This window comes from Lepidochelys kempii, chromosome 1 (assembly GCF_965140285.1).
Source record: "Lepidochelys kempii isolate rLepKem1 chromosome 1, rLepKem1.hap1, whole genome shotgun sequence".
Classification (NCBI taxonomy): domain Eukaryota; kingdom Metazoa; phylum Chordata; order Testudines; family Cheloniidae; genus Lepidochelys; species Lepidochelys kempii.
Window position 1 is genome coordinate 185199226 of NC_136380.1, and position 72089 is coordinate 185271314.

Sequence of the window (72089 nt, forward strand, 5' to 3'; positions counted from 1 at the left end):
TGAGAGAAAGTTTTCACCAAAAAACAGTTCCTTTTTCCAACCCACTCTTTTAGGCAGATAGGCAGACGCTAAGTAGATGTAGGGCTTGCATCTGATCTTACACCAGTATAAATTGGCATAATACAAATTAAGTCAAGAGTTACATTGCTGTAACAACAGGGAGAGAAAAAGACTAGGTCCCTAGTCCACTGCAGTTTATATTTTTAGAAATTGCAGAAAATCTTTTAATAATAAAGAACATATGGAGAACCCAGGGAAATCTTTCTTAGTAACCCCGCTGGCAAATTTCAGCAACTTTTTATTTATTATGCTGTGCCCACAGGGCTATATGAAAACAATCTATTACTCCAGCACATTAGAAAATCCACATATCTGGAACAGTTCATATCTCATTTGCTGTTACTGATTAAAACAAATAATGGAATGTGATGTTTTGTCCAAATCATCAAGGTATTTGTATATAAAAGTGCGTTTCTCTAGATGCTGATTGCAAAGCTAGTAACATTTTCTCAAGTTGTGCAAAAGGCATCAGTGTTAAGAAAAAGTTTAGCAGCAATCTTACATTGTAGTAATCAGTGGCACATCAGCCATCACTTTGGGCGATGACAATCTGTTAGCTCTAAACATGGGGAAGAGATTTGTAATGCAAATGTTACAACTTTCAGTATATGGCATTGTTTCCATATGCATTCATGTTAGAGATGCAAAGAACCCAGCCAGCTATCAGTGCAAGACTGTTTCCTACAGCTATTGTTTATTTTCTAGTGTTTTCTCTAGTCTAGTTTTAAAAGTCTCTAGTAATAGAGTTTGTTGTTCAGTATTGTTTTTACAGATTCTCCTCTCATGTTTTATGAGCTGTGACAAAGTTCCTCCTATACCTTGGTGGGTCTTGCGCTTATTGGCGGATTTGCTCGCCTTGGAGCTTCACGGCAGCCCTCAGCTTGGCCGTTTTTCTGAACCCACAGTCCAGGTCGACTCCTCCTGTGTCTGACCAGGAGCTGGGAGCATTTGGGTGGAACCCAGGCCCGCCCTCTACTCCGGGTTCCAGCCCAGGGCCCTGTGGAATGCAGCTGTCTAGAGTGCCTCCTGGAACAGCTGTGCGACAGCTACAACTCCCTGGGCTACTTCCCCATGGCCTCCTCCCAACACCTTCTTTATCCTCACCATAGGACCTTCCTCCTGGTGTCTGATAATGCTTGTACACCTCAGTCCTCCAACAGTCCGTGTTCTCACTCTCAGCTCCTAGTGCCTCTTGCTCCCAGCTCCTCACACGCACACCACAAACTGAAGTGAGCTCCTTTTTCAAAGCCAGGTGCCCTGATTAGCCTGGCTTAATTGATTCTAGCAGCTTCTTGATTGGCTGCAGGTGTTCTAAACAGCCTGTCTTAATTGTCTCCAGAAGGTTCCTGATTGTTCTGGAACCTGCCCTGTTACCTTACCCTGGGAAAAGGGACCTACTTAGCCTGGGGCTAATATATCTGCCTTCTATACTCTCCTATAGCCATCTGGCCTGACCCTGTCACAGAGCGTAAATCAGGAGTAATTGCACTGACGTCTATGGCCCCAATTCTCCTCTCACATCATTTTCACATTGGTGTAACTCCACTGATTTTATTTGGAGTTATTCCTGATTTAATGTGGCATAAATAAGATCATAATCAGTCCCTCTGTCCCTCAGTCTCACCATATAAAAAAGTGAAGTAAGAGTTACTTATTGTACAAGATTACTGTGAAGAATAATTAATGAATGGTCCAATTTCAGACCTGCTGTGAGAAATGCAGCTCACAAGGTGGTCTCTGAACAAATTCATTTGGAATATAAACACTGGTATAATAAATTACATGGTAAGTGTAAACTGGTCAGAAGATAGGTAAAAGTGGTAAAGTATTGTAACTTGCACAGATTTGGGGTCTGAGTCTGCTCTTAATTACAAGGGTGTAAATCAGAAGTAGCTCCACTGACATTAATGCAGTTTGACCAGTTTAAAACTTGTGTAAGTCAGTGGAGAATCAGGCTGCTGGGCATTTAATGGCTGTATAAAATAAGTGTAATTTACATGTTTAGTGGACTGAAGAATAGAATATAGCAAGAAAAGTAACCAGAAAGAAAGTATAAAGTATGGGAGGGAAGAGGCGCTGCTGATACACAAACTTTATATTAGTTGCTTTTCCAGGAACAGTGATTTTGCATACCCACAATAATTATTACTACTATTATTAGTAATGTATTTTTGTAGCGCAGTAGAGCGTAGTGGCTTTATGTAAGGATTAGAGTCCCATCGTGCTAGGCACTGTACACACATAACGAACCATGTTCGTTATAGTCTCATTTACCACATACTCCAAACATACAACTTATAGCACTGCTAAATTTAGTTAGATTTTTCTTCCCTTTTGACAATCATTCACCTGTTCAGAAAAGAATCTTTCAGCCATAAAAGCAAGAGGCAGGGAAAACTTATAAATAGATGTTGGGTTGGATTTTCAAAAAGGCTTAAAGCCTGGTCTACACACAGTATTTGCACTGGTACAGCTATTTTGGTTAGGATTGTTTTGTTTTGTTGGTTTGTTTACTGAAATACTGATATAACCCCTAGTGCAGAAATAGTTATACTGGTATAAAGGTGCCCTTCACTGGAATAGCTTATTCCTCTTGCTGTGCAGGAAAAAGCTATACTGGTATAAATACATTTATACCAATATAACTGTGCCAACACTTTAGAGGTTTTACCACTTTCACTATACTGGTGTAGCTAAAATGATAAACCAAGTATGTGTAGACAAGACCTACATGATTAGGATTATCTATCCCATTGACTTTCAATTGGACGGGTGCTCCTAAATCACTTTGATACTTTTAATAATCCCATCCTTTGCATACCTTCACTAAAACTATTCAATAGCTCTCAACTTGTGGCCAATGTAAAGTCAATGACTCACGGATCTACCCTAGACCCTGATTCTATAATGAGCTCTGCATAGGTCCCCAGTCCCTTCAGAATCTATGGAACCTCATGGTGGAGATCAAGGCCCTACTGGGCACAGAAGGGAATTTTCTGAGAACCAGGCAGAATGGAATTGGGTTGTTGAGAGCAGAGATGATCCAGGGGAAGACTTCTCTTTTACTGAATGGGCTGAAGAATAAAAGAACTGGAGAGGCACTGGACTAGCTCAAAGACACGACAATATTTTAATTTTTTTCATGTGACAACAACATCCCTTATTTCATCCCTAAATTTAAAAAATCAGCCCCATTGTGAAAAGAAACAAGGACAAAAAACATAATAAGAAAAAAAATCTGCAGGCCATATCATCACCAAAACTAATCTATCATGCATTACTGTGATTTCTTAGAGCAAAGAAATTACTCCTTTCTGCATATGAATTGAAATCAAAAGGGATGTCCTACTGAAGGACTAACTCTCCTTAATGCCCTTATTCTCCTTTCATTATGCTATCTATGTCCCATGACAGCAACATTAATTTTACATGGCTGAGTTATGCTACCTACTGTTTCTTGTACAACACTCTCAGTGCCTGAGGCAGGGTTTCCCACTTTGGCTCTTGGGGACAGAAAGACATGCATAAATCCAATGCTGTATACGGAGCAATTAAGCTACAGGTTGTTTAGCTGTAAGCAGTTAACCAGATGTGCCTAATAAATTATTTGATTCTAAGTGGCTCCTATAGGTTTGACTTTTGTTGTAAGCATGCATAAAACTAACCTTCAAGGATTTCTTTTTATGTTTGCATCATTGCTTTGCAATGCATTCCTACAATTCAGTGCTATAACTCTGCTATAACTATACTTAGCATCTATATAGTGTTTTCAATGTTCAAAGCATTGTACAGTTAACTAATTCTCTCAACAGTCCTGTGAGGTAGGTGGGAAAGGATTATTATCCCCATTATACGGGGATGGGAAGGGAACAAAGTGGAAGTGACTTACCCAAGGCTAAAATATCCATTCAGGCTCAGAGTACAACTAAGCATCTCCTGATTCCTAACCCTGTGCTCATTCCACTGGACCACACTACCTTCTTTACCTACATTACACTACCTGCAATAAAAGACAAACAGGAACTTGCTCTGAAAAACATACAGTGAAAGTTCTTTCCCATGATTTCACTTCCATATCAACCTGGGTTGGGTGACTACTGCAAAACAGCCTTCACAAACATCCATTCCAATTCTGAACACCTGGCCTCTTTAATTACATTTATACATTAATATTTGTGCAAACAAGTTTTTCATCACACAAATGTTGGTGAATGAGTGCTCTTCACACAAATACCCATATTCTCAAGTGACCAAGGGTATTCATATGCAAACAAATTTATTTGCCATTTATTGTACTTTTGCTTACAAAAATTCAGTCCTCCAATCAGGAAGAAAGAACAACATCACACGTCCTAAGTGACCATTCACATATCATGCTTCATGAATATCCAGGTGAACACTTCATGAAAAACTCAGAGGCGCAATTCATAAACTGCTCATCAAATGATTATGAATAACAAATAGATGAATGAAAATCAGTTATCTGTGGGCAATTCATGAACAAAAAAGTGCTAAATTCTTTGGATAAATTATTCACAGTGAATGAGTCAACCAGCTCTCTTTCGACAGTTCATTATAGTAATGGAAGCTATTTATAAGTGAGTCAAAAACAGTACACTTGGCTGTGGCCCGTTGTTTCTGTACAAGAGAAAAATCAGAGAATCATCTTGCTTTTTTATCCCCCTTGTCACAGCATTTCATGAACATTAGTGACAAATATCACCACAAGAACTAGCTGTAATCGATACAGCAGTGAGAATGAATTTCAAACCCACCAGTGGTTTCAAAATTTAACTAACATTGCAAATTACACTTGCACTGATTAAGCTATTAATATCAAGAAAACTATTGTGTTAAATGTTCTAAGTCAGCAGAAATATGAATTAAACCCTTAGTTTCAGAATTCTAACATCATCATGCAAAATATGCAGCTATATGGGGCAGTTACTGCCAGCCAACCAATAGTAACTCCCAGGTAGTTGTCTGATCGGAAATTTGCCTAGCCCTACAGGGAAGCATACTGCAGAGAGCTGCTGCTCCCTGGTTCTACTCCCAGTTATACTTCCTGTAATTAGAACTGAGTAAATTTTTTTGGCTGAATAGTTCAAGTCAACCAAATTATTCACACATTTGCCAAATAGTTTCTGTCCAAAAAAAAAAAAATGTGTGTGTGTGTGTGGGGGGCATTCACAAGGGGACTCAGGTACCACTCACAAAATCAGAGGAGGGGGTGGAGCTCCCCCTTAGACCCTATAGCTGGAGCACTCACCCGGGATAACCCAGATTTAAGTCCCTACTCTGCCTGATGAGAGCAGTAGCTTGGCGTTGGTCTCCCACACTGTAAGTGAGTGCCCTAATCATTTGGGTATTCTGGAGTGGGGCTCTCTCATTCTCTCCTATTGATGCTGTTCCACTTTATATAAATTAAATATTCACTAGAGCAGGGACTGGAACCCAGGTGTCCCCCCAATCACCAGGCTATAGAGTCATCCTCACTCTCTCTCTGGCTAATATACTGTTTTCCCTCTTCTTTGCATGTTTAGATCCCATTACAATCTGCGGAACTCTTTGCCAGAGAGACTAACAAATTTATAAGAGCATAAGCTTTCGTGAGCTATAGCTCACAAAAGCTTATGCTCTAATAAATTTGTTAGTTTCTAAGGTGCCACAAGTACTCCTTTTCTTTTTACGGATACAGACTAACATGGCTGTACTCTGAAACCTGTCTTTGCCAGAGGACGTTGTGAAGGCCAAGACTATAACAGGGTTCAAAAAAGAACTAGATAAATTCATGGAGGATAGGTCCATCAATGGCTGTTAGCCAGGATGGGGAGGGATGGTGTCCCTAGCTTCTATCTGGCAGACGCTGGGAATGAGCAACAGGGAATGGATCACTTGATAATTACCTGTTCTGTTCATTCCCTCTGGGGCACTTGGCATTGGCCACTGTCGGAAGACAGGATATTGGGCTTGATGGACCTTTGGTCTGGCCCAGTATGGCCGTTCTTATGTTCTTAATTGCCTACACACCACACTACATTGCAGAAGGTAGATGTGGCCTCCTCTGTCTTCTATCTCAGAGTCCCTGAACCAGCAGAGTAGCTAAGCACATGACTACCTTAAAGCATATGAGTATTCCTATTGAAGGTAATAAGATAAGGCATGTGCTTAAGCACCTTGCTGAAATGGAACCCCAAAACTGGTTTCACTTCATGCTAATCCTCAATAATGTAGTGTTAGTATGGCCAAGTTCAACAGCTCCACTACTTGAATTCTTTGACAGAATTAACAGCCCCATATGAATCAAGGACAAAATTGGCATGACTGCATAAGCAAAAAACTGTGAAAGGTAAAGTCACACCAGTGACTTGATCCAAGCTAAAAATAAAGAGCAGCCATTGTTACAATCTATGTAGGATCAAACTTGATGAAGAATCAAGGGTACTGATCTGGTAGTCCAAAGACTGGAATGCATTTCAGTTCAAATCCTGAGCCCAAAAAACTGGACCAGGCACTGGGCAGATTCACAGGCAAAGAATGAAAGGACAAGGAATCTTCTGCTGAAATAGCCCTTATGTCCTCCCCTCCACACCTCGCAGGTACAGATATGCTAGATCAGGGGCAAAATCTCTTTAGATTATTTGCATAGTGTCATACATATACAGTGACTGTGTATGGGCAAGACTAGGTCGTGGGGGAAGCTAAATAGTCTTGAGCCAGTCCACAGTCTCTGAAACGGCAGTGATCAGCTTGAGAAAACCTCTAGGGAGCCCAACACAAAATGAACAGGGGTTTCTTGAAAGCAAATGATATTGTGTCAGGAGGCATTCTTTTCAAGAACAGAATGCTTTGCAGCTGATGGGCCCTCAAAATTCAACCTTGAGGGAAAAGCCAAGATTAAAGTTTGCTTTTATCTAGGTTCATAGTCCCTGAGATCTAATAGATTTGGTACACTGGTTGCAACTTTAGTTTCCCTTGAAGGGTAATCACAGGGTACATGACAGGAAAACAGCTGCATTGTACCCCATAGTGTAAAATGTACCACTCAGCGCCATGTACTACTCTTCTTCTGTGCCTGCACCCCCTATACTAAAGACAGTGAGCATTCTGCTGCAGATTAAGGGCATTGTATTATTAAATATCTTAATCATCCAAAATACTCTGGTCCATATTGTCCCCTGTTGCTGTAGGGGAATGTCATATGCACATTCATATGTCTGCACAGGCAGCTACACCAAGAGGAGATTGGCTCCTAGGGAACACAGGAAGTGATACTGACATCTTCCCTCTGAGTGCCACTAGAAGAAAACAACTTTAAATCAAGCTTGGCTTTACAGAAGCTGTGCCAGAAGAGGATGCCCAGGAGAGGCACTGAATCAGGGCGTCTCTCAGCTGGCATGGCAGCGTGAAGATGGTCCCTTTAGCTGCCCAGCCCACAAAGTAGATGCGGCTGGGTCAATATATAGGCCCACCAACAGAGCTGTGGTTGCCATCAGCTTGTGCTACAGTGCTCTGCTTCTGGCAGACTTCCCACAGCCACTGGACCAAAGCATGGGTTCCTGTGGCATAAATGAATCCAAATTGCTGCATTAAATTAAAATATTTAAATTATTTTTGTTGAGGTGCGATATAATGAAGGATCAGGCACACTGGACTTAGTGTGAACTAGAGAACATACTTTGAATATATTTGAATTTATCTAGTCTTCATTGTTGATATTTCCTTTGAAATTCTTAATATTTCTATTTCATTAATAGAAAAATGTGGGGAACCTGTTCACCATAACATCTAACCCCAAAAGCACTAACAAAGGACACGGCAGACCAGCAGCCTATTACTGCAGTGGTAATCAGTTCAAATATTGTTAACATTGCTAGGGTTGCCAGGCGTCTGGTTTTCAACTGGAATGCCTGGTTAAAAAGGGAACCTGGTGGCTCCAGTCAGCACTACTGACCAGGCCATTAAAAGTCCAGTCGGCACGCAGGGCTAAGGCAGGTTCCCTGCCTGCCCTGGCTCTGCGCAGCTTCCAGAAGCAGTGGCATGTCCCCGCTCTGGCTCCTAGGCGTAGGGGCATCCAGGGGGCTCTATGTGCTTACCCCACACCAAGCTCCAGCTCCGCAGCTCCCATTGGCTGGGAACTGCAGCCAATAGGAGCTGTTGAGACGGCGCCTACAAACTGGGCAGCACACAGAGCTGCCTGGACACGCCCCCGTGTAGGAGCCGGAGGGGGGACATGCTGCTGCTTCCAGGAGTTGCCTAAAGTAAGCATCACCCGAAGCCTGCACCCCAGATCCCCTCCCATCTCCCAACCCCCTGCCCCAGCCCTGATCCACCTCCCACCCTCCGAACCGCTCAGTCCCAGCCTGGAGCACCCTCTTACACCCCAAACCCCTCATCCTCAGCCCCACCCCAGAGCCTGCACCCCCAGCCAGAGCCCTGAACCCCCGCACCCCAACCCCCTGCCCCAACCCTGATCCACTTCCCGCCCTCTGAACCTCTCATTTCTGGCCCCAACCCTGAACCTGCACCCCAAGCCCAGAGCCCGTACCCCCTCACACACCAACCAACCCCCTGCCTCAGCCCGGAGCCCCCTCCCATACTCTGAACCCCTTAGCTCCACCCCCCCAGCCCAGAGCCCCCTCCTGCACACCAAACCCCTCATCCCTGGCCCCACCCCAGAGCCTGCACCCCAAGCCGGAGCCCTCACCTCCTCCCGCATCCCAACCCACTGCCTCAGCCCAGAGCCCTTCCCCTACTCCGAACCCCTTGGCTCCACCCCAGCCCAGAGCCCCCTCCTGCACACCAAACCCCTCATCCTCAGCCCTACCCCAGAGCCTGCACCCCCAGCCAGAGTCCTCACCCCCTCCCACATCCCAACCCACTCCTCAGCTTGGAGCCCCCTCCCATGCCCTGAACTCCTCATTTCTGGCCCCACCCCAGAGCCTTCACCCCCTCCCGCATGCCAATCCCCTGAGCCAGCCCGGTGAAAATGAGCGAGTGATTGGGGGCAGGGAGAGCGAGCAACAGAGGGAGGGGGGGGGATGGAGTGAGCGGGGGTGGGGCCTCCGAGGAGGGGCAAGGCAAGGGTGTTCGGTTTGGGCAAGCAGAAAGTTAGCAACCCTAATTGCATTTTTAGTGAAATGTCTATTGAATTTTATGTATCATCATATAAAAATGTGACCTCTTTTTAAAAAAAGTCTTGTTAAAAAAGGATTGACCATTAAAAGGCCAAGTTAAAGAAGAGTCCTGCATGTGAGAGTTCTGAACTGGATAAAAGAAACTAAAATAGTCCTAGTTGTACCTTGTTTAACTATTTAAATGTCTCCGTTGAGATTTTCAAAGTGAACTAGAGGGTTTACCCACAAAACTCCAATTGAAATTAATGGGAGTTAAGTGGTTAAATCTCCTTGTTGGCTTTGTAACTCTCAGCTTTCATTTTTATGTGGTTGAACTGTTCTTTTTTTGAACGTGATACATGTATTTTACATATGAAATGTTTCTGATAGAAATACAGTGCAGACAACGTGAAACAGTTAAGAAGGAAATAGATAGCGAGCGGCAACTATGCACATTCAGAAGTAATCTGCAATAAATCTGGTGCCTTATTAAGCAGTGAAGATAGTGTTGATCCATGTTAATTTTTTTCAATACTGGTTTAAAACAAAGAACAAAGGGAAGACGGCTTAAAAGGAAACCAAAGGAGATTAAAAATTACTTGCAGCGTTAGTGCTGAAAGTAATAAAACAGGCACATGGGCCTACTACAGTGCACTCTTGCAAAGCATAAAGAACAGAATCAGCTGCAAACTGTTTGATGCTGCCCTCATGGACACAAGGTGATAAAAAGGGAATAAGCCATTTTTATAATACTTTAGGGCCCAACCCAGCATAAAATATATCGGGTTTTCTGGCGGGGCATGTTGTGAGACCTGATTTTTAGTGATTTCTGTGGCTTTATGGGCACTTCTGCAGTACAAAAGCTGAACATATTTTTTGTTGGATTAGGCCTTTAGATAGCTATTTTTACTCTCAAAGGGTATGAAAACTGACAAGTATACAGATTACTTGAGAAATCATTAATCATTAAGACAAAGACCAAGTTAAAAAATTGTTTCAACTTTTCCAAAATCAAGAAACAAAGCTCTTAAAAATCTTATTGTTGTAAGGTCCATATACCAGCTTCAACTAAACTATATCTGAGTGGGTATCAGAATCTTCAGGTTAAAATACAAATTGCGTAGGCAAAATTAATGGTTAACCAATTACTCTGTTTGGGTGTGTGTGTTTAAAATGCAGTTATATAAGAATTCCATTTCAACGTAGTATGAATGAATGTCCATGGTTATCAGTAAAAAAAAAAATAGATTTTTAAATTAGTAGTATCATAATAGCAACTGTGTTTTTTGTGTGTTTGTTTAAGAAAAACGGGTTTTGTAAGTTTTGACTAATTCAGGTAAAAAGAATTAAGTACTAATAAAATTATTTTTACCTAAACTAATCAAAATTTACAAAAACCACTCCCCTATCAAATAGTCATACAAACAAAAAATGACAGTGGCTATGACAATACTAATAAAATCTAACTGTATTAATTATTCCCCCTTCAGCTTTCTGTAGGGGTTCCCCGGAGCTCTATCCTTGGTCCTCTTCTCTTCTCCCTCTACAATTTTGTCTCTGCGTAATCTCATTCACAAACATTCATTAACTCATTCAGCTACCTTTCTTCTCCTTTTGCCAAATTAAAATCTTGTTCTATCTCTCAGATATCTTCTTGTACATGTCAAACCATCAGCTTAAACTTAACATGGCCGAAACAGAATTTGTAATCTTCCCCCCACCCCCAATCCCTCCCTACTCCCTCCTTTCTCAACCACTGTAGACATCACCACCTTCCTTCCTGTCACTCAGGCCTGTAAACTAGCTGTCATTTTTGACTAAGCCCTCTCTCTTGAGCCTCACATCCAGACTGTGTCTAAATCTTACCAATTCTTTCTGTGTAACATCTCTAGACGATGACTTTTCCTCTCTATCTACACTGCTAAAGCTCCCATCCAGGCCGTCATCATATCACATCCAGATTGTTCCCACTGGCTTTCCAAAATCTCTTCTTGTTCATATCCATTCAGAATGTTGCTGCAAAGATCATTTTTCTAGCTCATTACCTTGACCATGTCACCCTTCTCTTTGCAACACTCCACTGGCTCTCCTTTCTCTACAGCATCAAATATAAGCTAGATGGCTCTACCTTAACAGCCCTTCATGGCCTAGCCCCACTCTATCATCTCTCATTCACTCTCATATTGACTCCCACCACCCATCAGCCAATGATGCCAGCCTCCACCACACACTGGTGGAGAAAAGCACGTTTGTGGTTTCTCCCATGCCACCCTTTATGCTTGGGAGGACTCCCCATATACATCCACAAAACTACCTTTTCCTCCTTCAAATCTCTTCTTAAAACTCTTCTGTGCTATGATGCCTAGAAAACATTTGACTATAGTTAGGCAGCAGGTGTGCTGAGACTCCTGCCTACCACTTCCAATGGATCCTCATTGTTTCCTTGTACTCCGCTATGATCCACCTATTATCTCTTGTGTTATACTTAGATAGCAAGCTCCCTGGGGCAAAGAGTATCTTTTTGTTCTGTTTGTACAGTGCTTAGCCCAATGGGGTCCCAGTCCATGAATGGGGCTTCTAGGTACTACCACAACACCAAGAAATATTAACAATAAATAACTAAATAAATAAATAGTATGTTTAACTGTGAATTTCTTGGTTTTATAATGCTTCATCTAGGGATAGTTACAACATCATTATAATGTATTTTACTCAAAATGACTGATATGTGCTCTCATCTGCAACTCTATGTTAATATAGTTATGTGATAAAGCTTAGTCCCTCCCCTCCCCCAGCAGCTTGAAATGTACTATCCTTCCCCTGAAGTATACATGCTGGGGGGACAAGATGTCCGTGATTTATTTCCATCTTCTCTGAGATCCATCCAGCAAGAAAACCAGGGCAAGACACGATTGCTCATAGACAGCTAAACTTGACAGATCCTATTGGGCTCTGCAGTGTTCTACAACCCCTGCCCACTGGCTGGCTATGCCACTCCCATATACACCCAGAATAACCAACACTGTCAAATTAATTTTGGGAGATTTGTGGTGGGATAGGGGCACATGACACTCACCTCCCTGATGCATCTCTGCTGGATGTCCACAGCAACCACGGTCCTGGCCGGGAGCAGCAAGGAGATGCTCAGCGCCACTTGGAAGCCTATCAACATCCCCCTCCCTCACCCAGCCGCAGCAGAGCAGGAGGGAGACAGAAAGAATGGCCAGTGCATAGGCACATCTGGTGCTAGGGGCAGGTGTGTGTGCTAACAAATTCAACAAACAGGACATGTAGCACATCCACTCCTCCATCCCAGCCAAAGAATAGACACCAAAGAAAGGGATTGGAGTTGCTGGGCAGAGCAGGAAAGGAAGCATTGCTATGGTGGGAGATAACATTATTAAATCAGGAGTCTGGAATTTTTGCTTGAAAATGGGAGTCTCCCTGACATACCAGGAGACTTGGTCAGTCTCTTCAAGCCCCCCATTAGTCCTGCCCCTCACATGCTGGTGTATGATGTCACATGCTGAGAGGGGGTGCCCTTGGAATACTTGCATGTGTTAGAACCACTGTGTTGGATCACACTGAAATCCCATGCGGGGGACAGCTGTTGGAAGCAGCGGGCATGTGCTCCCATTGTGGGCAGGATCATTGATGCTCAGCCTAAGCATCACAGAGGAGAAACCTGAAGGCTGGTGGTGGGAGCTGCTGCCATACCTCACAGTGGTTGTAACTCAGGTTTGCTGCTACTCCCCTCCTTCCCTGTGTCCTGTGCTTGCACTCCCACCAGAGCCCAGGCCCCAGGGAGCTTTATTTCCCATGTGTTGGGCTATGCCAGGTGGGGGTCTCACAGGTGCAGTAGAGGGGGACGGTCCCTGACTCTGGCCCTTCCAATGGCCCTTCTCTGAGAGGTAGTAGGACCTAGTCTGAGGAATATAACTAGGGTGACCAGATGTCCCAATTTGATAGGGACAGTCCCGATATTCAGGGCTTTGTCTTATATAGGCCCCTATTATCCCCCACCCTCTGTCCCTATTTTTCACATTTGCTATCTGGTCTCCCTAAATATAACATGAGCCTGGCCTGGCCTGGCCTCTGGGATGGCCCTTTCTCGCCTGTGGTGATGAAGGGACCAGAGTTGGTCACTTAGGAAAAGGATTCAAGTTCCAGTCACACACATCTCTCCCTTTCTTTCCACCATTCAGGCTCCACCAGAGTCAGTGCACATTCTCAAAGTCCTGGGTCCTCTCTCCTATTTCCAGCCCTTGCTCCAGGAAGGGCAGCTGTAGGAGTGATCAGTTAACCCTCCCCAAGGATTGGAGGAGCTCAGGGTCAATGCAGATACCCCATTTCACCCCATCCCCCTTAATATAGCTTTTGTCTTGGAATACATACACATTATACATAGGTTTGGAAGGATAAGATTTTTATTGGTAAATGTCAGCAAATGTCGATTTCACTGTATGCAAACAAACTGACAAAAAATATTTCCATCAAAAATAATTGAAATTTACAGATAGTCAAAATAAGAAAAATGCTGCTTGATAACTTAGATTTTGGTTTAAGAATATTTACTTTATATATTTTGACATTTCATGGTGACAAATTGTGTTTTAACAGTTACAAAGCTTTAACTTTTTGAATCTCAATATCTACTACCATTAAATAATTATTGTCTGACCCCCCCGTAATTTCTCATAACTGAAAATGTAAAGAAAAAAATGCTGAAAAATAAACAATACTATCCATTAAAAAAATAAAAATTAAATTCTGCCAGGCCTAACTATATATTCAATATACGTTTCACACACACAGATACACACAGAAAGAGGGAGAGAGAGTATAAACAATAAGAATTATATGAAACAAAGTTCTCTTTGGACTGTAAAGTTTGAGGTTGAAAGCAGATTATTTGCAAGCAATTTACAGAGGCAATATTCAATCAAAACAACTACTATCAACCATAAAATACAGCATCAGCTATCTACCAGGGGTAATAACTCTTACATATTATTGCTGGGAATTCCTTCAATGCCCAAACCATTTTTAGTTTGCAAGGCTGCTTAATTTGTTTGACATGGTTGGGAAGAATCTGCAGCTCAACCAAAAATATGTAGTTTTACCCCCATTATCTCTGCACATAAAGAGTCGTGGAGCTTCAGGCTAGAATTAACACAAGATAGGCTATTATGATTGTAAGAGCATTTAGCAGCAGTCCCTGTTGACTTTGCAGTTTATAATAATAAATATCCCCCACATAATCTCACTCTCTTTTTTTAAACTTGATGCCTTAAGGAGTTCTTGAAGCTTGTGATAAAATATAACAGCATTTGCCTATTTAGGTGATACCCTTGATTTACATTTCTCCTTGGGCAAAGTCATTTAAAGACATAGTGTTTGCAAGTAAATGCCTTTAAAAATATAACCCTTGATTTTATAAATGCCCTACAGAAATATGATTTCCTACTGAACCTGGTTGCTGAAGGTAAACTAAATCTCCTTGTTCAGAACAATGGAGTGCTTTAAAAAGGATTTTTCTTCTTTTTACTCTTTTAGAATGGAAGATACTTGTAATCAAATTGAAGGTTACAGAAAGTGCACTTTACAACCTGAGAGTTTCTCTTTCTTATTAATATTAAAAGAGGCGAGTATTAAAATAAACTACTACACAGTGGACTGGGCTGTTAAACTGTTTATAAAGTACTGCACTGTCCACATACCATAAACAATGAGAAAATATTATTTTTTCACGAAGGAAAGCTGTTGGCAGACTTTTGAAACCAAGATCTCATTCCTGCAGAGACTTATACACATGAGTAACTCTATGCAATTGAATAGTCCAATGAGTTCAACAGACCTACTCAAATGCATAAAGATTTGCAGAAGTGAGGCCCAAATGAACAGGGGAGTCATACATTAAAAAAACTAGAAATCACAGAGCATTGTTGACAGACCACATTAACTGAAGTACCTGTATTAAACCATCAAGTTATTTTTCATCTTTGTCTTAAAGACCACTTTTGTACTCACTCGGAATTTCAAGTGAATTTAGTGGGTCTCACACCAGTTTCTAGTGGACACATGTCCACATTACAGAAAACACCATCACAATTGGCTGCGTATAAAGAGAAGACTTCAGTCTCCACAGATGTCAAATCAGTAACTATCACAAGTATTGCATTCACTGAAAACAATTTTTAAAAAATTAAATATGCTTCTTTACCCAAATTTTTATTCCCCTCCATTCTGCACATCTTGCTTTGTTATTGTAAGGCTGCTAATGAATGTTGGACTCATGTCTGTGATTCCTTTTTAGAAAGAAAAAAAGGAGCAATTAAGCATTTATCCCAAATACCGACAGTACGCACATACACACACACATTTAATAAATTCCATTGACTTGCTAATAGATGTCAATAAAACAATCAAATTTCAAGCTCAACAACCTTACCGTGTCTCTTTAAATTACTATAACAATAATTTAAAATACTATTTTTCAGATAAACCAAAATTAGTTTGAAATTCTATGTAATTTCCAAATAAATGAACTCCAGATTATTGGCCCAAATCCCATCTCATGCTGGTTTTACTTTACTCCTGTGTGACATCAGTGGGAGTAAGAAAAGAATCAGGTCCTGTGATCCTAAGTATTTATCTTTCCAATTTAAGTTTACTTTTTAAGAATGGGTTAATGTCTGAGTATTTGGTGCCCCTAACATTTGACTAAATATTTTCTTTCTTTGGTAGCTTTAGTTCCTATGAGCTTTCATCAGCTCTTAGATACTGTAAATTTCTTTTCTGGGAAGCTGTCCAATCTGTAAGATGAGAAGGTGATGAACTGTTCACAACACTATTTGAGTTCTTAGAAGACAGATGGGAGCCAGTTTACTTAATTTTAAGCAAAGTAGGGGAAGCTTTGAAACAATACCAAGCAAGCAGTCAGTATTATGTTAGTGACAAGACTTTGGTATTTTTCCGTTAAATAAATTCAGTGATCTATCTTTAAGGTGAGGTCTCCTAACAGTTCCCCTTCTTTCAAATGTAAATGTTACACTAATTAGTATTAAATTAATTAAATAAAGCTATTAGATGTTGTATCCACGTGCTGCTCTACAGGCCCTGAGCCTGCAAATGACATCACGGCCTTCTTGTGGGGCCCCATTTCACCAAGTTCAAGGTCAACAGGCACTGAATTTGAATGAAGTTAATATGGATTGCATAAGGCCAGGGCAAGAGAAACTTCAGAACCCTGGCTGTTGGTGGCCTCAGCATTGCTTAACTGTGACAGCCCCACACACTATTTCTTGCCTCCTTTACACCCCTTTCCCCTCCACCATCTCCCCTTCACTCCTTTTATCTCTCCTCTTCTGCTCTTGTTAACCCTCTCTTCCCATCCTCCCTAATTTCTCATCCTTTTCTCTCTCTCACAAATCTTCAACTCTCCCTGAGCCTCCCCTGATTTCTCTTCCAACGTGGTGCTGACCCCGCCGTCTTCATCCTGGCACTCAAACATACCTACATTCTCCTCCCCAACTCCTTCCAATCCCCCAAACTTTAGCCCCTCTACATTTATTCCCAGCTCCTCCCCACTTTGGAACACCCACTCCATCTTAAAGTAAATAAATAAATTAAACAATGGTTAAACCTCATCCAGACAGTCACATGGTCCCCAGTTCAGCAAAGCACCTAAGCATGTGCTTAACTTTTTAGCACACGCCTAAGTACATTATTGAGCAAAAGCAGTTAAAAATAAGCACATAAAAATAAGCACATACTTAAGTGTTTTGCTGAACTGGGACCTGACCACATATCACTGTAACACTCTGTCTTCCCTTTCCTTTCTCTCTCCCTCTCCCAACCTGCCACTGTTTGTTATCACCAGTTATGGAGCCCTAAACATCATTAGACTACAATCCCGCAAACGTGCAAGTGCTTAACTGTATTACCACTTGCAGTTAGACTACTCATGGTAGCAAAGTAAGCACATACATAAGTATTTGCAGGCTTAGTGACTTGGGCTGTAAGCTATTTGGGACATGGACCACGTCTTTTTATTTCTTCACTTGACTCTTCAGGCACTGTATAAATAATACATAATAATATATTTATTTCACTCTCTAACCTTTTCTTTCATTCAGCTGCCCCTGATTTTCTGCTTGCTCTTTCTCTATCTCTTCCTTCTCTAGTTTTCTTATGTCTGTGGGCTCAACGGCCAGCAAAGTCTCTGCCTTTCACAGCCACCACCCTCTTTTTATAACAGGCTGATTCACAAGTGTTCCGTCTCAAATTAGCATGTGGATATTGCATCATCTTCCCAAACCAGTTTGTGTGACTTATTTTTACCTTGCACCCAACAATTAAGAATAATAAGCAATCTCTGCTTTCTCTTTTCCTGAAACTCAGATATAGAGCCATCGGGTGAGTTACTGCTCTCTGAGTGGCTTTAAAGGTGACCTTCAATGGGCAAGGAGAGGGTGAAAGTATCCTTTTTTGTCTTTATGATTTATAAAGAAATCTTTAACATGTTTTGGGTTTGGTTTTTTTTTTTTTCCCCTCCTCCTGCTTGTTTTTACATTACAAATTCAGGTCTTGTTTATGGTATAACAAGAAAATAAAAGGTGAGCTACTGAGTGCGGAAATAAATTTTAGTCAGATAGTTTAAAACTTTAGTTTTTATTAATAACTATTTAACTCAAATACCTCACAAAGATGGAAGAAATGTTCTCTTTGTGTGAGAGTCAACACAATTACACCTTCATGTGAGGGCTGAGAAAGCTTCTGATCCAGTTTTGGGGTCTTCAAATAAGTCCTTTAGCATGGATACAATATTCCTAAAAGAAAAAGAAAAACAAACATAAAAACCAAGAATTTAGCATATAATTGTGTGATTTCTTACTATAAAGCATTGAACGAGCAGTTACCCCTTAATGTTAACCACATACTTAAGTGCTTTGTTGAACTGGGGCCTAGATTTACAAAATGGAGGTGGTGTTTTAAACCGATTATTTGTGTTCCTTATATCTAGATTCCATACATGTCAACAAAGCTTGTGACAACATACTACCACATAGGCTTGTGGCATGAATAAATCAGTGGTTACCCATAGATACTTTAAACATTGCAGCCACCTCAAGAATCCTAAAGCCTCTTTCTTCACCTTAGCACAGCAGGACAATAGAACCATTGTGCCGAAGAAATATTTTTTGCCTGCCTTTTTCCTTTAGCTAATTTGTTTAGTTTAAAAATACCCAGTGATAAAGATACACAGCTGCAGAGAACCCAACTGTGTAGACAGATGAATGTCAATAATAAAAAAGGAGAGAAAGTAACTGGTTTGCTGTTGATGTATTGGAGAAATTTAAACACTGAATCCAAACAGGAAATGTGGATTTGAATCCAAGTTATGAGCCCCCCTAATCCTTGAGTGTTCAAAACCTAGGTATTGGTTTTACTCATTATAGTGATGTGAAAATTTGAAATCAAATTCTGTTTTTTCTTTCAGGCCCAATATACTGGTTAGTTATTTTTGTTGTCTCTCATAACCAGCATGCAAATACAAATAAAAACTTAGTGAAAAACTCCTGTATCTCTGCTTCCACTCTAAGTATTGGAAGGATATTAGCAGGGATTGAGCAAGAAAACTGAAATGTGGACGTACACTGGATGATTCATTTTACCCCTCATCGTGTATCCCTAATTGTCCAAGGAGATTATGACATTACACACAATCGAAACCCTAGCCTACTGGAAACTGTTAAAGATACCTTGTAGTGTACTGATAAAAGGCCTGGACATGTGAAGAACAATGAAAACTTGTCAGTTGTAATAAAAAAATTATTTCCAGGAAATTAAACATATTTCATAAAGTAAATAGCATGTCTGCCTTCATCCATGTATATTGTTAGGATGTGATTAAAATGTGAAGTTGCAATAGAAAAATTATTTCCATGCAAGGTTATGCAGGTCTGTTTGATTATGCTATTAGAAAACAGAAAATTAGAAAATGAATTATAAATCTCTTTCAATGCAAGTTTGGATCTAGTGATGGAATTCACTGCAGCATTATGACAATATGTTTCTTGTTTCGAAGGCTATGAAGAAACTACTATTTTTTTTAAAAAAATCAGGAATGAAGGTATATTCATGCTATTATTCAGATCAGTAGCTTAGCAGCCTGTACAGTAGCTCCAAGATCCTTTACTTTTATGTCACATGCTGAGATGCTTGTCCATGATGGACACTAATCCTACATCATGCGCTAGGTTATTAAGAATTATGGATGTGAATTGTCACTGAAAGACAAGAACATTGTTACTAAGTACTCCATACTCATTTATTTTATATCTTGCAGTATGTATGATCCTCAAATAGGAGTTCATCAGAGAAAATTAGTAAATATCTTAAGTGTGGCAATGTCTAGGAACAAGGTAACTAAAATTACCTTGTGTTTGTAAAGATTTCAGACTTTTAAGTTTGTTTGTTTCTTCCATTTATTTAATATTCATATGATGTTACATCTTATTATCTGAGAGTATGATCTATATGCCAACATTGTAGGTAAGGAGTTTATAAATCATACACCTGAAAGCTTTATACATGACAATATCTCAAATTTGCAACTCTTTTTTGAATTGTACACAGCTAAACCCATTGAAAAGGTATACAGATAGAAATCTATAACATGTAAAATGTGAAAATCCACAAAGTCCAAGATTTGTGTTTTCATTATTCAAATACGTCCCAAGACAACCAGGACCATTTCTCAGAGAGAGAGAGAGAGAGAGAGAGAGAGAGAGAAATAATGGAATGTGTTAAAAGAAAATGTAACTCTAAGGTTTAAATGAAGAAGTCAATAAGAAGTGTGATGGTGCCTCAAGACTTCATTTTGCAGCACAATGTCATTACAGTCGAGAAGCACTCTCCCCTTTTTAGTACTGTGAGAGATTTAGACATGGGACCTTTTTCCCAACCCTGAAATGATTTAGGGACCCATGAAGGTCCAGAAAGCTGTTTTTGTGGGTCACAGGATGACTCCATTCAAAAGTTGAGATGATGCTAGAAAATATCGGGATGGGTGGCAACCCTGTGTTAAGGAGAGAGTAGTGCTTGATAATTTTAGTGATAGTTCTAAAATTACCCAGGGGCAAGTCTCCGCCTCTTCAATTCTCCATCCTTCCTTTACTGCACCAGAGTGCTCCAACTGCTTCACCCACCTCTTGCCAGTGGGGCTCCCACATCTTCCATCTTCTTCCTATTTAACAAAGTAAATCAGATTGCTGCCTCTCCCAGGCATAAGTGTCAGCCACCAAGGAGTTTCTACATGAGAGTCCTCCCAACACCCCACATATGTGACTGAAAAAGTTGCACCTCCCTAGCCTCCCTTGATACAGAGGCCATCCTCTGGTTACAGACCCAGCTCGAATGTCTGAGTTCGAGACACACCTCCTTTGTTTGAGCAGGGGACCACTGTTATGGGAACGGCAGGCTGCATTTTTCTCTGGGGTCTGGCTGATCAGACAGAACCTGGTTTGTGTCACTGACTCCTCCTGCGCCCTTGTGCCCATCCTGCCTGGCGCTAGTGCACCCCCCTCCCTAACATTTACACTGGGCTGCTCATCACCCGGGGCTGCTCAGCTGGGATCAGTGCTTCACCCCCCTCTAGTGATCCAGCAGCACCTGCCCTTTCACAACGTGCCTGGTTGCTGTTTGGCCCCCTAGACCCCTCTGCTCTGCCCCAGCGGGTTTGCAGGCTCTCCTGTCGGCAAGAAGCTTTATTCAGTGTGTGTGTGGGGGGGGGGAGAGTATAAACCGAGGGGTGAAGCCTGGTGGGGGGGGGGCAGGAGGGAAAAGGAGTTAGGAAGGAGAGGGGGGAGGGCAGGGAGTTGGGGCGAGCTGCGGGGGCAGGGGAAGGGAGGCGAGGGGGAGCGAGGGCGCTGGGGGAGGGGATCGGGAGGAGGGCGCTGGGCGGGCCGAGGAACCAACGGGCGCTGCTGCGGGCGGGCGCGCGGGGGCTCGGGGGCGGGGCGCTCCCCCCCCCAGGCCTGGAGGCGGAGCCGGAGCCGGCGGGGCGGGTCTCTGCGCCGGGGCCGCGCCCCCCTGCCGGCGGTCACGGGAGAAGCAGGAAGGACGCGCGGCGCCGGGTGCGGCGCGGGGGCTCTGGCGGCTCCGAGTCCGGCTCTCGCTGCCCGCGGCCTGCGCTCGCCGCCGCCGCCATGGCCTCGCTCTTCAAGAAGAAGACGGTGGATGGTGAGCGGGGGCGGGGCGGGTCGGTCTGAGGGGCGCCGGGGTCAGTGTCCGGCTCTCGGGCCCTGTGTCCAGGGTCGGTCCGTCTGGCCGCCTCTCGTTTCCCTCCGGGTCAGGAGGGGGGCCTTGTTGCTGCGGGCCGGAGCTCGCCCCGGGGGCCGCTTCCAGCGGAGCCTCCCTCCGCCCGCGGGCTCCCTGTGTCTGCTCCCGGGGTGGGCGGGTCCCCTGCGCACACCCGTCCCGGGCCGGGGTCACAGGGACTCGGTCCCGGGGGTGTGTGTCGGAGCAGAACGGGGCCGGGCTGGTCGGAAAACAAGGAGGTGCACCTCGAGTGACTCATCTAAAGCCGTGTGTGTGTGTGTGTGTGTGTGTGGGAGAGAGTGAGTGTGAGACACACACACACACACGTACCCTCCCCACGTACTGAAAGCGTCAGGGACCGCTGATAAGTCAGTTACACGGGGAAGGAAGTCTGTAATAAAAGTGGAACTTTTTTTTGCTCGCTGCAGTGTTGGGGGTATGTTTGCATGGTCCCTAAGAACATGGGGTGACTCTTAAAGATGGTGCCTCGAGATAATAGTTAAGTCGAACCTAAAGAGAACCCTGTTTGGGGGAGGAGGGTTGGGGTTTTGTGTGTTGTCTTTTTTAACCAAATATATATTTAGTTCGAAGTGATACAAAAATACTTCTAACTTAAACAATCAGGAGAGCCATGGAAACAAGTTGCTCTGTTCTCTGAGAACACTTTTCTGTTTGTTTGGTGAAGAGAAGAGCAAATAAACATTGCTACAGATTCAGTGGTGTCTAGCTGTGAGCTCTTGGTGTTCTGTAGTTATCAGATCACCATTTACTGTCTGTTGTTTGGTTTCAGAGTAACAGCCGTGTTAGTCTGTATTCGCAAAAAGAACAGGAGTACTTGTGGCACCTTAGAGACTAACCAATTTATTTGAGCATGAGCTTTCGTGAGCTACAGCCACAAGTACTCCTTTTCTTTTTGTCTATTGCTGTAGTTCTTTTAAAGTAGCTGAGAATCTCCTGCGGTAGAAGAAATATAAAAAAAATGAATCTGCTGACTTTTCCCCCGGCTTCTAACTTGTTTAAAATGCTAGTGCCTTTATTATATTTGGGTTCAGTTTCTACCTTGCAAGTTTTCTAACAAAAGGGAATATTTCCTGTAGAGTAAAACATCAATGCTAGTTTCATACATAAATATATTTGCATTACTATTTCTTCTCAGTGTTCTTAAACTCAACTATATATAGTGTAGTTAAATTTTAAATCTCCCCTCCCACCCCACCCCAGCAAAGTCTTCTTTTTAAAGTCTTTTTGACAGAGCTCATGCTTGATGCTTGTCTCTTGAATTGCTTCCATTGTTTCTCTGCTGGGCCAAAATACATTGTTTTTATTTGTCAGGCTTTATTTTCATATATTGGCTGTCTACTCCAGTGTCCATTGTAAAGTGTTTCTTGAAAATGTTACTTGTGGGGTCTTGGGAGCAGTAACATGACTAAAATGGCCCCTTTCAATATCACTTTTCTTTTCCCATAATTACTCCTTAGGCTTAAAACAATTATTGAGCATGAGCTTTTTGTGCAGCGTGTGTTCCTCTCAAGATTCCATTAAAATATTTTGTTGGAACCTATTACTGCTGAAATAATTTCAGACTTAGATGGCTTGCAGTGTCTTCGCACATCTGGGAAGGAAGAATCTGAATTGCTACTCTTCTTTTTCCAGACAGATTGATGTATGCTTTAAAATGAAGACTATGGCTGCCGTTTCTGCTTATTATTCATGCTTTAGTCATCTGACAGTAATTGAGCCTGTCTAGATTGCATTTCACTTGTTACCCAAGTAAATGAGGAAAATAGAAGCATACAAGTATTAGGCTGCTTTTGTGGAATACAAAACCATGATGTAGTCTTAATTATGGGAACATTATTTCCTTTTCAGACTGTTTTAAACAGACTTTTTTAATAGATGGAGGTTGCCCTGTCTTTACAATATAAACCTGAAAAGGGTTCCTGATTTCTCATCACAGCACAACTTTCAATAACTTATTCATCTTTTATTTTGTTACATTTAAAGGTTTGAGTTTGAAACAACAAATTTTATATTTATTATGGGGTTAAATCAGATTAACAGTCTTGTAAAGGGGCATCATTTTTTAATCTGTTTTCAAATCCAAACTTGTTTGCATGTCTTACAGTGCTAAAATCAGTTAAGCATATAAATCTAATTCTTATAAAATAGACTAGAAGAAGCCTTCTAACCACACCAAAAATCAACTGCCATTGGTAGTTACCTCATTCTAGTAATACACTGTAGTATGTTAGGTATGCAAATTTAACTCGTGTGACTCTCGGTTCATATTCAAGCACTTTTTTTTCTCTGTTAGGAAACCCAATAGCATTAAACTCCAGCACCTGCTGACTTTTTTACTCTTTAGAATTCTGCAAAATTAGAGCAATATGGGAGGCTGCTTTGAGTATGCAGCCTATACCTAGGAGAGCTATTTGTCCCTCCAACAGTGGAAAAGGAGTTCTGCTTTAGGAATAAATCCCTCTGTAGATTTTAATATTCACTGTAAGACCTATGCAGTCTAACAAATGAAGACAAATCTTTAATGGAAGCTGAAATGACGGGTTCTATATCATACATTGCTTTTAATATTTACACTTTATCAAGTAAATTCCATAAGGCTTCTACATAAACAATAGTATGAAGAAAGTGGTCTCTTGCACCAAGTGAAAGCAATTTGCATTATCCTGTAAGGAAGATAGTTAAGGTACTGTCTCTGCCCTCAGATGTCATTTTCTGTTCTTTGTAGGGGCAGTATACAAAAGTCATCAATAGAGCATTGTTCATATTTGTTTCCTAAATGTCTCATATTAAGTGTGATGTTTTGTTATAATGCTAACCTTTGATTTCTGTATGCCCATGCTAAAATTTCATGATCTGGGCTTAGGGAGCTTGTATATGACGATGAAGTAGTTCCATGACGAATCACATTTTGATAATCTGTTGGCAGATGGAATCATAAGACCCAAACTAGTGAGGTACTCATTGTGGAGTACCTGCAGCACCTCACAGGATTGGGCTTTTAATGATGAGTGGGTAAGATTGACTGAAGTATGTTGTTTGTCTAACTTTGAATGTGTAAAAATAGGCTTTTATTTTGTTGTGTGTGGCACTTTACTACTGAAAGTGCCCATCCTACTGGAAGGTGCTCAGGTACTATGGCAAGAGGATGGTATAAAAATCTGTATAGATATTTAATACTACCGTGGCACACCTATTGTTGATTAGGGGTAAAACATTCTAGTTTTTGTGGTAGTTGATATGACAAAAGGGGCTTTTGTGGATGGATGTTAGTTTCTGATATTCTAAGGAGATTGTTGACAGAGTATTGAAAAAGTAGTTTTTGTAGTTCAGTGCTAAATTTCTATACTTGCAGATATGAGGGGTGTTTACTAAGTTTAACCTTTATCCCAAATTCCTTGTTTTTGTTAAAAGTAACTATATGCTTGTAAAGATTCTTAAATTACTGATATGTACTCAAAATCAACTTCAACTTAAAGGTAGTCTAGTTTAAATACATTAAGAAAAAAAATCCTAGCAAGACAAGGGAAATGGGGCACTTCTCCATTTTCCCTTTGTATTACATTTAGATACGCAGAAGGGGATCTTAACAGGCACTCAGCATTAGGGCTCACCTGAGTCAGTTGACCAGATCCTAGAAGGCCTGTATGTCTCCCAAGTATAAGTGTCAGGTAGTCAGAGAAACCCTAAGGGGTGCTTAGTGGGCTTTCTCAAACCTCAGCCCCCATTGGTGCCACAGTTGCAGACATACTCACCTGTTAAATTCCTTTAATTTTTCTTTTCAAGTAATGTTTAGAATTAAAGCTGCTGGCTTGACAGTTTTGGGAATGGAATTCCTTTCTCCTCAAAACAGGTACAGAATGTGTAATAGCAGTGCAAGCTGCTGCATTCCATCACTGTATATCAATCTTCCTATGCCCAGATCACCTACTAAGGGGTGAGACTAGTAAGAGGTAATTCAGTGATCAGTCATTCCTTGTCCATCCCCAGCTTCTCTAAGGCTGCTTATGTGTATAATGTCCAAAACTAGGCATTGGATTGCAAGACCACTAACTTTTCCCCAAATGGACCACTGAACAGCTGGGAGCAAAGCTATATTTTTTGGGTGTGTTCTTAAACACTGTTCCTTTTCTGTCTGTCCTAATGGCTGGGGAAAATGTTAGCTAAATTTTAAGTTAAGCTTTGGTTAAGTTATAGGCACATCTTTTAAGTACTGCTATATATTTTTTTAGGTCGGATTACTACCTTATGGAATTGCTGCTCTCAAAGAGGGTGTCAGGAATGGATAAAAGACTTGACCAGTTTTCAGGCAATTCTGTGTCCCATCCCTTGTGTCTTGACTTTTAGTTGAATAAGTGCAGCTATGGGGAAGGGCAGGATTTTGGAGTGGTCTCTATGCACCTCAGTGAGGAAGGAGGTAAACAGAGCCAAGGGATTCACATCTATGGAAGCTGCTGCCATTTCTCCCTACTCTATAGAGAAGGTGCAATGGGAACCAATGCTATTGCTCTATTGAAGCAGCTCTGGAACAGTCCCATGGTTATTCGGGAGAAGGGAGGATTCCTTCCCCCAACCCTATCATCACAGACCTCACGGACCTCTCCACTGAATATTTTGGCTACGGTGGCTGAGATAAGGAGGACTTGGCTCATATTGCTGTGAAATAGGAGTTAGAGATATGCTTTTCTGCATGGGGAAGTTGTTCTTGACACTTCCTGCATGATTAAAAGAGACATGTTTATGGAATATAGAAGTCTCTTGTGCCAAATGCTTCTCTCAGTTACACTGGTACAAACTCCATTGAAGCCGCTTAGGTTTCATTGGTATAAAAGGAGAACTTGGCCTATAGTGTTGAAATTTAAGATAGTATTTCAGACATGTAAATTTATATTCTAACATCATTGCATATATTTGATATTTATAGTCCTAGTAAGAGATGCATGTGTTACTCTTATGATAAAAAATCAAATTAATGAAGGGAAGTTTTCTATCATCCAATAAATTGCAGATTTTCATTACATGTTTCAATACTGTTAAGCATTCAGTCTGAAGAATTATTTTACCAACTATAAATATTTCCTTTCCAGATGTAATAAAGGAACAGAATCGAGAGTTAAGAGGTACACAGAGGACTATAACCAGAGATCGAGCAGCCCTCGAGAAACAGGAAAAACAGCTGGTAAGTAGAACAGAGAATTTTAGTTTACCTTTTTAAAACACACAAGTAAGTGTTTGTTTGAAATTTTAAATAAATGGCAAGAGAATGTCTCACACCTAAATGATAGTCTTCAAAATCTTGCTGACTTTCCCCACTATCTACATTAGTTACCTTATAGTGGGGTGGGTTTTTTTACAGTGCTGGGAGACCTCTCTCCCAGTGCTGGTGCTGCAACTACATAGCCATGTTAAAGCGCTGCCACAGCAGTGCTTTAATGTTGCTAGTGAAGACATACCCTTAGTCTTCCTGAATCTCTAATAAGTGCAGAGTCAGAAGCTGTGCTGTTTTTCATTATATAACCTGATTCTTTTTTGTCCAACAGCATGGGTAAATTTGGGCCAATGTTTCGTAACCTGTTTTAAAATATTAAAATATTGGCAGCAAGGGAATATACTGTTGACTCAGTAGCCCAGCATTAGTGCTTTGCATTCCAACATGAGTTGTTGGGACTTCTATCCCAGACATGACCCTTCCATTATAGATAGCAAGGGCCATGAGCTTTGGAGGCAATGCTCTAAGTTCTTGGGTTAGAAAGCAGTGAGAAGCATTAGTATATGTCATTGATGCTTATTTAAATGAACATCAGTGGTGAGGGTTTCAGAGGGAATATTAGGGCTTATCTTCAGTAACAGTTCATCTCAAAACACAACATGACTTAACAGCAACTGTAGACAAAGACAAGTCTAACATTGTCACCTGGATGTAGTTATTCCTATGGTCTTCATAGAATTTCCCTACAACCAGCTGACTTTATTAAACATAACTGTGATAACTCCCTCATTGAACGCTTGATCGTTAGAACATGTCCTTTAGTTTTATGTCACCTCATACCTATACTGGTGGAGGTATACGTCAAATTACATGCCTTGATAGATGACACACAAACTGTGTGGAAAAATTCTGTGACAGTTCACTCCCCGGTTTAGTGGTTAATAAGACATTGCCTCATATGGTGGCAGGTCTTGTGGATATCAGTTTTGGCATGAGAAAAATTAGAGAGCCTGAAAGATGACTATTCTTGGAAATTTTATCCTTTTGCTAGGGCTTTAAGATATGTCTGATAGATTGTGTAAGTGGTTAAGCTACCATTATTTCTTTTAGTGCCTTGATTTCTGTAAAGAAATTCACCTTGAAGCTTTGAATGCACTCTTGTCAGTAACTTGCTCCAGAAATATATTGTGTATTTTTTTCTCTTGTGAAGGAAGAGGTGAAGAGAACAAGTCTTTGAAAGACTCAGTCTTCTGTTGTTACCCTTGCTGCTCAGACTCTAAGAAATCTGAATTTTCAAAGCCTGGTACGCTTGTCATTTGAAAAGAGCAGGAAATTGTCAATGAATCAGAACATTGTCCTGTAACAATGGTCTTTTGCTGCTACTTATATAGAGAGGCAAAACAAATATTTTTTAAAATAGATGTTGCTCTGTGATAGCATTGTTACAGTTATTTACTGTTTTTATATTTGTCTTTACTTGGCTAGCGTGGACAGTTTTGATGTCTGATCAGTAATGTATCCTGCTTACTATACTGTTGACTTGCTGAATTTTGAGTAGGAGAAAGATGTGACTGTCTTAAAATTTCTTCATAAATACCAGGACTATGGATTAATCTTGTCTTTTACTTTCACAATTAGTGTTAATTATGAATACATCAGCCATATAGCAACTTGATTCCCTGGCACAGATTCAGTTTGTAATTGATAGTTTAGTAATACTTGGCATTTACAGTTTATAATGTTTCATCTTGAAAGTGTGCTTTTCATACTATAATGAGATCTGCGGGCTACAAGAACTACTGTATTTAACTGGGAAAACTGGTGCTTGCTAACATTTGCTATTATAACATTTGGAAATCTGTGTCCAAAATATGCATTCCCAAGTCACTCTCATCTTAACCACATAATATTGGAGTTATATTTAAAAAGCACGATAGTTTCAGTGATATTTTGAGCACCCTGTAAAGTGCCCACATATCCTACATGTAGGCTACCAAAACAGGATTGCCATTCCATTTCATACCCACAATACTTTTCTATTGATCTCATGTACTTCACTTACACACCTGTATTTTCTCTGGTAAAATTGCATCTCTTACCAAATCTCTCATGAAGTTTAATTTCCTCAAAAATGAGGGATTTTTACGAAGCAGTTTCTGCCAAGCTAATGTACCAGTCTCAAAATATTATGTTCCTACGATAGTTCTGTATTTATAGTTTTCTTACACATGAGGGTATCTCTTATGGTCACAGGATGTTGTCTCTACCATAGTGGTAAAACCAAAGCAATTAGTCAGTTAACATTTGCTTTTGGAGCATCTCCTGCAATTTTGTGTATCTTGCTGTTGGTTCCTCAGTGTCTACATGCTGTAGTCTGGTGGCCACTATTTACTATCACAGAGCAACTGGCTATGCTTCATAGCAGCCTTTTAAACATCTGTTGCATTCAGGGGAGGGTAAAGCACCTCTCTTTTCCCACCAACAGCTGCAGTGCTGTTATTACACACAGTTTTACTTATTGCCTATTCCCGGAGAAAATGTTGTCACAACTGGACATATGAATTGTATATGTTCAGTCAGTAACATTATGGCAAATTAAAGAGAGAAGCCCTATTTTTTTTCTCTTCAATAAAATGCTTGGTATGAGGATTTTATGATAGTGATCAATTTTATCATTATGTTCTGTGAAGAGCTGTTAAGTCAGAGGTGCAAAACTTTCCTTGCCTCCATTAAATTAATTAGTCTTGTATTCCCTCCCCATATTGGTTATAGAGTTATCTGGGCATAGGTTTTGCCTAGACTAGGATTTAGGGTGTGATATTAGCTTGTGGCAGTGTAGACAAGGCACACTGCATTTATTATGCACTAAGATAATTGAGTTAAATCCTGAGGGGTGAGGGAAAGCTTGGACTTCAACTGTTTCACAGGTTACTTCATGTAATCTGCCTTCGAAGAAAATAAAACTCCATAATCTTTGAGGAGAGGTGCTGAAGGGTAAAATTTTTCTCAAAGTTACATGTCCAGGTATGCTCTGTTGCTTAAGTGGCCACTAGGTTGCAGCGGGTGAATGCAAGAGGAGGGTCTAAGAGTATGTCTCCAGTGCAGTTAAACACCTGTAGCTGACCTATGTCAGCTGGCTCAGGCTCAGACTACAGGGCTGTAGATGTTGGGGCTCAGGCTGAAGCCTGGACTCTGAGATCCTCTCCCCTTGTGGGGTCCCAGAGCTCTGGCTCCAGCCTGAACATCCACACCGCAGTTAAACAGCTCCATAGTCCAAGTCAACTAACATGGGCCAGCCTCATGTGTTTCGATGGAGTGGAGACATACCTTTAGACTCTCCCACCTCACAGCATCCCAGAGCCCAGGCTACAGCCCAAGCCTGCAAGTCTACACAACAATGAAACCGCCCTACAGCTCCACGAGCTCAAGTTTGCTTCATGGGGCAGCCGTGGGTTCCTCTTTGCTGTGTAGATATAGCCTGAAAGACCTATAGAAGGAGGAGGTGAGTTAGCAGTGGTGTTGATCACCATTAGTTCTTAATGTGTATATTTATCAGCCTGTAAACTAAAGGATCTCTCATAAAAATACACTTTAACTCTCTATGACTCCATGTCAGAATGCACAAGTAATATCTACCTCTATGTAAAAAACGGTATGTCAGAGAAGTGCACATTCCCACAGTATAACACACGTTATTCTTTTAGTAATAGAGTATTGTCATCTATTAATTTTTTTTCTTGCTATAGACTTCTGCTAGAAAGGGAAATATTCTTGTATCATTTGTCAATTCCTTCATTCTCAAAGAAGAGGTTTGTGAACATGTGGTTAATTTATCCAATCTAGCATTTATTAAAAAATGTTTAGTTGTATAACTTTATAGAATTCTTGTTCACTTAATGTGAATCTAAAAACTACTTTCTAAAACTAGGAACTGGAAATAAAGAAAATGGCAAAGACTGGTAACAAAGAAGCCTGCAAGGTTCTAGCAAAACAGCTGGTGCAGCTGCGAAAACAGAAAACTCGAACCTATGCTGTTAGTTCCAAAGTTACCTCCATGTCAACTCAAACGAAAGTGATGAATTCCCAGATGAAGATGGCAGGAGCTATGTCAACCACAGCAAAAGTAAGCAGTTAAATCAATATAAATATCTAAATGTAATTCATGCTTGCAAAAGTCTTGACGAGTTCAATGTTATCTTGTAAAAATTAGCTGGAGATAAATGTATTGTGTAATACTACATTTAGCAGTGATGATGCTTACAGGACGAGTACTAATTTGTGTTTTGAAAAACACTAAATTAGCCATTCATATCTTGCTGGTCAGTATCTGCTATTTAAACTAACAGGCTCTCACACAGTTGACTTATAATATCTTTGTCAGGTTTCAGAGTAGCAGCCGTGTTAGTCTGTATCTGCATATGCATCCGATGAAGTGAGCTGTAGCTCACGAAAGCTTATGCTCAAATACATTTGTTAGTCTCTAAGGTGCCACAAGTACTCCTTTTTCTTTTTACGAATATCTTTGTCGTAGGCCAGAAAGCTGTTCAGTGTTAGTGTCTGGTTAATGATTAAAATGGATTCTGTAAGTCTTGATACAGAGGATAATTACAGTAGGCTAACAAACAGCTTTTCATTATGCAACGTCTTGCCTGTAAATTTTGTCTGTCATGTAACTGCTTCTAGTGGATAAAGCCAAAGTAGGGAAGACTGATTCTAGAAATCAAGGCAGTATGTCACCTAGCTTTATAACTTGTGTGAAAATGAGGCATCACTTTCTGGCTGACACTTCTAAAGGGCTCAGTGAGCTAGAATTCTGCTTCACCCTCATCCTCCACACACCAGGGAAATTGTGTTAAATTGTTTTGCTTCTTGTCTCATAAAACTAATGCACTGTAATTTGATTTGATGCAGGAAGTAGCTGCTAGGAAGACTTTGCTCTTAAAGGGCCACTATGAACAAAGTGTTTTTAAAAAATAAAGTAAAAAAAAAAACAACCCAGTTCAACCCTCCAAAGCTGTGGCTGTGCAGTAGGTCTTTTTTCCTCCAAGAGATGGTACAGCTGACTCCATGATCAAGTTAAACAAGACAGTTTATGCTAGCATGCACCTCTTCTCTTTCCTGTGACCTCCTTGCCCATCATTCTTACAACAGCTTCACATAAGTGAGGAAGTTAATCTTGCTTTTTAGAACTATCGCATCCCTCCCTAGCTGAGCGTTCTTCTCTCTGGGCTCTTTATCCCTGGAATATTTTGGATTAAACTTCTTAAAGCAAACATAGTGGTATAATCGCAGTGGTGGAACAAAATCAGCAGAAATGTCAATAGATACAGATCTTAACGGATTTGGAAAAAAAATGAAGCAGGTTTGTCAGTGGGCTATGCAACGTTATGGGGATTGAAGGAGAATTAAGTTATTTTGACCACCTAATGGTCAACTTTTTCAGTTAATGCAGTAAAAAATACAGAACTAAAAACACTGACTTAATTTTGGAGCCATAGTGTTCTCTAACCCATACCAGGATCTACAGTCATACAACATTCAATTAAAATCAGATGCAACTCACTGTCTAGCTGCCTCAACAAATGAGATGAGTAAGCAGTTTTTCAGTATCTTGTCCATAAATGTATCTGTAAATAGGACACTTAGTGTTACTATCTGTCTATAAAATTAAAGCACACACTACTATGATTGGAGAATATTCCCCCCCCCCCCCGAAAAAATGTATTTATGTCCACTGACAACCCTTGAATTGGAAAAGGAGAACAAAAAGCTTTTTCTCAATTTAAACAAAATTAGAAATGAAAGCAGACATTTCCCTTAGGCTTCAGTTTTAAGTTTCTAATATATCACTGATATCAATTATTAATGTATCCTTTTAAACTAGTTTTCCATATGTTCCTAAAGTGTATGTAGCACTTTCTACAAAGAGGCTACTTCCTTTATTTTTTGCACATATCACAATTTAGTGTTTGACATGGAAGCTGCTTTGAGGAGGCAAAATACCATAGCTTTATATTAATGAATCAAAAAGGAAGTAATACTGGGTGAATGTGTTTTTTACACACCTGTGGTAATCAGTGCCATGAAGTTTGGTAAAATATTATGTTTAAGGTTTAGTAGTATGTGGCAGAGGTTCTCTAAGTGATACCAAGTGTTCAACCTGTACTATTAACTTTTGAACACCCTGGCATTTGCCATTATCAGAAACGTCATACTTGCTACTGCTTTATCCTAGATGGAGAAACGTCATAATGACTTCATGCCCGCTTCCTACTGCTGGTTGATGAGAATGTTCTTAACTTGCTTTAAACATTGCCATTTCCATCTGTCTGATAACAATTAGTTGCCTAATTATGGAACTTTTCTCCTCCTGCAAGCCAGAAAAGTGACAAATTAAGAAAAAAGTCTAGCTTGTTGTTGTTCTGCACTAGTCAGAGTAGTAGATTTTATTAATTACTAGACAAGGGACCAACTGAGGATTCCATATGCACCCAGAGCTCCCACTAAAGTGGGAGTCTACATATGCAAAGCATGCAGAACCTGGCCCCAGGTTTGTTAGACTAGAAATCACTTAACTTTGCCTAACATATTCAGTATACTACACAAATTTGTGCAATTTTATGATTAATATTCTCTAATATTGTTAGACAATGCAGTCTGTTAACAAGAAAATGGACCCTCAAAAGACATTACAAACTATGCAGAACTTCCAGAAGGAAAACATGAAGATGGAAATGACTGAGGAAATGAGTAAGTTATGTGTTCTAGTAAATAACTTCAGCAAGCATTGACACTATCAGTCCATTAAAACAGGTAGGCACACCTTAATGCCACTTCTGAGTATTACTAATAATACATGAGATTACTATCAATAAGCAATGATTAAAGGGAAAATATTTCACGTTCGGCATGGTTACTTCGGGTATTTGACAGTACTGCATGTATAGTTGTATGAAAGACCTGTAAAAATGAGAGGCACTGAGTGGGAGAGTTGTTGAACAGGTGTAATTACCACTACTATTTGAATTGACTAAATCAAGGGAATATCCTGTTAACCTAACAATTAGAAATTCAGACCCTGGGGAATAAGACATGGCATTCTGTTTTTCACGGATAGTAGAAACTTCACATGAGCAAGTGGCATGGAGAGTTGCTGCTCTTGTGCAAGGAAAGAGAAGCAGTAGCACAAGCTCTTCTGCTTTTTGAGAAGGGGTGAAAGACTAAAGTGCAACAGTAATATGTAGTTAAGTATATTTGCTCTTGTTTACAAAGAAGCATATGTACTGGGTATGGGAATTCTAGAAATGAAGAAGGCTTTAGTGTTGGCGTACAGATAAGCAACTCTATCATCTAGTCTGGAGTTATGTCTGAGCTTTTGGATTAAATTTAAAGTTTTGGGCTTGCCTGTAGATGTTTGTGTACCCTGATCTGTAAATGAGAATAGTTGAAGGCCTCTCACTTGCAGCAGTCAGGGTTATGTAGAACTTGTAAAATGTTTTGAGGGGCAGGAGTCCTTAGAACTATCCTTCCAGCAACTGACTTGTACATATAAAACAATAATGGACAGAATAGTGGTACAGAGCAGCCAAACACAGCCTGGAATCCTATCTGTCCACTGGGTACGAGGAGCCACCCTCTTCTCTGTTTTACCACAATGGCTTATTAGCTTGTTGGTAATTTGTAAGCGTCAGTGATGCCACACTGGTCTTGCTACTGGCTACTGTTAACACAGCATTCTTCTCATCCTAAAATCTGCCACTGCATTGCCTCTGCTGGGGGAAACTAGCAGAATTTTAAAAATTATACTATGGTGCTAGGCATCAATGCACCAACCCCTTAGTTGGATTTCTGCAATTGGGGGGCAGGGAGAGAAATGAGGTCTTTAAGGGGGATGTGGAGGGTTTTTTTAATTGGTTTGCTTTTTAAATGTAACAAAGAATTCTGAAACTAAATCCTTTCTGAAAAATAGTGAAATCAAACCTCTGTGTGAAGTGCTGGCATGTGACTGCATAGTGCAATTGTTAGCACTACTTCAGGGGCAAGATTTTAAAGTGCAGAGGTAGGCAGAGGACTCCTGGGTTGCCAGCATGTGGTGCTAAGTGATGCAGTGCTGTTCTGCAAATGCACACAGTGTACGTTCCTTTCTTTTGCCATCTCACGTAGTGACGCTACTGCTGCATGCTAGGATTGTAGAAGAACAGTGGGTTTTAGTTAGTCTCCCATTTATTCTGTGAACAGTAATCTTTCTGTACTAATGTAGCTCTGGTTTTTATTTTCCTTCCTAGTTAATGATACCCTGGATGATATCTTTGAGGGCTCTGATGAAGAAGAGGAAAGCCAGGATATTGTGAACCAAGTGCTTGATGAAATTGGAATTGAAATCTCAGGAAAGGTATGGAGAAATGTTCTTTAGGGTGGGTCAAATACCTTCCTCTATTTTTTTTTTTAAATGTCATCCTAACAGCTTTCATTTTGTAGTTCTGTGCTAGAAGTCAAATTGTCACAGTGTGTATTGGTTTTACTCAGCGAAGTTTGTGTGTTCCTTTAATAGATGGCCAAAGCACCATCTGCTGCCAGAGGCTTACCATCTGCATCAGCATCAAAAACTACCACCATTTCAGATGAAGAGATTGAACGGCAGCTTAAAGCTTTGGGAGTAGATTAGCCTGATGACAATACACAGCCTGCCTTTTAACAATTATTCAACTACAGACAGATGTAAAATGTACACTTTTTCAACACAACTGATGTACTTTGGTTTTAAGGAGAACTGAAGTCTTCAGAAACAAGATGATTCACACCAAAAAAGGCTTATTTCTTGCCGAGAACCATTATTAGTGGCACTGAATTCCTGAAATTGTTTGAAAAACTACTTTATCAGATGACATGAATAGATAACTTGCATGTGGGATTTTTTGAACACCGGCTTGAGATCTAAGGTAAACAGGTACATCCATTTACACCAAGTCTGAAGTTGGGCTGTGTTGCATTCAAGATTTATCCCCACAGTTTAGTTGTTTGAGCAGCACTGGCTTTTTTTAATTTACAAAATGTCAGCTGGCAAGCAGACTTGGAAAAATAACAATTATAATATAAGATCTTCATTTGTTTAGCTTTTTTTGAAATTGTCATCCTGTGATTGTTGACAGCATTTCTCTGGATAATATTTGGAGTGTTTATAAAAGCACTACACATGGAAAGTTCTTAGAATATTTTATGATCTTGTCTTTACGCTTGCTTTCAGTTTGAAAAGGGATAACCTTTTTCTTTTGGTGAGTGAGAACCTTGATACTCTAGTAAGCGTAGGCAATTATAGCTTTGTTTTTCAGGTGTCTTTAGTAAATTTGACTTGATTCATTCTTAGACAATTGTACTACTTACTGAAGGGTATGGGTGCAATCCAGCTCTTATTAACTTCAGTGGAAGAGGCTTGAACTAAATATTTTTAGTGAATATTTTGCATGAAAGGCACTGACTAAACTGTATTGTACTGTAACATAGCTAACTTCAACAGAATTGTTGTGCCTTTGTGTATATAAAACCTTGCTATATGCGCCTGATTTTTCAAAATTGTATTAATTGTTGAAGGGTAGAGTAACTACTGTTAACGCTGTTATTGCCAGGTACAAAATATTCTGAGAAGTGCTATCTACACTTGATAGCAGTCCATGCTGAAGTTCGTATCTAAAGGACTTCAGCACTTGTAAAAGGAATCCTGCCTGAAATCTCACTGTATATATTTTACAGTACTTATCCCGTAACAGTACTTACCCCTAAAAGATACTGCATTGTTTACTAAGGTACATGTGATTGCTTCCTGGCAGGTGAAATCTAAATCTTATCAGAATGACTTGGCTGCCTTATACCTATGATTACTCCTTTTAGGTTAAAAAAAAGAAAATGCTGGGTATTACACGTTGTACAGTAGAAGGTTAAGGTTAGACACAAGTGATTTGGATAACAGTATAATAGGAACAGGCTCTGATTCTAAGGTTTTCCACGGTCTTTGATCTGTATCATCATCGGGTCCATAGATTAGCACTGACTTTAAGCCATTAATCAAAGAGCGCTTAGTCTCTAAGTGGGAAAGCAAGCCCTGAGTGGAATTGCTATTGTCACATCTGCCAGTGCAGGACTGAGCAGGGAAATAAAGGTTATAATCATCGGTTTGTGAGCCCAGGTCTAGGAGTAGAAATACAGAATGCTGTTTTCACTAGAAAACATGGGGCCAAACCATGCATCTGCAATGTGCAAGTGTACATACTACACACACACACCCCTGACATTTAGGGTGAATTTTCTTTGACCATTTATTTTGTAAAAATCTAATAAAAGCTTTTATTCCCCCAATGGCTGTCCTGATGGTGGGGTCTTACATGTAAGTTATCTAGTAATGGATGTTATAATCTTTTGTGATGTCACTTAGGAGGGATATTAGTTGTGAATTCCATCAGTTTTGGAAAAAATTAATTGTTGCTGTTGCTAGTGGGGTTGGGGAGGTTTCTGTACGCACTGAACCTTAGCACTGGCTTGTTGGGCTAAAAACAAAAAAAGTAGCTGAAAACTGCTGACCCTGCTCTAGTCCTGCTCCCCTCTTCACTGTTTCACCTTCCCCCTCCCCCTCCCTGCCCGATTTATTTTCACTGCAATCAGAGCAAAGAGTATGGCTGTAAATATTAAACTGTGCACTTAATTACAATGGAAATGTCAGTGAAAATAGGCCTTTGGCAAAGCAAAAACCAGTATTTCTTGCTTTGGGCTTGATATTGCTATGTGCCCCATATGTCATCAATCATTCGTCTACAATGCTCCTTCACTGTTTAAAACAATCTCTCAAATTATTGAATTAATTCAAAGCTCAGTTGCTTTTATCATTAGTCAGACAAAGTGGGTGAGGTAATATCTTTTATTGGTAGTGGCACCCTACTGCAGCTTAGTGGAGAACTTCTGTCCCACCACAAAGTTTAATATAAACTGTTAAAAGGCATCACCTTAGCCTTACAAAGGGAAATATTAGGAGCCAGAAATACTTATGACCTGCAAAAGGGGGGGCTGGTGAGAGATGCAGCCTGAAGAAGTCAAATGCATATGGCTACCTAAAGACAGCAGCTGCTTGTCCCCCAGGTTTAAAGGATCAGGTATCAGAAGAGCATTTTCGGAAGAATGCGTGGAAGCGGGTGAAACCAGATAAGAGTGATCAGTAGCCCCTAGAGATAGGAAGATGGTGGTGGGTGTTTCAACCCTCAGGGCCAGGGATCTAGGTGTAGGACATCTTATGGCTGTCAATCTGGTGGTCTGAAGTATTGTTTTGGTGTTTCTGTAACCCAGATGTTTTCGGACAAGTTGCTTGCTGTAGTTAACCATTCACTCTTCCGTTATGTGAGAATGGCACAGGTTTCATTTGTTTTGCCATGTTTCTTAAAGTGTCCTTTACCCATAAACACTCTTGAAGGACAAGAGCATCAGCGTAGTGACTGACTGACTGATGCATTCACTGTAACTACTGTAGCATGCAAAAAAGAATATGTAGCAGCAGAGTGCAGCAGCTACGGTAAAATCAAAATACTATCACAACCAAACAAATGTGAACAGTTACATTTTGTATTAGAGGTTACTTGAACAATGCTTTATTTTTGGCAAAGAGTAGGGTTAGTTTTTCATAATCCCTTTTAAACAGGCAAATAATTTAGAAAATAAACTCTAAAACTGTCATATTGCAAGTTTAACTACATATGCATAATACACCACAAGAAACTTCAAACAAAGAAACAAAAGTAACCAAGGAATAAAATTACAAGTCATCACCTTCATTTCTCTACTTTTCCAATGATTTTACAACAGGCATTTCTGTCAGTACAGCATCTGTGGGTGGTGGTGAAGGCTGAGACTTAATCCCAGAAAGTGCACTCTTGCTTTGTAAAGTAGTGACTGATCTGTGTTAGTATTGTGACAGTCTGGGGGTTAGAATAGTTCAAGTCCTGTATGAAACATGCATTAGCAAGGGGGAGAGGGATATTCTCTCCCTCTCCCCCCCCTTCAGTTTTAATTTAGAATCCTCTCCTAAAGAGAAAAAGAAAAGCACTAATGCAGTTCATTCATGAGGATATATTTTCTTAATACAGGAGACTATATTCCTTAGTTTAACATGCCTAGGGCCCCTTCCTGGCTGTGCTTATGTATTATTTAAAGCACACCAACATAGATATGTTCTATGTGATACACTTAATGACCTCAAATATTATAACCTCTTTCTGGATCTATTATCTAGTAGTTTTCTAAATCACCATCATGCCTGCTTCACGTAAAACTAATTTTTTATTTACCATTACCACTAATGTGCATTCCTCTAATTTTAGTCCTGGGAAAAAGCTTGAAATATGTACACATTAATTAGTATCGTTGTAACAAATAATGGGAGCAATGTTGCTGCAGTGATCACTGGACCACCCGTCCCTTGAGTGATGAAGTCACATTATTCCAACTCCCCTTAATCCCTGGCTTCCTGGGCGTGGAGCTATGAAATCATTTAGTCATCTCTGCAGGACAGGACAAGAGAGAGGACTAGAAATAATTATTTGTGCCTGTTCTTTTCTAAACCTCATCCTCCCCAGGGGAAAATGAGTTTATACTTGAGTTTTGATTTAACTAGGTTTAAAGCATTTAGAAAGTCAGCAAGACTTTCTGTAGCCTTTGGCGATCAGTGTAAAGGGAATGTCATTTCTGCTCAGCACCTGTCTAAACGGATTGGCTGTGTATTGAGAAATGTTACACATTAGCAAAGGTGGCAGTATCTCAAGGGTCTTAAAGCTCATTGTACCAGGGCTAAGGCAGCAGCCAGAATGCCTCTGTAATGTTTCCATCCTAGAAATCTGCCAAGCTGCTACATTTGATGCTCTCTATGGGAGGGCAGTTATTCAGTCCTTGCTTAATAGAACTTAGCCCACCTTCATGAGTTTGTATTACCAGCTAGACTCCACAAGAGGGAAGATGTAGAGGCCGCTTTAAAGAAGAAAGGCTGTTTGCATTAAGCAGTTTTTTAAGACTGGCAACTGTCTCAATTACCCGGTCACCTTCCTCAGACTTCAATGATGCTGAAGTTTAGCAGGAGGACGAACCACTGATCTCACAGCCTCATCCCTCGGCTCTATAAATGTTTGGTGCTGTGAAGGGGCACTTCTGTGGTCCCAACAGCTGTAGCTTTTCTAGGTTTGTGAAGATCATTGCTGTTGGGTGAGTGAGGGGCACATCACACAAGTTCTTTCACATGCTACAGTTCCAATAAGTAACTTCTTTGTATTTAACACAAGATTTCATTCCAGATCTTTTGGGTAAAGTTCACATTAACTAGTGAAAAGAAAAGGAGTACTTGTGGCACCTTAGAGACTAACCAATTTATTTGAGCATGAGCTTTCGTGAGCTACAGCTCACTTCATCGGATGCTCACAAAAGCTCATGCTCAAATAAATTGGTTAGTCTCTAAGGTGCCACAAATACTCCTTTTCTTTTTGCGAATACAGACTAACACAGCTGTTACTCTGAAACCTGTCATTAACTAGTGAGTGTATTGTGGATGCAAGAAAGGCATGGTATATGAATAGTACTTACTGTGAAATTTTTAACAATCAATTTAATGCAGATTGAATAGTTGACAGCTAAGCAACAGTCTCCCCTACACAAATACATATAGTAACAATGTTTCCAATCTTTTACATTAAAATCAAGCCCACTGAAGATATGTTACAGTTAAAATTAACTTATAGAGGAAACAAATGACAATACTTTAAAAAAAAAATCTTAAAGACCCAGAAATCCTCAACTATGCACAGGAAACTTTACCGGCACTCATGATGCTCCTTCATAATGGAACTAAAGGTGTTCTGGTGTAAACTTGTCTTCACTCTCTTTTCCCTTTGTCTTCGGTTGCAAAACCAAACTCTCACAACTTCCTTCTCGAGGTTAAGCCCCTCAGCCATCCTCATAATCTCTTGAGAAGAAGGCTTACTTTGTTCCCCAAAGTTTCTCTCTAGAGCTTCTTTAGCAGAAATGCTGGAAGAAGGGATAAATAAAAATGCCACTGTTAGTGACTTTGGACAGACTTGGGTCATGGCTGCTATTTTAGGCTAAGCTGCAATGATATGAACATTAAAAATATTGCACTAAAAAGGCAAGAAACTGCTTTGCTTTCCCTCTCAGTAAAAACACTGAGTTTAAAGGGTATTATGGTTCCATGTTGCCATGGGCTGCAAAAATCTGATAGTATCTTTATGTTCAATCCACACTGAAAATAATAAGGACTTTATTATAATTTTAGAGGTAATCCATTAAATGTAGTTCATGCATTTATATAGCCCATGGCAACCCAAGAATCATCACATGCTCCCCAAAAGTCAGTTTTAGCCTATTTGCATTGCAGTAGAACCCAAAAATGTGCTGCAGTTCAGCTGGTACAGGCAGCATAAAAGTTAAGAGCTATTTTCCTCCCATATTCAGACACAGAGGCTGAATATAGGTGAATTTTTTGTGTGCTGTTTATTCTCCAAAAAGAATAAGTGCCTGAAATGTGCTTGTACAAAAGCAATTAGGATGAAAAGCTTGATCTTGTCACACCTAGTTTTAGCATTAGCGGTATCATTCCTTTTTGTCCACAAGAGGTCACTGTACACTTTATTCTAGATATGAAGCATGTTTATTTCTGCTAGTGTGGTTCAAGACCCTGCAGCAGAAATTCTAGTACGGATGAACAACTTTGCATGTAACTTTAGATTGCCCTTAGTGTAATTTCATTAGTAATGCATTTTCTTTTTTATGTTGGGTTATTGATGCTAGCTAGCTGAAAGCTGAGTGTTCCATAGATGCACAGCTGTAGTAATAAGTATTTAAATAAAGTTTTCACTGGGTCAAACAGCTGAAAATAAAATATAATTTCTCACATCCATATTATGGATAGTTTGATCAGGTCCTACAAAGCTCCTACACTGGAGTAGGCTAACTCACTCACTGTTTTTCATCTCCAGATTCTAGTTTATCCTCAAGAAATCTACCTAAAACTTCAATGGGAGTGAAGTGCAGAGGTACTACTCTCCTCTAGCTCATTCTTAAAGAGGTTCCCAAGCTGGGGTCCCAGGCTCCGCAAGGGATCAGTGAACATTTTCTTTCTTACCGAGTGCGTCCCCCTTTCCTTGCACTGTGTGCGCATGTGTACAAAACTGATCATTTATAGTGTGTAAGGAACCAGTTAGTTTTATTGGCTTGCAAATTAGAGGTGTTTCATGGATGCCAGCATAGCACTGATACACCAGGAGTGTAATAGTAGAATTGGAGATGATATGTCTCCTGTGAAGAGGTGTCTCTCATTGGGACTATTCCCCAATTAGAAAAAGGGTCTTTGACTCCAAACACCACTGATCTCTGAAGATTATTCCAGATGGCCACTCTCCCCATAACATAGAAATCTAGAGTCATGCTGGTTTTAACAAAAATTTGTGCAGGCCTCATTGCACAGATCAGCAGCAGTGCTGTGAAGACTGACTGCTCTTTGCAATGACACTGGGATTGTATACATGCTAATACAGGCATTGGGACAGATCTGTGCACAGGAGCCATTCCTCGGTGTTATCCAGGTCATCATAGTTTGGAATGACCTAGCAGAGAATGTGGGGGGGGACCCAGCACAGTTCTCATCATGTTTAGCTAATAATTGGATCAAAATTCATATTTTTATTGATGTCATTATCCCATCTGGTTTTGCTTATTTATGTATGTAAATACTTTTGTTAATGACCTATATTAATAACAAGAGGGCCCATGCCCACTCTGCTTCCAAAGGCAGAGGGGGCTGAACTCCATAGATGTGGGCCACCAAAGGTGCAAAAACAGAGAAAGTCAGCTCCAAGGGACATTGTCCCCACATTCTACCCTAAACCACACACCTCATACAGGGAACACGTGCTACATTCCCTCAACATCCGCCAAGCGCTGGTCTTTTGTCTGCACCGCACTTGCACCTTCCGCGCTTCATCCTGTCTCTTCCTCACCATTGCAGAACGCTGCTGGGGCCGCACCCTCTCTTCACAATGCCTCTCCCTCTGTATTATGGACTGCTACGCTCTCTCTCATGTCTCCCCCCCCCCGCCACCTCCCATCAGGGAGCCTACTCCATGCATGCTTAAACTGTCATGTCGGCCTTCCATACAGATGTTGCATGGCAGGACATTTGTTGGGAGGCCACTTGGTCCTCTGTCCACACTTACTGCCCACTATGCCCTCGCACCTGCTGCAGTGACAGATGTGGTAGTCGACCAAGCTGTCCTTCAGCCTGTAACTTCGGGTGAGCCCTCATGCCCGCCTCTGCACTGAGCACAGCTTGCTACTCTCCCATGTTTGGAATCCACATATGGACCATCACTCAAAGAAAAGGTTATTTACTGTAACTGGAGGTTCTTTAAGATATGGGCTCCCCATCTGGATTCCAGTAGCTGCCCTCTGCTCCAGGCTCCGTTGCTTACTGGTGCGAGGGAACTGGAGCAGTGTCAATCCACACAGCCTCTTAAAGCCTCGGACGTGCCACGCGGTTGATGCACAAAGCACGTGCGGGTCAACGGACACAACTCTGAACAGTTCTGGTGCACGGCAGGCATGCGCACCCACATTTGGAATCCAGAGAGGGACCACATATCTCAAAAAACCTCCAGTTACAGTAAGTAACCTCTTCTGCCAACACGAGCTCTAGTCAAACCCTTCCTCTCATTCACAGCCTCTCAGCCCAAGAAGCCATGGAATGCACTTCAAAACTCTATGACAAACACCTGTTGGAATATGATCTACAGTCTAAAAACATTTTCAGTGATTAATGTATACAGAAATTCTATAATGTATTCAATGCATGTGTGTGTGTGTATTTATATACATACACACAAAATTCTCTGTTGAATGCTGTGGAAATTTTGTTTAGTGAAGTGACATTTTTGATGCCTTTTGAATGCTAAAATAGCAACATCCAGCAACTTTTCAGGGTTTCTCTGACAACTTCCTGCTATGTGGAGTTGGCAACTCTGCACTCCCCTTCCCTCTTTCCTTACAGCCTCTGAAAGACCCTCTGTAGAAGCTCCACAGGATCCAGATCCCTGGCCAAGGGAGGGGTAGATGCTCTTTGCAGCAAGCTTTCCCCCCAAGCCACCAGGACTAATCACCACAAGTTATAGCAGAAGTAATGCAATTTCTCCTGTATCATCAAACCTCCCACAAAGGAAGTTCAGAGGCTGTATAAGGAGCCAGTGGGGTACAGAAGTTTATTACTGAGTTGGATGTCATAAAGGATGGGATTACCAGGGGTCATAAATGGGTATGTTTTTTTACAAACAAAAAGTGTGTGAGGGGGAGGTTTGTTGAAAAAATTAAAAGGCTGAAGGTTTTGGTGCAGCTCCTTAGTTGGTTGATAAATGGGATGAAATTTTTTGTGAAAATTTTCACACAAAATTTGTCCCTGTTTTTCAAAATTGGATTTATTTTTCAACCAGCTCTAGATAGAGCTTCTAAGGAAAAGTATTACTTAGATTTCAAACCTAAGAAGGATATGAGGGAAAAAAAAGGACTTCCAATACATAATTTGCTGAAGTATTGTATTACCTTATGGTGGTTCTGCGCTTTCTTTTCCGCTCATTCACGCCAACTTTTTCATTGTATAAAGCTATATTAAAAAAGGGGGAGTTACCTTCCAAGATTAAAACAAATACAATAATTTCTAGAAACCATTGTTACCAGTCATGTTTTAATACCATGAACACATGCCAGATATGGTTGCTGAATGATCTGCTTGAAACATTTCTCTGTGGAAAGAACAAGGAGTACTTTTAGCACCTTAGAGACTAACAAATTTATTTGAGCATAAGTTTTCATGGTCTAAAGCCCACTTCATCAGATACATGCAGTGAAAAATACAGTAGGAAGATATGTATACACAAACACACACACACACACACAGAGAGAACAAGAAAAAGTGGGGGTTGCCATACCATCTCTTAAGGAGAACAATCGATTAAGGTGGGCTATTATCAGCAGAAGAAAAAAAAACTTTTGTAGTGATAATCAGACAACACTGATGACATCATCATCTGCTGGACCCATGGAAAAGAAGCCATTGAGGAATTCCACCATGATTTCAACAATTTCCATCCCACCTTCAACCTCAGCCTGGACCAGACCACACAAGAGATCCACTTCCTGGACACAACAGTGCTAATAAGCGATGGTCATATAAACACCACCCTATACCGGAAACCTATTGACCGCTATACTTACCAAATGCGTCCAGCTTTCATCCAGACCATACCACACAATCCACTGTCTACAGCAAAGCTCTAAGATACAACCACATTTGCTCCAATCCCTCAGACAGAGACAAACACCTACAAGATCTCTATCAAGCATTCTTACAACTACAATACCCACCTGCAGAAGTGAAGAAACAGATTGACAGAGCCAGAAGAGTTCCCAGAAGTTACCTACTACAGGATAGGCCCAACAAAGAAAGTAACAGAACGTCACTAGCCATCACCTTCAGCCCCCAACTAAAACCTCTCCAGCGCATCATCAAAGATCTACAACCTATCCTGAAGGACGACCCACCACTCTCACAGATCTTGGGAGACAGACCAGTCCTTGCTTACAGACAGCCCCCCAACCTGAAGCAAATACTCACCAGCAACCACACACCACACAACAAAAACACTAACCCAGGAATCTATCCTTGCAACAAAGCCTGTTGCCAACTCTGTTCACATATGTATTCAAGGGACACCATCATAGGACCTAATCACATTATCAGAGGCTCATTCACCTGCACATCTACCAATGTGATATATGCCATCATGTGCCAGCAATGCCCCTCTGCCATGTACATTGGCCAAACCGGACAGTCTCTACGCAAAAGAATAAATGGACACAAATCAAACGTCAAGAATTATAACATTCAAAAACCAGTCGGAGAACACTTCAACCTCCCGGGACGCTAAATTACAGACCTAAAAGTCGCAATTCTTCAACAAAAAAACTTCAAAAACAGACTCCAACGAGAAACAGCAGAACTGGAATTAATCTGCAAACTGGACACCATTGAATTAGGCTTGAATAAAGACTAGGAGTGGATGAGTCATTACACTAACTAAAATATTTCCCCATGCTAATTTTCCCCCTACTGTTACTCACACCTTCTTGTCAACTGTTTGAAATGGGCCATCCTGATTATCACTACTAAAGTTTTTTCTTCTTCTTCTTCTCCTGCTGATAATATAACGAGACCAATTGATTAAGGTGAGCTAAGAGTTGGTATGGCAACCCCCATTTTTTCATGTTCTCTGTATATACCTTCCTATTGTATTTTCAGCTGCATGCATCTGATGAAGTGGGCTTTAGCCCACGAAAGCTTAATGCTCAAATAAATTTGTTAGTCTCTAAGGTGCCACCAGTACTCCTTGTTCTTTCTGCTGATACAGACTAGCACAGCTACTACTCTGAAACATTTCTCTTTGGGACATCTGGCTGAATGTTGTAATTGCACTCTTCAGGAATAAGTAAAGGTTTATGTTGTGAACAGCGCTGAAGGAACCTATCTACATTGGTTCAAAGCAGATTCATTTTTTGAGCGTGTCAAAATCACTCTGTACATCAAAATATTTCTGGTCCAACCGCAGGTACTGTTTCTTGTTACAAACTCATAGACATGGTTTGGATTTGATCAGAGATTGTTGTTTTGATTTGGGTTTTTTTGCAGTTTTGTGCCAGTGGGTTTAATGGTCATAGTGGGACATGTTGACATAATTTGTTCCAAGAGATGCAGCTCATTTTCAAAATGCACTGGAGAAACACTGAGTCTGTTGGCCTGGATATCCACATACAGGGCAAAAGAATTTGTACCCATTATGAGCATGTTCCACGCAGCCCTTGCTGGCTCATGACTGCAGGCTGAGCTCACACAAGGGCTGATTTTGGGTGCATCTGAGACTGCATCATTGGCTTCCTCAACCATGGGATGCTGTTCCAGGAAGGAGGATTACTGGGAAGAGATGGGGTCCACCTGACCAAGAAGGGTCAGAGGATCTTCGTGTACTGATTCACCAACCGAGAGAGGGCTTTAAACTAGATTCAAAGGGGCAGTTGACAAATCCCCACAGTTAAACAGGAAAAAGGCAGATGTTGTGCAGGACATGGGAAATTACTGTAGGGTCAAAGGAGCAACAAGAGGGAAATTAATGGGGGAATTTGCTCAACGTATTAGATGCCTATACACAAATGGAAGGAGTATGGGGAATAAACAGGAACAACTGAAAGGATTAGTACATAAGCCAAATGATGACAATTGGTATCACAGAGACTGATAGGCTAAATCTCATGACTGGAATATTTGCTATAGAGGGGTATAGCTTGTTCAGGAAGGACAGTTTGCGAAAAAGGAGGTGGTGTGGCATTGTACACCAAAAATATATACACATTTATCTGAGGTTCAGAAGTAGATGAGAGGCAGACCATTTGAAAGTCTCTGGGAAAGAAATGGGGAATAAAATAAGGGTGACATGATGATATGGAGTCTATTATAGACCATCAAATTAAGAAGAGGAGGTGAAGGATGCTTTTCTAGAACAAACAGGCTACAAAAAGGGCAGCTGCCCCGGGGCCCAGCGATTTAAAAGGACCCGGAGCCCCAGGCAGCACGGGCTGGGGAGCGCTGAAGGGCTGGCTGGGGGAGGCTGACTCCCTAGCCCTGCCCCTTCCGCCTGAGGCTCCGCCCTGTTATTTGTGGTTGGGAGGAGGAAAAAGCAGGAGTGCACCGAACAGATAAAAATGTAGGGGTTAAATAGCAATGGTAAAAGCTACTATAACAATGGAAGTATCTTCTTACTTACACCATTTCTCTTCCCTTAATGATCAGTAAAGTCATTTTGACAGTGATAGAACATACATGATCTGATTTAATACAATCTAGTGTGTATTAGGTCCTCTGTCGGTGGCACTCCAGCACATATTCCATGCCTCTGAAAGGGCAACCTTTGATTGTGAGATTAGAAAGGATCAGCCATTTTGGGGCTCGGATGAGAAATTCTGTCAAAGCTGAGTTGGATCTTCAATAGGAAGGAGTCAGCTATACTGTATATGAAAGAATCACATGCTCACCTGTTTTGGTCTTCAGAGGAATCCTACAGGGGAGAGAGGCTTTGGATCTGGATCTGCTTTCTTTTAACGTCCCGGCATACCATCTGCTGACGTGCAGAACCTCAGCTACATAGTAGCTCAGATTGTTGTTTAAGGCCAAGGAACATACACTGCCAGGAGCTTTTCTCTCTCCTCATCCTGAGCCAGTTATGTGCTGGGCAGGTCTTCCAATGTAATTTACAACAGCTAACCTATTCTAAATCATGTCCTAAGTCATGCCTCTGCCACAGAATCCCAGGGGCTCATCCAGCAGCTGGGGTTTTCAGGGCATAGGGAAGATGGCAAAGAGCAGATGTTAAAACTCCCATGGTATCCCCCCCTTCTACTTTTATAGGGGGCATGGTGTTGGGTAGTCACATTCCTTTTCCCATTGCCACATCCCTTACACCTGTAATAGGGAGCAAGTTGGTGTAGGAGTTTCAACACCAGCGCTCTACCATTGGAAGATCTTCTTGTACCAGTGATTCTTCCACAGCCAGCTATGCTGTCTTTCGGACTAGAATTCAATGGCAGTGCATCAAAAACCAGCTGCCTTGTACCTCAAGAGCTGGGCTAGTTTGCATGAATGGGCTTGAGGGAAATGAGGGACATATAAGAGAGCCACATCTCTCTAATTTGTGCCTGCCATACGTTTCTGGCAGGTTTGCTTCCCTCTACCCATGACACAGGCATCAGTCCTACTGAATTTAATGCATGTACTGATCCTACAATATTTATATTCATCTTCCCCACCTGAATAAACAAAAAGCTGGACCAGTGGAAGTTATATACTACTAACCATCTTATACATTAAAGAGCTTCTTGTAGGGGTAAGACTAAATTCTAGAGGCGTTATAAATATCTACCTCCTATTTGTTCTGCTTCTTCCAGCCACTTGGATAATATCAATTTCAGTTTGCAGGCATTCTTGAAACTTAGCTGCAAATTTTCAAATCGGCAAATGGTTGTTTGACTGAACTCAGAGCCATGCACAGCAGCCAGGGCTTCTCCAACATTTGTTTGTGTGTAGCCTGTCAAAAAGCAATAAAGAAAAAAAAACTTGAGTAACCTAACCTGGTTTATTTACAGAAAGATACATTCCACCTTGGTCACTGCCCCCAAAACACACTTTTTGGTAAGTTGCCTTAAGTGTTTTCTTTGATTGTTTCGATCTGACATCAGTCTTACTCTGGTGTATCTCTCTTGTCTTCAGTGGAGATCACAAGTGTAAAACAGGTGAGATGAGCATCCGTTCCCATGTCTATCATGAGACACATGCAATTTGACCAGTATGATAATGTAGGCAGGAAGCAACAGCAAATGATCATGCAGTAATTCTGCACACAGAATTAAAAGTTTATTTTAACATTAGGGGTCTGATTTAAACCCAGAAAAGAACAACAATTCAGGGTTCAGACTTTAAAATCTAAGAATATACTCTGATTTTTACTCACACCATTGTAACTGCTGTGACTGCTGCTTCTCACAGTAATCATTATCCTCCTGTTTAATCTCATTTACCCTCAGTTTGTTGTGTCCACCTGCTGATTCTCCTCATATACTTGGATTGTAAACTCTATGGGGGAGGGTCTGTCTTTTCATTATGTATCTGTCCAGTGCCTAGCACAATGAGGCCCTGAGCCATGAGCAGAGGCTCTAGGCACTACCATTATACAAAGAAGAATGTAAACAACAAAATAAAACACAATTTCCAATCCCATTTCCAGGGTTGGGCCTCTCTCTCACAGGCCTGGGCCACACTTGAAAAATTAGATCGACCCAGCTACATTGCTCAGGGCTTGAGAAAAATGTCATTCAGTGAGCACCATAGTTAGGTCGGCCTAATCCTCACTGTAGACACAGCTAAGTCTTCTTCTATCTCCTCCCCATAATGGGCATAATCCTCAAGGTGTTGAGTGTCTTCCCCTCCTATTGACGTTAGTAGGTAGTGAGGATCCTAAGCACCTCACAGTATCAAACCCTCTGTTATTAATGTTAACATTTTGCCCTAGCAGGGCACTGTCTACTTGACTTTAGGCTGTTGGTACATCCCGTTTTTATTAATGGCATTAAGACCAATCCTGCAGTCTCTGTTCAGCCACATCTGTTTAAGTCAATAGGCGTTTTGAGTGTGCAGGAATTCAGGATCAAGCCACTGTAAATAATTACTACTGAAGTATTCGTGGGCATAGGTAATCTTGCCCTTTCTGTGACTGACCATTAAATAGTCATGATATACAGCAAAACAGCACAGGTTGTAAACACTCTTTCAGACACCATACCCTTGCTCTAGCTCTCATTTCTGTATGGAAAATGGATAGTAATATCCCTGTAGCTTTAGAGATAATACAGATGGCTGTTACAGCCATATAAATTACATGCTTTTACAGAGCTGTGTTTTACAGTGGAGTCATGCCATATTCTGTAATGATACAATCTATTGTTATAGGAGAAAATTAAAAATGACCACTCGTAATTCACAAAGTGAATTTAGTATCCATGAAGGGGCTGGATTTGCAGTGTTTGACACATACAACTTCGTTTTTTTCAGTGCAGCACAGACAGGACCAAGCTTCCTCACACTGCCCCACCAGTGTGCTTCCATCTTGTCATGGAGGGAAATCTCTAGGGGTGATAGGGATAATCCAGCACCAGTGCCCATTTAATCTTTGTACGGTGCTGAGGCTGCCAGTGAGTATGATATGGACATCTCTCCACCAGAAATCAAGCTGAGATCATCCACACATTTCATATCATCCCCAAGTAGTTCTCAGATGGTAACAAAATGGTCACCACAATACTCAGCAGTGGTTAAAATGAACCTAAAACTGGAGGGGGAGCTCCTCAGTTTTGGTTGTTGTATGTTGTACATTGAGATCATTTAGTGAAAAGAAATTGCATCATCATGCATGATGGGACATGGCCCGGCGACAAGGGAATACGTGAATCTGAGAGAAGTCTAGGTTCCCAAAGAGCCAAACAGAAGTGCATATATGTGTGAGAGATAGGGCATGGACCTGTGGCCAATGGGAGCTGCGGGAGCGGTGCCTGCAGGCAAGAGCAGTGTGCAGAGCCACCGGGCGTACTTCTGCCTAGGAGCTGGACCTGCTGGCTGTTTCTGAGGCATGCATAGCACGGAGTCAAGACAGACAGGAAGCCTGCCTTGCCCCCCCCACTGCGCCAGTGACCAGGAGCCACCTGAGGTAAGCCCACACCCCAGCCCTGAGCCCCCACAAAACCTGGGGTACAATTTTAAAGGAAGGGTTGAAGACTAGAGCTGGTTGGAAATTTTCCATCTAAAATGAAAATGGCTTTTTGACTAAATAGAAATGTATTGCTACAACAGCTGCTTTCTTTTTTAAAACACGGGTTTTATGAAAAAAAATTAAATGTATGTTTTGCTGTTTTGGGCAACCAAAAGCTTGGTGAAAATGAATAAAATTTCACTTTCATCAATTTTTCACAGGATAAAAATCATTTCCTGTCCAACTCCATTGAAATCATTTAAAAATGTGTCATTTTGTGTCTAAATCATACCTTAAATCAGCCTTACAACTTGTACAACTGCCGTGGTGAATAATTTTTGACAGGCAAAGTATCCTTAAGGTTTTTCACTATCATAGTAACAAATAGATTTTGTACCCAGTTTGGCAAATTTCCATGACAATCCTGAAAGGCTGAATTAAATGCAACTTTACAGTATGATTTATGTGATTGATCACACTTTCCCCTAGAATACAGCTAGTCCAGATACCAATAATCTGCTCTCAGAGGCAGACAGAAGTAGTAGATAGAGCAGAAAGTTTTAAAATCACTTACTGTTCTTGCAAAAAGTTGCAAAAAGCTTGAGGCAATTAGTTCTAAACAAGTCTTCTAGGTATGGAGAAAGCTTGGTAAACGTGAGGCAGGTTTTAAATTATAAAGCATATCAGATGGACTAGAATATAAAACATACAGAAATAATTGAGCTTTCATTTGGATTTTCAGGCTAGTACAAAGCACATACCTAGCTTAATTCTCCTCAGTTTGAACTCATTGGCAAACTTTTCCAGTTCCCTGATTTCAGGGGAATCCATGTCTATTGGCTCTTCAACAGACTTGGTTTTTCTGCGGAATTCCTGCTTGAAGTCAGTGGCTGTGGGATCATCTCCAAGGATAGACTGGTGCATGGGAGTGAAGCCATGCCCCAGAGCACAGGAACTGGCACTGAGAGCATGTTCAGGAAATTTATAAAGGCAAGGGGTCAGGCCACCTGCATGAAGGCAAAAAGCACAATTTGATATAATCATTCTCCAGCATTGCGTAAGAAACCTTTGTGTCAACTATCAACTGTTAAGCTTTGTAATATTACATACTAGAGAGAGGAAGGATTGTCCAGTGGTTAAGGCATCAGCCTGGCACTTAGGAGACCAGGGCTCAATTCCCTGAACTGTCATACTTTGCCTCAGTTCCTTATCTGTGAAATGTGAATAATAGTACTATATGCTATGAAGTGTTCAAATACTATGAGAATGAGGGCCATACAAGTACCTTAGATAGACTTATATTGGGACAGGTCCTCAACTGGTGTAAATTTGCATTGCTTTCATTGAAGTAAATGGACCTATGTCAGTTTACACTAGCTGAGGATCTGGCCCATAGTCTTTGTTTGTTTTCTGGTACCAACAATACTACTTTATAAACTACATGTGATATGCAGATTCGGTACTATATACAACCAATTTCAATGGAAATTTCCTTGAGTAAAGAGTACAGGATGAAGCCCAAAGAATGATAAGATCGTCACATTATAATTTTAGAGAGGAAAGTAATTGCACAAGTATGAACTACTTTATGCTAAATTTTATTCACTATTGGACAATACAGCACCATTTAATCAAGAGCAGGTGCCCTTTGTGCTGGGCACTGAACAAACAGAGAGACTCCCTGAGCTGAACAGACAAAATTTGATATCTTCCATTGTTGCTTGCATTGTTGTTGTAGCAGTGTCTGTCTCAGAATTTTAGAGAGACAAGGTAGGTGAGGTATATCTTTTATTGAGCAACAAAAGTCAGTCCGATAAAAGATATCGCCCACCTTGTCTCTCTGACGTGACAAGGCAGACAAAGCATGGGAGGGAGAAAAGAAAAATTCTTACCCCCATTTTAGAGCTGGGGGATCAAGAGAGTAATTGACTTGCCCAGTCATGCAGTCTGTAGCCTAGTCTGGAAGTGAACCCACATCTCCAGCCCAGCATCTAAACCACAAGACCATCCTTCCTTTCTCTTCCTTCTCTTTTGTTCTTCTTGTCTTGTTCACTGCTTAGATACATCCTCCAGAGGGCTGGGAATACAATGGAGGTTCTAACCCTATTGATATATAAAGTCACATGCAGTATGACTGCGAAAAAGGAGAGGGAGCTGTTAAATGTCAGAAGGGCAAAAGTCTAAACAAGAGAAGGCCTTGCCTTGCAGAGTGCTGACTCCATTCACCACGTTGGGATGGGGCATGCTGCAGGTCTGTAAAATGCGACTCTGGGAGAGACTTGCTGATAACATCTCTGGGGTTGCAGGCTTGATGCCTAAAAGGAAGTGGGAAAAAAGGAGAGACTGCAGTAACATGGAATTCTTTTGGTGTAGAAATAGGTTGATATTTCTGAATGGAAATCCTCCTCATCTAATGATTCTTCTTCTGTAGACTTCCCATAGAGATCTAAACAAGAATTTCTGTACCAGAGACACAAGAAGAGACACAGAAGCAGGAGCATTTGGCCATGTGAAGAAAGAGTCTTACTTGCTGTCCCAGAAAAGTCTGCATGAGGAAACATTCACCTGTGCTGATTCATTTTTACATTTTCCCTCCTTCTCAATTGAAATAAAATGCTGTGTTTGATTTTGGATTAGTTTTGAGCCATAGTTATTTCCTGGCAAGTCTCTTCCCCTGGCATTACTACATTATTTTCCTGGTTGACACTTCACTTGAACACCTTTATATTGAACAATTTCTCTTCTCTCTTCAGTGTGGTATCTAGAGAACTGCATTGGGTGCTAAGACATCTTTACAAGTTATGTCATAAAGTCTATGGATCCTCTGTGTGAAAACAGTTCATATTGCTCCATGAGATTTGGAAAAGCATAAACTGAATTAAGTGATTTCTCTTTGGCCTTCACATACATTTCCTTTCACTCTGAAGGACTGAGATTCCTACATGTCAGCTACAGTATTTCTGTGAAAAGAAACCACCCCTGATGTGTTTACTCTGGTTGAAAGCAAGTTGTTATTACTCAACATAAGTTCCTATTTCAAAGCTTGCCAGGCTATTATTAATCATAAAGCCTGCAACAGTCTCTGCAAGACTAATGCTTCTTATACCTACTAAACCATGTCAGGCCCCGGATATTTCCCTTGATGTTTTATAACAAGGTATAGTGGTGTCCCAGATACACTAGCCACACTATCACATAACAGTGTGATTTTAATTGTGAGTATAAGGAACAATCCTGATCGCCCATAGCTATCAGCTGTTAAGGTGTGACCTCACACTTTTTGTTTGTATCAGGAGTGACTGGGAGGGAAGAACAACATGGGGGAGGAGGGAATCCAGACAACGCACTTTTCATTTTTTCTTCCCTACCTGCTCCAAGTCAGCTTCAGGGAAAGGAGTGGGGACTCTGGATTGAGAAACAGAATGTTCACCAGCCAAAATCTGAGTCACAATTAATGGAATGTTTGATACCTTGTCACAAGTTTTATGAGTACCAAAAATGGCACTCCATTTATTTTTGTTTCTTTAATTGATCTCGCCCTGGGTGGATTATTCTGAAGCAGCTACGTCCTGTGCTGAATTTACCTCCCTGAATTCAATACAAATTCCATAATCAGTTATAATTTTTATTATTTGTACTGCATAGGGCCCCTGAGGCCCCAAGTAAGATTGGGGCCCCAGTGCACTGGGGCCATATACAGAAATGGCAGAAAGAGCCCCAAAGAGCTTCCAATCTAAGTGCACAAGACAGACAATGGGTGAGAGAAAGGAAGCATTATCCCAGTGTCACAGACAAGGAAGTGAGGCAGAGAAAGTAAGTGATTTGCTCAGGATCCCCAGATAGAGGCTGAGAGAGAGCATGAAACTGAACCCAGTTCTCCTGAGTCCCAGTCCAGTGCCTTAACCATGAGGCCATCCTACCTCTCATTAACCTCCATTCCCTCAACCCCTCTGAAGGAAAATCCCCTCAAACAATCATGCCAATAACTAACCTGTTAGAGTGAATATCTCTTACCTGCCATCACCCCATAGGTAGACTGTTGGTTTCCATAATGACAGGAAGGGACTGAATAATGAAGACCTGTAGATGCGTTTCCCAAAGTTGCCATGGAGAAGTGCACGTGGGAACATTTAGGAGTATGGACCAAAGACAAAACAGACGGGACTGGTAAGAAAATGTATGAGGATTCAAGATACATCCTTTCAGTCCAGAGGTAGAGAATATCTGTACTTTGTTTCTGCCTGCATGCTAACCATTCTATGCTGCTTTTTAACTCTCAAGGTAATTCTGTAGGAAACAGCCTATAGTAGGTGCTCATGCCTCATCAGAAAACTGGCTAGCTCGCTTTTAGCCAAGAGCAATGATTTATCTTGCCCGGTTTTTAAATTTATTATCTCAAGCGTAATAATTTAGGTATCCTGACAAGCTCTCCTCTTTACATGTGTATGAAGATCAGGCCCCCAATACTGTTCCATCTATTTTTACTTTAATCTTTTCTAAGTTCTTGAAAAGTCCATCAGCCCCTAAAATGAAAACCTAAAAGAAGCATATATAACCAAGAGGACAATTTTCTATGTAGAGTAAAGCCTACATTTGTGCATGCAGTGATTTGGGGCACTCACCTGGAGACACCTTAAAAGGGTCTGATTTTCAGAAGTGCTGAGCACCCACCCTCTGAAAACCAGGGCCCTTTAAGGTGTCTTCAGATGGTCCTTCAAAAGTAGAGACATTCAAAACTTTGAAAATTTAGGCAACATTTTGCAATAGCAGTAGCAATAGACCCACATGCACTTTGTCTCCATAGTTTGCACAGGTGTCTGGCAGGCAGTGGGATGGCTGGCAGAAGTTTGAAGAAGAGAACAAGGAAATAGATTCCATTGTTTGCTTGGCTACACTATTATGTATCAGGCATCTCCGGAAACCAGGTAAGGGTTTAAGAAGCAGCATGACCCACAATAATAAAATTATTAGCTGTGTAGGGCAGCATTTTACACTGACAAAATATTCTGTAAAGTTTTCTGTATCCTCAAATGTTGAGCTATTGCTGGTCAATTCTGTAAATAAAAATATTAATAATTTTGGCTGACTCTAATGAAGAGATTGAAGGTTCATATCTCTGCTCTGTAATGTCTAGCATCAGTATCCCCAAAATCTACTATGCATTTCTGTATGCATGCAAAGCAGGAAGTCTGGTTTTTGAAGATGTTGTATATTAAAGATGCGTGGAGATGTGCTAAATCCCACAGAATGAGAATATATTGTCTCCCTCTAATGGCTGATCCATGAAAGAAGTTTATGAGTCTGTTGTTGCTTCCAAATAATGGATTTAGCCCTCTCCCTCAAACAATAAAGAGGCCATGCTTTTGACCCTTTCAGAAATTCACCTTGCTTCCAAATGACCCCAACAACACTGAATCCCACATCAGGGCTCGTTCAGGAACTTAGGACAACTCAAACTGAGTATTCCTAACTGTAATTTCAATATTGGCAATTCAGTGGGATGGCAATTCAGTGGGCTAAGTTAACTGAGTTTGTGGGAGTTGTTCATGTCTTCTTGGACCTGTGTCCACATCACAGAAAACCTAGTCACAAATAGGCTCCTGTGTTGGCAGCCGCAGCAGAGAGACCAAGGAAAGATAGACATGAGAACTGCACGACTTGGTTACTATTCATGGCTAATCCTTCTACATCAAAGCTGAAGCATGTTGTTAGAACAGTCTGGAGAAATTTGCATTTCTTTCACCCTTGCTCTGGGACTAAAAGGAAAAACAGATACAAACAAGTGGATATTTTTAAAGTACTGGATTGTATATGAATTGTCGCTAAGACTACAGAACTATGTTGGTGTCTTTGATTCTTTTGAGCTGTATAAATGCACAGAAGGATTTCTGCAGTATGGCAAAACTGTTAACGTAATGATCTATGACATTTTAATAGTTTACAACACTGCTGTTATCGTGGTCATCAAAGTTCAGATATTTAGAACTACACTTTTATAGTTTACATTCACGTTTTGCACTAGTATAACAATATTAGTTGTGGGAGGAGGCAGCCTGATTTTTACCACCAATATAGTTATACCGGTACAGCGGCTACTGTTGACACAGTTATACTGGTATAGGGGACCTTAGATAGGTATTGCTTATTCTCCTTTCCGTACTATACTGGTAAAGCACATTCATATCAGCATACCTGCATCCACACTAGGGACTGTACTGCTTTAAACTACACAGTATAGATAAAGCTGTACAATGTTTGTGCTTAGACAAAAAGTCTTAGTTAAAGACTTATTTTGAATTACTTGTTTACTGTTGAATTTTGCCAATCTGCAATTTGCTAATCCACACATCCCATGATTTTCAGACATAAAAGACTGACATTTCCAACTTCCTGGCAATATTTTAATAGCAGATGCAGGAGTGAAGTCTTACATCGCTAAGATATTTTTTTAAATAAAATCTACTCCAGAACATATCTTTAATAATATATATAGCATACAGATAACATGTACTTGTCTAAAGTTTATGATGAGGTATCTTTGCTTTTGTGTGTGTGTGTTCACTTACTTGCCAGTTAGCAAAATTAATTCATATGCAACGGCGCTACAAGGCCCAGACGCATTGTGAGGGATTTTGTCATTTTAAAAAAAGAATTAAATAATGATTGTGTAAAAATCCTTATACATTTCTTTCTTTGCACAAGTTCTTTACACTGACTCACCATAGCACTGTGTATTACAGTTCTTGTCATCTGTACTAAAAACTTAGAACCTTTCCCCTAATACAAATAAATGTTCTCTCTATTACTGCTTTCTTTGTGTTGTAGCTGTGTTGGGTCCAGGATATTAGAGAAACCAGGTGGGTGAGGTAATATCTTTTATTGGACCAACCTGTGTTGGTGAAAGAGACAAGCTTTCAAGTTACAAAGAGTTCTTCTTCATTTCCCCCTTTCCCAGACCTGAAGAGCTCTGTGTAGCTCAAAAGCTTGTCTTTTTCACCAAAATAAGTTGGTCCGCTAAAAGAGATTTCCTCACCCACTTTTTCTTTCTTCTAGGACTGTACACTGGCATTCTTGGGTAATAATACAATAAAATAGAATGTGATTCTGCATTTCTTATTAGGCAAAATTTCCATTGACTTCAGTGGGATTTGTGCTTTATGAAGGACTGCAGAACTGGGCCTATGATTATTAAACACCACAGCATAGACTTAGTAAAAGGATGTGGTGATATTTTCAGCCAACATGTGTTCATTTAATTCTTTACTTTGGAGCATGTGGGAAATGAAACAATTCAGAAAGTGCTACCATAAAATGGATATAGAAATTTGTTCTCTTTTCCCTAATTTAAGTTCTCTTATGTTTTTCTAACAAGCACTATGAAACATTTTGAACCCCCTATTTAATACATGCAATCATATTGTCATCAATACTCTCAATTTTCTGTGTAGTGTACTGTACTTAAGTGGTTCATTTTCCTTCCAACTGAAAGATGTTACTTCCAGTATGCTTAACAAGAGATCATCGTTTTATTGAAGACATCTAGTAAAATTCTCTCCTCCATGCAACTCAATTTAAGTCAGTGGGTTAGCTGAAATTAATATTCAGTTCTCTCTATTTATGAAAGTTTATTTTCATTCATTCAAAAAAACAGAAATGCCAATGAGATAAAACTCCAGTTCTGTACATTTTCAGGTAGCAAGCACATTTTCTGTGGAAACATTTTGATTTTTGTTCAGTTTTAACATACTAAAATTCCTAGTCAGATAAAGGTACCACATTCCAAAATACAGAAGGATGGGTCCGATGCACTTAAGTAACTTTGGCGCTTTTGAAAATCTCACCCAAATCCCATTGTCTTTACTCAGCATTTATTAAAATGTTAATTTTCCCATTAATGGGTATTTTCCCCAGCTATTGCCATCAGCATCTGCCTCATTTTAAGTATATCACCCATTTGAAATCATACATTTATATATTTATAAACTGCAGTTTCATAGGCAAAATATAATTTGGTTTATTTCAGGAGACGTGTGTCACTGAAGACTATTTTGTGTTACAAAAGTTTGATAGTATTTGTAGCCAGTACCTCACTGTGCTGGTCAAATACCTCAACCTAATCCCATAACAAATTTAGAGATAGCTACAAACTTGGCTAAAATGCAGACATTTTAGTCGCTCTAGATGTATTCATTTTTACATAGCCTTGTGAAAACTTTCCTGCTTTAAGGTAGTCCCCAGTCACTGCAGAGCTGATATGAAATAGCTCTGCCTGTGTTTCCCTATCTCTGTGTTAAGTTTGGCAACATTTACAGAAAGAGGGAAAAGCATTTAAAAAGAAAGTAAGCAAGAGTGTAATTGTTCTAGTAAAAAAGTACCTGTAGACACGACATTGGTAGCATGGTTGGAGACGGGCAAGCATTCTGCAGCGCTATGATGCATTATCAGAGGCAGAGCGGGAGAAGAGTCAGAATTCAAGGGGACGAAGGTGTCAGCTGAAGTAAATGCTTGGCAACTCATTCCCACAAAAGGAGAAAAGACAAAGAAACACCTTCCCCTATTTTCTAACAAAATATATCCTTATTGATTAACAGCAGTCAAACTCTATTCCAGTTCTCTTAACTTGCATATATACATAAACAAGGGCTCCAGAGCACAGGGAGGTCGTGTGCAGGTATTTATACCACTAGGAAATCCCTTTATCCATGTTAATGTTCTTTTCCCAGCAGTATTGCTATATCAGCCTAGAGCCTCCTTCCTTCCCACCCAAACATAATAGATGCCCAATTAATGCGGGGAGAAGAGGGAAACCAGAGACTTGATTTGACAGATACTTTAAATCAGGCCTTTTGTGAAAGAACAGTAATCAGGGGAAAAAAAGGTGTCTCCAAAGTTTGTAGAGGTAAGGCAATATGGTTAATACTGAATATTGGTATGGTTAATACTGAATAGCTTTCCATAGCTAACACCTGCTCCAAAAACCTCACCCAGGAATTGTTTTGATGGCTACTTGGCAGAGAAATCAAATGAAAGTCTATGAAAGAATGTATAGAGAAATTAATCTAAATTAATCTAATGCCAAGAACTTGCACGAATGTCAGTTGACTTGTCACATTTGCCTAATTCAGTGCTATACATGATAGAATGAATATATCTAGAGGCTCTGAACTTTACATAAGTAAGCATAAACTACTAAATGTTTATCTAAGGTAATTTATGTCTGCTCTTGAAAAGCTGTGTACATAATATTTTAAGATTCTGAAAGAAAACAACAAATACTCGAAATTTAAGCGCTCATACATTTATTATTATTATTGTTATTATTTATTTGTACTATCATAGCGCCTATAAGCCCTTGTTAAGGACATGGACCCCATTGTGCTAGGCTCTGTACAAACACAGAACATAAAGATGACCCTTGCCCCAGCTATTGCCTTTGCAATCTAAGGGCATGACTACACTTGCAGACGTAGAGCACTTTGAGTTAAACCAGCCTTTGTAGAGTGCAGTAAGGAAAGCGCTGCAATCTGTCCACACTGACAGCTACAAGCGCACTGGTGTAGCCACATTAGCAGCTCTTGTAATATCCACAGAGAGCAGTGCATTGTGGTAGCTATCCCAGCATGCAAGTGGCTGCAATGTGCTTTTCAAATGGGGGGGGTGGAGTGTGACAGGGAGTTGTGTGTATGTGGGGGGAGAGAGAGTGGGTTTTGGGGGGGCTGACAGCATGTCAGCATGCTGCCTTGTAAGTTCAGACAGCAGCAAACACCCCCCCCCCCCGCCTCTCTCTCACACCCAGCATTCCACAGTAATGGTTGCTTTGTCTTGGAGCAGATAAGCAGCCGGCTGTCAGAAACAGAGCTTTCAAAGGGCATATCCACATTCCTGCAGCAATTCCAAAACAATGAGAAGAGTGGCCACTTGACTTAAGGGGATTATGAGACTTTTCGGAGGTTGATCAGAGCGCAGTAATGCAACACCTCGTTCACACTGATGCCGGGGCGTTTCAGCCAAGACACAGCAAGCGTTAATCTTCTTGCCGAGGTGGAGTACCAGGAGCGCTCTAGCCCTGGAGTCAGAGTGCTCTACGTGCCTTGCCAGTGCGGATGGGTAGTGAGCTAGCTTGCAAGTGTGGCCGAGCCCTAAGTGTTTCATTAGCATGAAACTGGGATGGCCACATTACTCAGGAGTAGTAAATCCTCCAGGGATTCTGCAGACCATCCCAGAAAAAGTGTGGAGAAAATCCTTATACCATACCACACAATCCAATATTCTGTAAATACCACATTTTTATAGACAACACACTGAAGTCAATGCAGCTATGCAGAGCGCCCTAATCCAATAGTACAGGGCTCAGAGATGCATGAAAATGTCTTTAAAATAATCATTTAAAGTAGCTTTGTGGCATCTTAAAATGCCATGTCTTTAAAGACTGTTCTCTTAAGCTCCTCTAGGGCTAGAATAAGCAAGTGTTGGGTCCCACTGGGAAGCTAGTAATCACCTCTATATTTCTGAAGAGATTATATCTAACTCTGACATTAGGAAGTTTTTACTTTTTTAAAACACATGGATAATCTTTGTTTGCTGAACTTAAAAAAAATTAGATATGGGTGGGTCAGATCTTTCTTTTTGGATATTTCATATTGTTTTTATGTGTGTTATGTCCATTTGCCATGATATATTTGTAAGATTGATATTAAGCCAAAGAGCCATCTCCTGAATACTTGATATCACCCCTAAAAGTGCCTCTTTCAGGGGAGGAGTACTAGTGGCACCTTAGAGACTAACCAATTTATTTGAGCATAAGCTTTCGTGAGCTATGCTTTGAGCTTATGCTCAGATAAATGTGTTAGTCTCTAAGGTGCCACAAGTACTCCTTTTCTTTTTGCAGATACAGACTAATATGGCTGCTACTCTGAAACCATTCAGGGGAGTAGCTGTAGTGATGCCATTAAGGATTAGAGTATGTACCAGTTCAGAGGAAGGCCATGTGGACTAAAACCCCAAAGTTTTCCAAACAATTTTATGTCTGGAGGTATCCATAGTTCACATTTTTTGTCTTCAGTGCTAAAGCATTTCAAAAGGATTATAGCATAAAGAATTATTACTAATGGGATTCAGCTAAGGTACAGATCCATGCTCATAACTTCTTAAGCATAAATCTAAGCTTAAGCATTACAGCAAATAGTAAAATTTTAAGGACAAGCGTTGCAGAATGGTAGGACACATTGAAATTAAATGTACTGCCATCTAAGTTTATTCATTCTGGACTTGGTCCAATTTACAATTAGTCAGTGGAGAATCGCCCATTGTCTGAAAAGTGATGGATCAGGAATTTATGCGTTTTATTTCACTGCTTTTTTTTAAAAAAGAAATGTCCATGATCCACATAGACACAGGATCAGAGCATGATGTGGTAGGAAGCTGAGACAGAAGCTAATTTACATCCCACGGACATGGCCTTAATGCTTAAAGTGGTGTTAACTGCATCAGGGGCATCGGTCATATGAAAAGTAGTTTTGACTGACTTTTTACTGCTCAGCAGTGGATGTGTAATATCCTGGCTCATCAAAACTGTTACCACTGGAGTTAATGAGGCTCTAAAACAATGTATTGAATAATGGAGAATTTATAAAATATACTTTGATTTTGTAATCATCTAGCCGCAATTCTGCTGCTTCTGTTCTCACTGACAGAAGCATTCATTTCAATATTTTATTCACTAAGCAGAAATTTGTTCCATGAACAGAAAAGCCTGAACGTTTGGGCTCTGTAGAGATGGAGTGCAAAGAGATGGGGGAGGTCAAATCCACTTATCCTGACCCAAGTCTTCAATGGCTGTGACTATAGCACATGGGGTGGAACAGCAACCACAACCACTCTATTCCAGTGGCCCTTCATCTGGCCCATAGAGTCATAGATATATAGGACTGGAAGGGATGTCAGCGGGTCATTTAGTCCAGTCCCCTGCACTGAGGCAGGAGTAAGTATTATCTAGACCATCCGTGACAGATGTTTGTCTAACCTGGTCTTAAAAACCTCCAATGGCAGAGATTCCACAACCTCCTTCAGTAATTTGTTCCAGTGCTTAACTATCCTTACAGTTAGGAAGTTTTTCCTAATGTCTAACCTGCAATTTAAGACCATTACTTCTTGTCTTGTCTCAGGGGATAAGAAGAACAATTTATCACCCTCCTCTTTATAACCACATGCCTGAAGACTATTATCTTCCCCCCCCCTCACCCCACAGTCTTTTCTTCTCCAGACTAAACAAACCCAGTGCTTTCAATCTTTCCTCATAAGACATGTTTTCTTGATCTTTAATAATTTTTGTTGCTCTCCTCTGGACTTTCTTCAATTTGTCCACATCTTTCTCCAAGTGTAGTGCTCAGAACTGGACTCCCGTTGAGGTCTATTCAGTCTTGAATTATTTCTCATGTCTTGCTTACAACACTCCTGCTAATACTTCTGAGAATGATCACTTTTTTTGCAACAATATTACATTGTTGACTCATATTTAGTTTGTGATCCACTATAATCCCCAGATCCTTTTCTGCACTACCCCTTCCTAGGCAATCGTTTCCTATTTTGTATTTGTGCAACTGATTATTCCTTCTTCAGTGTAGTATTTTGCATTTCTTCTTATTAAATTTCATCCTGTTTATTTCAGGCCATTTCTTCAGTTCGTCAAGATCATTTTGAATTTAATCCTGTCCTCCAAAGTTCTTGCAATCTCTCCCAGCTTGGTATCGTCCACAAACTTAATAAGTGTACTCTCCCTGACATTATCCAAATCATTCATGAAGATAGTGAATACAACCAGACCTGTGACAGATACCTGAAGGACCTCTCTAGATATACCCTTTCAGTTCCATTAAGAACCACTGATAACTACTCTCTCAGTAAGGGTTTCCAACCAGTTGTGCACCCACCTTATAGTAGGTTCATCTAAACTATGTTTTCCTAGTTTCCTTATAAGAAGGTCATGTGAGACAGTATCAAAAGCCTTACTATAGTTGAGATATATCACATCTACTGTTTTTCCCCTACCACAAGATTGATTAATCTGTCAAAGGAAGATACTAGATTGGTCTGATATGGTTTGTTCTTGACACATCCACACTGACTGTTAATCACCTTATTATCTTCTAAGTGCTTACAAACTGATTGTTTATTTGCTTCATTATCTTTCCAGATACTGAAGTTAAGATGACTGGTCTATAATTCCCCGAGTTATTCGTATTCCCCTTTTTATAGATAGGTACTATATTTGCCTTTTTCTAATCCTCTGGGATCTCTCCTGTCCTCCACAAGTTCTCAAAGTTAATTGCTAATGGCTCAGGGATCATTTCAGCCAAATCCTTAAATATTCTAGGATGAATTTCCTCAGGCCCTGCTGACTTGAAGACATTTCACTTGTCTAAGTAATTCTTAACTAGTTTTTTCCATATTTTAGCCTCAGATCCTACCCCATTTTGTGGGGGAAGGATAGCTCCGTGGTTTGAGCATTGGCCTGCTAAACCCAGGGTTGTGAGCTCAATTCTTGAGCAGGCCATTTAGGGATCTGGGGCAAAAATTGGGGATTGGTCCTGCTTTGAGCAGGAGGTTGGACTAGATGACCTCCTTAGGTCCCTTCCAACCCTGATATTCTATGATTCTACACTGATGGTCCCTATGTTAGTTGATCAATTACTGCTAATTTTTTTTTTTTTTGGTAAAAGCTGAAACAAAAAAAGGCATTTGGGAAAAGGACCTAGGGGTTACAGTGGACAAGAAGCTAGATATGTATGGACAAGAAGTGGACGAGAAACTGGATATGTGGTTAGTCTCTAAGGTGCCACTAGTACTGCTTTTCTTTTTGCGAATACAGACTAACATGGCTGTTACTCTGAAATCTTTCAGGGGAGTAGCTGTAGTGATGCCATTAAGAATTAGAGTATGTACCAGTTCAGAGGAAGGCCATGTGAACTAAAACCCCAAAGTTTTCCAAACAATTTTATGTCTGGAGTCAGCAGTGTGCCCTTGTTGCCAAGAAGGCCAATGGCATTTTGGGATGTATAAATAGGGGCATTGCCAGCAGATCAAGGGACGTGATCGTTCCCCTCTATTTGACATTGGTGAGGCCTCATCTGGAGTACTGTGTCCAGTTTTGGGCCTCACACTACAAGAAGGATGTGGAAAAATTGGAAAGCGTCCAGCAGAGGGCAACAAAAATTATGAGGGGACTGAAACATATGATTTATGAGGAGAGGCTGAGGGAACTGGGATTGTTTAGTCTGCGGAACAGAAGAATGAGGGGGGATTTGACAGCTGCTTTCAACTACCTGAAAGGGGGTTCCAAAGAGGATGGATCTAGACTGTTCTCAGTGGTAGCGGATGACAGAATGAGGAGTAATGGTCTCAAGTTACAGTGGGGGGAGGTTGAGGTTGGATATTAGGAAAAACTTTTTCACTAGGAGGGTGGTGAAAACACTGGAATGCGTTACCTAGGGAGGTGGTGGAATCTCCTTCCTTCGAAGTTTTTAAGGTCAGGCTTGACAAAGCCCTGGCTGGGATGATTTAGTTGGGGATTGGTCCTGCTTTGAGCAGGGGGCTGGACTAGATGACCTCCTGAGGTCCCTTCCAACCCTGATATTCTATGATTCTATGATTTAATAGTTTGGCCATTGCTGTGTTTTCTGTGATTGACTTTCCCTCCTCATTGAGTAATGGGCCTACTCTGTCCTTGGTCTTTCTCTTGCTTCTAATGTATTTTAAAAAAACGTTCATGTTACCATTTATGTCTGTAGCTAGTTTAATCTCGTTTTGTGCTTTAGCCTTTCTAATTTTGTACCTATATTCTTGTGTTTTTATTATATATATATCCTTTATAATTTGATGTAGTTTCTACTTTTCGTATGACTCATTTTTGAGTTTCAGGTCATTGAAGCATGGTCTGTAGCTAAACTTCCTATCTTTCTCATGCATTAGGAAAGCTTGCTCTTGTGCCTTAATAATGTCTGTTTAAAAACTGACAACTCTCCTGAATTCTTTTTCCCTTAGACTTGCTTCCCATGGGATCTTACCTAACACTTCTCAGAGTTTGCTAAAGTCTGCTGTCTTGAAGCCATTTGTCTTTATTCTGCTGTTTTCCCTCCTACCATTCCTTAGAATCATGAACTATCATTTCATGATCACTTTCACCAAAGATGGCTTCCACCCTCAAATTCTCAACCAGTTCCTCCCTGTTTGTCAGAATCAAATTTAGAACAGTGTCTCCCCCTAGTCTTGAATAAACAGTTGTATCCAGTGCATTCCAAGGATGGGCATGCGAATTTTCTCCACCTTCTTGAATAAACAGTTGTGTTCAGTGCATTCCAAGAACTTGTTGGATAATTTGAGCCCTGTTGTATTATTTTCATAGCAGATGTGGGTAGTTGTAGCTCCCCATTACCACTAAGGCCTGTGCTTTGGATAATTTTGTTAGTTTTTTTAAAAAACAAAACAAAACCAACAAAACTCATCCACCCTTTCTTCCTGGTTAAAATGTCTATGGTAGACCCCTACCATGCTATCATCCTTGTTTTTTATCCAGCCCACAAAGAGACTTACTCTACCAGCCCTTTAGAGGTGACCAGGCCTGTGAAGTACAGAGGATGCATGTGCATCCCTAGGTGGCTACTCAGCCAGCAAACCCCAAGCAGAGTCCCTATGCAGGGCTTGATGCTTCTTAAGTGGAGAGCCTTGTTCTGTCTCTCTGTACCATATGTGAATTTCATTCTTATAGATCTTATTTTCAGAGCTGCTAAGCAGCCACAAATGCAACTTATGTCAGTGGGAGCTGCAAGTATTCAGCACCACTGAAAAATCAAGCATGTAGCAGATTTCACTGTACCTTGAAGGAACAACATTAAGGAGATCATGATAATTACTCAAGACTGATGATCTGAACATTACTAACACCAGATGCTCTACAGATGCTGTTTCTACAGTCTCCACTCTACAGCTGTGCAATAATACTTTCTGCTATTTATGAATAGCTGCAGAAAATGTAACTCTGCAAACTCAGTGAGTTACACGAGGGACATACCTGACTTATGTACTTAATCCCACTCTTGGAAAACCTGTGTTTTTCCATTTATTTCCTCCAACCTCTTCAAGGTCATAAATTTAACATTTGTATTTGTAATATACTCCATGTGGGAGAAGAAAAAGTAACATCATTAATACAGGACTGTGATTTAATTTCACAAGAGGTAGAAGTGGTGAAAAACCTTTGAGAGAAGTAGTTCTCAGCAAAATACAGATTCACTGGAATACGTTTTAAAAGAGTGTTTGTGGCAGAAATAATATCTGCAGGTGATCATTTAGAATAATATACCTGTCTTAAATAAATACATCTTGGATGAGAATACAAACCAGATGATCCAAAATAGGTGTCTAAAATTATGCTTCCATATCTGCATATGGATAAGTGGCCTGACGGTCAAAATTTCTGAGCAACCAGCGGCTCCAATTTACTTCAATGGAACTCTTTATAACTCAGTTGAAATCACTGAGATACACATTTCTATTTACAGTATATTAATGAAACCATGAGATCCATAATATCTTTACTATAAGTAAACAGCAGCATCTTTTTTAGTATATTATACTTAGGTATGGGATAAGGGTACACTTCTTACTAGGTGTGTGACATACAGATTAACTACCTGTCAGTATATACCATAGATGGTCACAGCTACTGTAGCATACACAAATGAAGAGGAGAAAGGGATTAAGAGCTTTTAAAGGAAGACACTTTCCCATGGACCAACACAATGTGGTTTGCCTTTTAAAACATATAGGAGGCTTATTAGGTCTTGCTGCCAAAGTCTGGTTCACTGAGGTTTGAATAAAAACAAGCATAATTGCATTAAAGCTGACAATAGCCTTAAATCCAGATTCAAAAAAAGTAGAGCTACTTGAAAAAGGCTAAAGAGAAAATGTAAAATAATTTGTTTCCTTGAAGCACCTGTCCGTGTACTAGATTATCTCTGCTGAAAAACAGCCACTGAATGTACATCACGGACAAGAGCCATCATCCGAACAGAAAACATGGTGTTCCCACGGTTCTCAAAGAACAACTTAGTGACAGGTATGGGGTGAGCAACTAGTTCCCCACACTAGTGCCTCGGAATTCTGAATAATAGTAAATATTATAAAATATGTTTGAGATGATAGGTAGGATTTTCAAAAGAGCCTAAATGACTTAGGAGTGATTTGATTTATATAATGTGCTCTTAAAGCACTAAAGTGCTTTTCAAAATTTCACCCATTCTCCTTAAAGCATAAATATAGAGACCCTGATTCACCAGTTTTGTGCCAGTGTAACTCCACTGAAATGCAGTGGTGAATTAGTCACAAAAGGTATTATCGGGCCTAACCAGTAGACCTATGCCTGGGATGAATTGTGCGCCCTATATCTAAAAATTACAATTAAATACTCTGCACCATTAAAGAGAATAAATAATAATTAGATGCTAGTACCTTGCTATCTATGAAGCCCCACTGGAATCAGTGGGACTACTTGTGTACTAAGTTTACTCAGCATGAGAACGGAGGGTTGGCCATAGCTGGCCTCTGGTAGTTTAAGTAAAAAATGAATTATATAAACAAAAATTATATTATTTATTATTTGTAGAACTGGTCAAAAGTGTTCAAATGGATAGTTTTTCTGTTGTAAAATGCTGTTTCATCTAACTCAAAGCTTTCCTTGGGACCATGTTGATTTTGATGAAATTTTGTTTGTTTTTTAAATCAAAACAAAGCATTTCAATAAAGTCAAAGCAGCCCATCTCAACATTTCCATAATAAAACATTTTTATTATTTGTTTTGAATTTTATTTTAGATGATAAAAAAATCTTAAAACACAAAAAAATCAAAATTAAGATGAAACATTTTGATTGACCCAAAATGATTTTTTCCCCTGGACAAAATTCCATTTCACAGGAATTTTCAAGATTCAACATTCATTCTGATTCAGAATGGAAGAAAATTTTGTAATCACAGAATTTCCCATGAAAGAAAAATTCTAGTTCCCACACAGCACTATTTATTTACATTGCAGTAGTAGCTAGAACACTTCAACCAGGAATTGAGGCTTACTGGTTGCTGTACATACATATAAATGAAAAGATAATCCCCATTAATTGATTTACTTGGATTTCATAAACTATAATAAGAGGGTACCTATCCAGGGCTCTGGACACCCTTTATAATCTTTTATAAACATACTAAATAAGTAGACTATTCAATTCATCCAGATCATTTTAGGCCAAATGTTCCAAGAAGTTGCAATCTGTAGCCTTACTAGTGTTGTTTAAAGTATAGGCAGGTTTTAAAGAACAAATGTGCAAATAAAAGCTTTGATCCCAGCTTAGTTCACATTAATAAGATTTACAATGGTAAATGACACAAGATCAAAGTAAAAATGAGATTTGCAAGTTTTTTATTAAGTGTGAACCTTCTCTGGTTGCATCTATTCTTATAAACCTAATACTTCAAATAACGGTTTGTAAAAGCAAATTCCCTTCTTTTGACTAGAAGATCACAGAATTTGTAAGGTTCTGTACTTCACACCAAAAAAAAAAAAATATTACATATGTTCATCTAAGATAAGACTATTTAAAATGACAGTGCCAAGAAAATCTGTAAAGCAAATTTGTTTCCTAAATCTGGACTCTCCTATAAACTCAAAACATTCAGGGCCAGATTTTGATATTCTAACTCACACTGAGTAATATCTGTGAATAGTCACATTGTTTTGGATGGGCTTTCTCACTGAATAAGACACTACTCAGTGTGAGGAAGACTGACAAAATTTTGTCCTAAATCAGAATTTCTAATTTGATAAAATGGCTAGTGATGAGAATTCAATTGCTTCCGCATTCATAGTGCTGAATGATGAAATATTGCTTTTTCCTTCCAATATCAATGCAAGTAAAGATAATGATGCTGCTAAAAAAAAATCAAGACCTAATGGAAATAATCATATGAGGTCCTGGAAAATCCTTGTCTTCATCTATATTCATACCTGAACTTTCCTCATACACATTGCATTGATGAATATTAGTATATTAGACAGAAAAACATCATCTGTTCAGCATGGTTGGTAGTTTTGAGTTTCATTATCAAACAAAACATCTTGCAACCAAAGTGATTTCATCAGCATATTCAAACCAGAGACCAGCTTAGTCTGAAGGTCATTTAAAAATCTTTGAAACATGAGACAAAGTTTTAAGTTTTTAATCTCAAATAACATTTAAATGTATTATTCTTTAGGAAAGTCTTCCATAACTCATACTAAAAAATTAAATCCATAAAGCTCGATTAATCATTCCCAAATGATGTTAAATGTGAAAAAGTATACCGTATGATAGGAAGAATAATATGAAGAGCTCCTTTCAGAGGATATCACAGTGCTTTTCAAAGGTATCATCATCAGTTTATGGATGAGGAAACTGAAATATGGAGTGGTTAAGTGGCTTACCCAAGTAACCCAAAAAGTCAGTGGTAGAAATGGGAATAGTACTTAGGTGTGTCTACAGACACCCAGATTCTTGCTCAAAGCACAAAACTATGCAACTTTCTGCATGCATCCCTGTATCATAGAAGGACACAGACTGAAATACTGAGTGGACATTAATAAACAGACAACACTACCTACACTTTCTGGGGGACCATATGGGCCAGCGGAGTCTGTCTGCTGTTCAGAATCAGAATTGACTACTTAAAAGTTGGAGCAATATAATATCAATACAACTTGGCAGGAAGGAGGTGGTTGTTCTCTCCATGTAAAATATGCAAAATTGAGAGAAGTTTTTTAAAAAGGCAGTGAGAAGAGAAAAAAAGATATTGTGAACTCCCCGCCCCCCTTTAAAAAAATACCTGGGGGGGGGGAATAAAGCCGCAACTACCGACATGCAAAATGCACAACTATCTTCAAAATGGCCATTGACTCAGCATTTTCACGTGTAGTCTGTGTGAGCATGTGGGAACTGGTTAAATGTGAAAGTGTTCAAATATGCTCCTTCCTCCCCAAACCAACCATTTCAATGTCTCTGACTGGAATGAATGCCTTTTTAGGCATCATTACTCCAGAGATTATTCTTTTAAAACCTCCTAACACATACTGTGTTTTTGAAAGCCACGCTGGGAGGCAGGCACAAGAGAACTTTGAAACTTTCTTCCCCACCCCACCACTCTTTAAAACCACAATGGCAAATTTTAACCTGCCAACAGGCATAGATACCACGTGGAATGAAGGCTTCCAACAGTACTGGAAGGTGTTTGGCCTGTGGGAGAGGGATGTTTTTAAAAAGGCAGCACTGTGACATTTCCCATGAGTTAACCTACAGTGGGTCGGTCACCATTAACATCTGGGGCCCGTATGCTTCTCCCTGAAAGAATAACCAAATAGAGGAGAAGAAACTCCTCAGTTTAAGCTCACATTATTTCTCAGGAATTCTCCTTCAAGGTGGGATTTGCTCCCCTGAAAGAGCAGTCAAGGGTTCTCAGCCCCTGAACCCACAGGTCCTGGCGCATCCTTTTTAGGCAAGGAGGATCCATGCAGATGATTCCTTTATCCTCTGTCCTTCTGTATGGCTCCACAAGTCCCACCAACCCTTGGACTGCAACAGGAGCTGTACTTGTAGGGTGTCCCCATGACAGCATTACTTCCAGAACATGTACCATTGTGGATGGGGACTTCCAGAGCACAGAGTGCAACATGCATAGCCTCAGGCTATACTAACGTGTACTGTGTCTTCTCCAGCAGTTTGGAGGAAGGACCTAGAGGAAACAGCTCCCTATCCTTGCACTCACAAATCCCTCACAGAAGGGCAGCATGTCACAAAAGTGGAATTCCCGCCTTCCCCAGGTGCAGACTCCCCTCCACAGTGACGGGGGGGGGACCT

General features: G+C 40.4%; 2 protein-coding genes and 1 long non-coding RNA gene across 4 annotated transcripts; 1 reads left to right on the plus strand and 2 right to left on the minus strand.

The window, feature by feature from the left end:
• Positions 1–14860: 14860 nt before the first annotated feature.
• Positions 14861–20717, minus strand: LOC140905412 (uncharacterized). Its single transcript, XR_012156847.1, has 3 exons — positions 20314–20717; positions 17877–18007; positions 14861–15484 (listed from the first exon to the last, which is right to left on the minus strand). It is a non-coding gene; the product is annotated as an uncharacterized LOC140905412 (long non-coding RNA).
• A 524-nt stretch (positions 20718–21241) lies between these two features.
• CHMP2B (charged multivesicular body protein 2B) lies at positions 21242–53786 on the plus strand. 2 transcript variants are annotated; one of them, XM_073304167.2, is made up of 6 exons: positions 21242–21422; positions 26606–26697; positions 30656–30850; positions 33375–33477; positions 35013–35119; positions 53587–53786. In XM_073304167.2, the coding sequence occupies exons 1-6, from the start codon at positions 21389–21391 to the stop codon at positions 53779–53781; spliced, it is 726 nt and encodes a 241-aa protein (XP_073160268.1). In that variant the 5' UTR covers positions 21242–21388; the 3' UTR covers positions 53782–53786. The 2 variants fall into 2 exon arrangements, with proteins under 2 accessions (XP_073160268.1, XP_073160277.1); XM_073304176.2 differs by lacking the exon at positions 53587–53786 and adding an exon at positions 35279–37077 and having other exon boundaries at positions 21245–21422.
• POU1F1 (POU class 1 homeobox 1) lies at positions 40428–59672 on the minus strand. Its single transcript, XM_073304189.2, has 7 exons — positions 59531–59672; positions 55170–55319; positions 53357–53470; positions 51917–52162; positions 48777–48941; positions 44353–44413; positions 40428–40773 (listed from the first exon to the last, which is right to left on the minus strand). Exons 1-7 carry the CDS (start codon positions 59670–59672, stop codon positions 40560–40562), a joined length of 1092 nt encoding a protein of 363 aa, XP_073160290.2. The 3' UTR covers positions 40428–40559.
• Positions 59673–72089: the final 12417 nt, after the last annotated feature.

Bases quoted from the DNA above. Each gene is read 5' to 3' on its own strand.
- POU1F1 (XM_073304189.2), bottom strand. From the start codon at position 59,672: ATGAGTTGCCAAGCATTTACTTCAGCTGACACCTTCGTCCCCTTGAAT. The intron at 53,471-55,169 runs GTAAGAGATATT...ACTTCCTTTTAG, and splicing joins TACCTATGGGGTGATGGCAG to GCATCAAGCCTGCAACCCCA. The intron at 52,163-53,356 runs GCAAGGCCTTCT...GCCTTCATGCAG, and splicing joins TGGAGTCAGCACTCTGCAAG to GTGGCCTGACCCCTTGCCTT.
- CHMP2B (XM_073304167.2), top strand. From the start codon at position 21,389: ATGGCCTCGCTCTTCAAGAAGAAGACGGTGGATG. The intron at 33,478-35,012 runs GTAAGTTATGTG...TTTCCTTCCTAG, and splicing joins GGAAATGACTGAGGAAATGA to TTAATGATACCCTGGATGAT. The intron at 35,120-53,586 runs GTATGGAGAAAT...CTTCTTCTGTAG, and splicing joins GAATTGAAATCTCAGGAAAG to ACTTCCCATAGAGATCTAAA.